This window comes from Sebastes fasciatus, chromosome 1, assembly GCF_043250625.1.
Source record: "Sebastes fasciatus isolate fSebFas1 chromosome 1, fSebFas1.pri, whole genome shotgun sequence".
Lineage (NCBI taxonomy): Eukaryota > Metazoa > Chordata > Actinopteri > Perciformes > Sebastidae > Sebastes > Sebastes fasciatus.
Window position 1 is genome coordinate 29,930,973 of NC_133795.1, and position 53,909 is coordinate 29,984,881.

At 38.5% G+C, this 53,909-nt stretch overlaps 4 protein-coding genes across 4 annotated transcripts; 3 read left to right on the forward strand and 1 right to left on the reverse strand.

Moving 5' to 3' along the window:
* Window positions 1-5,332: 5,332 nt before the first annotated feature.
* On the forward strand, window positions 5,333-9,748 carry tubb1 (tubulin, beta 1 class VI). Its single transcript, XM_074642266.1, has 4 exons — window positions 5,333-5,465; window positions 6,143-6,251; window positions 6,960-7,070; window positions 8,168-9,748. The coding sequence occupies exons 1-4, from the start codon at window positions 5,409-5,411 to the stop codon at window positions 9,310-9,312; spliced, it is 1,422 nt and encodes a 473-aa protein (XP_074498367.1). The 5' UTR covers window positions 5,333-5,408; the 3' UTR covers window positions 9,313-9,748.
* Window positions 9,749-12,574: 2,826 nt separating this feature from the next.
* prelid3b (PRELI domain containing 3) lies at window positions 12,575-21,900 on the forward strand. The gene is made up of 6 exons (XM_074642278.1): window positions 12,575-12,797; window positions 14,972-15,140; window positions 17,271-17,360; window positions 17,946-18,016; window positions 18,108-18,210; window positions 19,938-21,900. The coding sequence occupies exons 1-6, from the start codon at window positions 12,766-12,768 to the stop codon at window positions 20,052-20,054; spliced, it is 582 nt and encodes a 193-aa protein (XP_074498379.1). The 5' UTR covers window positions 12,575-12,765; the 3' UTR covers window positions 20,055-21,900.
* A 2,938-nt stretch (window positions 21,901-24,838) lies between these two features.
* On the forward strand, window positions 24,839-30,713 carry aurka (aurora kinase A). The gene is made up of 9 exons (XM_074642288.1): window positions 24,839-25,150; window positions 25,529-25,594; window positions 25,984-26,320; window positions 26,402-26,444; window positions 26,531-26,722; window positions 28,095-28,233; window positions 28,480-28,628; window positions 29,941-30,115; window positions 30,266-30,713. Exons 2-9 carry the CDS (start codon window positions 25,529-25,531, stop codon window positions 30,446-30,448), a joined length of 1,284 nt encoding a protein of 427 aa, XP_074498389.1. The 5' UTR covers window positions 24,839-25,150; the 3' UTR covers window positions 30,449-30,713.
* A 2,492-nt stretch (window positions 30,714-33,205) lies between these two features.
* On the reverse strand, window positions 33,206-38,828 carry slc32a1 (solute carrier family 32 member 1). The gene is made up of 2 exons (XM_074642301.1): window positions 37,912-38,828; window positions 33,206-35,534 (listed from the first exon to the last, which is right to left on the reverse strand). Exons 1-2 carry the CDS (start codon window positions 38,314-38,316, stop codon window positions 34,347-34,349), a joined length of 1,593 nt encoding a protein of 530 aa, XP_074498402.1. The 5' UTR covers window positions 38,317-38,828; the 3' UTR covers window positions 33,206-34,346.
* Between the last annotated feature and the right edge of the window lie 15,081 nt (window positions 38,829-53,909).

The window sequence follows — 53,909 nt, forward strand, 5'->3', positions numbered from 1 at the left end:
TAAACATGTTCTAGTAAAAAACACAACTTACAAGTATGAACCTGAAAATGAGCACGATATGGGACCTTTAAGAAAAGAAAATAATTTAACAAAGAGCATTTTAAGTTTTCTCCTCCCCCCATGGTTCAAAATTAAGTAATAAGATTTTCAATAATAATAATAATGATGTAATAATATGTATATTTATATAACACCTTTGAAGTACAGATGTACAGAACAAAAAACGAAATAGCAAGTAAAGGACAAAACAACAGCCATGAAATGCATACATCAAGCTTTCACAATACTCATGGAAGCTTCATGCCCAATATTATAATTATAATCCTGTATTAATAATATTATTATTAATATTATACTCAAGTAATAGTAATAATATGTATATTTACATAGCACCTTTGAAGTACAGATGTCACAAAGTGCTTCACAACAAAAAACAAAATAGCAGGTAAAAGACAAAACAGCCATGAAATGCAGATATCAAGCTAAAAACATAAAAGACACTAAACAAAACTAAACAAAACCAAGTCTAAACCAATGAACTGTTTTTTAAAGTGTCCACAGTCCACAGATCCTAAGTCCAATGGAAGAGAGTTCCAATGTTTAGGAGCTACAATGTCAAAAGCACATCCTGAAGCGAGGAACAACCAATCAACCTGATCAGAGAACCTCAGAGACCTGCTGCTGATGTAGCGCTGCAGCTCTTTCAGGCAATTTCTCTGTGTTGGAATAAAAACACAAAATCCCATCTCTCATACAGTGGTAAGGAGTATCAAGCTTGATTTATATTAAATCAATTTACACTTAGGCCTACACATATTTTATAACTGATAAATGTTAATTTTTTCATAAAAGATGTGGGATTCGTCCGTGGACTTTCTGACAACGGTGGAAGAAGTACTTGATATAAAGCAGTGGTGGAAAGTAACTAAATACAATAATAGTTCTACTCCACTATAATTGAGAGGAAAATATTGTACTTTTTACTCCATTACATTTATACAGCTATAGTTACTAGTTATTTTTCAAATTAAGATTTTACATAAAAACAGTGATTCTATCATAAAAAACATTGTTCATGATAAAGCCAGTGGTTCCCAACCTTTTTGGCTTTTTGGCTTTTGAGCTGTAGTTGAAGATAAAAACAATTATTATTGCAGGGGTTTTTCTATATGTCCCTATCACACGTAACACTTATAACGTAACATACATCAATCAATAATATTTATAATTCAAGACAAAAATAAACAAATAGACTTGAGACACTTAAGAGTATCTTTTCTCATCAAGGCAAAAGAAATGTTATGCTTTTAGTTTGAAGTTAAGATTAAATGACTTCCTGTTTCCTCCTTGCTGCAGCTTGACACATCTGGAATGAAGCAGAGTCTGATCACATGACTGCCTGGAGCGTCATGAAGCAGTAGAGGTACAGGAGGGGAGAGGCGCCCTCTTTGAAGCAAAATGATCATCAACCTATACACCCAAAAGTCATCAATCAATAACTCTGGAAACATATAAAATACCATATGAAAATTGTATAACAACAGTTAATACCATTTTATACATTTAGTAGCCTTTGTAAACCTATATTATGCTATCTCTGTGACTATAGTGCTGCAGGATTCAAAAGCATTTGAATTTGAATCTGGTTTTGAATCCCTTATTGAATCAAATTTGTCTCCAGCTTTCAGCATTTGTAATTAAAGTTAAAAAATATCTAAAACTCTGATTTGAGATTCAGACTCCGGCACTATATTTGGTTGATTGTGATTTTGTTTATTTGTTTATTTGTTTTGCAAAATTTAAGACTATACAACATAACAAAAAAACAAAAAAAGAATAATATACAGTGCAGGAAGAGGCAAATAACCCACTGGGCTTATCTGAAGCCTCCACCTAGAGACAAGATTAACATAAAGAAATAAAATGACTACATAATAGTAATAACAAACAATTAGAACAAGATGTATATATAATAACAACAATAACAATACAGTAAGTATATCAAAAAAGACAAGTGTGTGTGTATGTGAGTGTGTGTTATGTGGAAGTGTATGGTTAGTGTTTGTGAGGAGGATATTGATTTAAATATCTATAAAGACTTCGGTGAAATCGTAACCAAACAACATTGTGAGTGGGAAAAAATAAAAAACATAAAAACAGATACATGGACAACATGGGGGAAAAGCAATTACAAGACAGCAATTAAATGAAATGACCCTTTAAGCGACTTTTGCAACATTTGACAGATGAACAGTTTATTGATAGATGTGAAAAGCTACTCCATAATTTGGTTCCCCTAAATCTTATTGAAAATTGAACTCTACTAGTGAGGAATTTGGGAGGATGAAGATCTAGAGATTGACGGGTTGAGTAAGAATGGACCTGAGAATTTGATTTTAAACTTTGATGTCTCAGTCCTACTAATCTTTGGTATTATAGTAGGCTACAATACTGTATATATTTGGGTTGAACTGAGGGTTTCCAGTAAGTCCTTTTAAACCCCATGGCAAGACTGTTATATTCAACACAGTCACTACATTATTTAAATTGATCGATACAGTTTGATAAGAATGAAATCCAGATGTTTCTGTCAGCTTAACTCACCTAATGGTGATCTGAATTTTTAAATTAGCTCCCTGGATCTTCTCACATGCATGCAAACACACACACACACACACACACACACACACACACACACACACACAAACACACACACACACACACACACACACACACACACACACACACACACACACACACACACACAAATATGTCAAAAGGCAGGGGAAAGAAGCTCAGGGCAAAACACATAAAGGTCATCAATGACAACTAAATGCTACTGTGGCTCTCTAATGAACCCATCAGACAACCGAAGAAGTAAAAGAAGTAATGACTCAAATAGTAGGAGCAAGTGAAAGGTAATCGTATCCTACATCTACTGTGGTGTATAAACAAACTTTGAATACTCAGAGCAGAAATGTAGTCTTCTTTTCCTCAGGCCACACTATTTGGTAAATACCCAAACAGTCTCAAGGTTTACCTGTGAACGCTGAACCTTTGTGCACACGCTTCCTAACTGTCAAAGAGGTTGGTAGTAGAAAATACACACATTAACAACAGCAAAGACAAGCATTATATGTGACGCTTCTGTCGGTTACCATAAACATAATAAAAGAAAAGAGAAAATAATTACAGCAAAAGTCAGGAATCATAAATGTAAAATAGAAATGTACAGTTATAGTTATATACAGTACATATATTAAATGAAAAGAGCTGTATACAGTGTTTACTGTAAAACAAAGAGGAATGAAATGTGCAAAATACTGACTAAAGAATGTGCAGTTGTTCACAGTCAAGTTTTCAGTGTCAATAAATATCCATCAAAATGAACTTTTCTTTAAAATAATCCGCAACTTTTATGTATTTGGGTTTCTCTTATGTCAACAGATGAGCTTACAACTTTGTCAACCTTTGCTTTATACTGTGACATGTCAAATATATCTTTTGAAAATGATTATGAGAAACTGGAGGAATCCAGGTGAGCCCTCTTGAGTGGTTCACAGAGTTGGCAAAAGTGGCATCATAAGAACAAATTTCTTTCAGCTCGAAGGACAGGACTGAGAAATATGTGGCGAAGTGGGGAGACTCCTTGGAACACATTGTTAATGTGGACATATCTTGAAGTAAAGCACACACCATCACACAATACTTGCAAACACAGCACTCACACGCACTCTTTAAGTGTCTGAAAATGTATTTGCTGCTTGTAGATTGTTTGCTGCTTGGCTGCTTGTAAGTATAGACCATGGTGCAGATTAAAGTAGGAATATGTATTTGATTTGTGTCTTTTTTTTGTATGTTACAATTTTGTATATATATATATATATATATATATTTACCTTTATTTATTTTTATGTTTTTTATTATTATTTTATATTAATATTATTTTGCATATAGGAGTTATTTGATTGTTGACCACAATATTCATGTAAAAAAAACCAATAAAATACTAATTACAAAAAATACATATTTTGAAATAATTCTATTTGTAAAGATATGTGAACAATGCTCTTTAAAAATTAGACCTAATAATTAACTGTCTAATCATCCTGCTAAATCCTGCTCATTTATATTCTTATTACTCGATCTATAATATAACAATTTGAGCCACATGCTGAAGCATTAAATTGACAATCAGACAATTGTTATCAGGTTGGATCTAGAAGACTATAAAGAGCAAAAGGGGACTGGAGTCTGAATCCTTTGATAAATCCTGCCATGAGAAAATACTTAAATTTACAAATTAAATCAATTTGCCAATCTATAAAAAAATAACTGCTCCACTGATATCATGTTATGCCTGTGATAGTCCTCTAGATGGTAGCATCTTGCATACATAATCTCCCAACTGCTGCCCATTTTACTCTATTATTATTATACCTACACCGATTTAGTAGGCGAGTATGGAAAACTGTTCATTCTTAAACATCTGGGTCCTTTAGGAAAGGAAAATGTGGATTAATTATCAAATTAATCCACATTTTTCAAATTGTAATTTTTAATCCGACAATTTGCTGCCTGTGAATAGGCAGCAAATTGTCGTGTATTACAATCTTTTAAACAAATATTTTTGCATTTTTGTCATTTTTTATTTGTCTATTCCTTCCTGTCAGACATAGTAACAGCATGTGTTGGTATCTGTGTTGTGTAAACAGTATAATAATCTAATAATATTAATATAGTTAATGGTGTTATCTGACACTGGCCAGAGAAATACACTACTTCCATTCATCGTCTCTTCACTTCCTTCCTGTTTTTGGTGGCTACAGCTCACAGATGTGTTTTAGCCACATACAGCCAACATTATAATGCTGGTTTATCGTGCATCATTGCATCATTCTTATGCAACACTTGATAATTCATTAATTTATGATGTATTAACAAATGGAGATGCTCAGAAGGGATTTCACCCATTTGAACAGTTTTTACACAATCAGGAATTACCACATGCCCTTTCCGTTATTAATAACTCCTATTTAATGCAACTGAGTATTTATATTGTCAATAATTTATTCAATCATTTACATGCAATACAGTGTACAAACAAAATGACAAATACAGATCTCCAACAAAACATTCAGCAGCATATTGCAACCTAAACTACCTAAAGAGTATAAAAGTATGGCAAACACCCTCATATAAAATACATAATTTATGTCTGTTTATTATTATTATTCTGCTAAGAGTGTTCAGAGGATATTAGGAGCCCCTCATATTATATCATATTGACTGGGGAGACTTCCTGACATCACTAGTGACATCATTTCTGGTGCTGTATAAAAGACCTGTTAGAGGAGTGGAGCCTATCAGAGACCCTCAGCTGCTCTGTGTACTGTAGCCCGATCATCATGCGTGAAATTGTGCATCTGCAAATCGGACAATGTGGCAACCAGATCGGCTCAAAGGTAAGAAAATTAAAGTCCTTCTCCATAACTGTAAATAAAAGTTATAATGTTATGATAGAAGTCACTGTTTGAAAGGAAAATGACTGTGTTTTGTCACGCTTTATCTGAAATAAAATGAGTAAATGTAAAATATTTAAGTGACATCTATAAATTTAATAAATATATATAGAAATATAATTACATTATTTTAATTTTTTTTTTAATTATGCAGCATATTTTGACTGTTCCTTGGCATGGTGCCATTAACAGTTGTGAGTGACTTTTAGGGTGTACCCTGTCAAGCATCCAGGGACAAGATAAGGGCAAAAGCGAGACTGGCATGGGTGGGACATTTTTTTTATCATGGCTACCACAAAACAAGAGCGGGAACTACCAGATAATACAGCTAAAGTGACGTATTATGCTGTGTGACATTGGAGAACATGGCTGTCTAAGAATCTAGCAGCTATTTTTTAGTTAAGTATCTTCATCACTTCATCATGTGCAGCAGATATTCTTAATCTGGTCAGAACAAGATCATGAGTTGCCACAGATTAATAAGAAGGGATGCATTTTAACATGTCGCCTACTCATCTGGAGAAAGCAATAAAGGCCGAGAGGTGAAAGGTGTCAAACTTTCAGTAAACACCTTAAATCTGCTGATGTTGCAATGATAATTTCCCTCTTTGTCTTTCTAGTTTTGGGAAGTGATCAGTGAAGAACATGGGCTCAATGCAACGGGCCTCTATGAGGGAGACAGCAACCTCCAGCTGGAGAGGGTCAACGTCTACTTCAATGAGGCACATGGTAACGGAGAGGTTACTGTATACAGGCTACACTGTTCATTTAATAGCTGACATTAAAGCTGCAGTGGGTAGAATTGGAGCAAATTTGATTAAAAAAAATATTTTTATAAAATGGTCATTATATCCTGACAGTTGTTAATGAGACAGGTAATCTGAAACAAATCATGTGCCTCTGTGTTGTAAAATGAGAAAGTTTGTGACCCAGCAGCTATGTTGAGATCAGTAAAGGAAATACCAAGCACCACCCACCAGCCGGAGCAAACTTTCTCATTGTACAGCTCAACAGTACACTACAAGATGTTTCTGAAAACATTGGAGGCGCTAAATAGGCATTACAGTAACAGAATATTGATTTATATTTGGTCAGCGCTGCCTAGTTTGACCGTTTGATCAGAGTTTGTGAGTGATTGACAGCCAATAGATTTTTTAAAGCCTGAAAACAGAGCCATGATGAGGTGCAGAAGTCTAGTTTTCTCTCAGAACACTTGAATTACAATATGCTGAAAGGTTATTATGGAATTTTTGCCCAATGATGCCAAAAATATACTGCCTACTGCAGGTTTAATTCAGTTTATTCCACGGGTTATTATCAATCACTTTTTTTTTAAAATAATACACTTCATAAACTTTGACACAAAGTGAGAACATATAAAAATTCAGAATGCCCATTTCTGGCTATATTGGTAATTGATTTCCATTGTGTTTGCAGGTGGTAAATACGTCCCCAGGGCCTTGCTTGTTGACCTGGAGCCTGGCACGATGGACAGTATAAGAGGAAGCCGCATCGGGGCCCTTTTTAGGCCGGACAACTTCATCCACGGTGAGACAGATGCGGAAACGGTCTTACTGGGGAATACCTGCTACGACTGTCTTGCTTTTATTTGATTATATAAAGAATTTTTTTATTATTATGTGGAAAAAGAAAGACACTACTAAACTATAAACACTCGTAGTAGGGGAGAGTGGGGTCACTTGGGACACTTTTGTATTGATACCGTCTATTACTCACGGACTACTTGAACAGTAATGAAAATAATTTGATCACTGAACAGATACAGGTGTCTGCTAACAATTTATCTAGTTTTTTAGAGCCCAACCCAAATGTGAAAGGCACAATTTTGTTAAATGTACAAGGAGTTCATGTTTCTGCCTCCCCTTGGATGGTTGGGACACCTTGTTCTGGGCTAAAAAAATATCATTTAAATTGGAAAAAATTGCAGTCTAAATTTGAACACCATTTACAATGTTACTTGTTCACACATTTCTTTGAAAAAAAGAAAATATTTGTAAACTTATTATCGGCTATTTTCATAAATTATTGAGGGTTTCGGACTGGATGCCACTTGAGTAAACATTCACTCAGTGACTTCACAGTGGGTCTTATTCAATTAGGAAAAGCTTTTCTTCTTTTTGTCTGCTTTTTGTTGATTTGTAACAAGGTAGGAACAATACTGTCCCAGTCACCCCCGGGTTACTATCCAAACATCCCAGTGAGAGTAGACATGCCCCTACAGCCGTAGCCTATCTGGTGCATACAAATGCCTCCCAACAGGTGTATGAATAAAGCCTATATTTCATCCACCTAGTTCTTTATCCAATGGCACTGAAAATTGTTCATGAATCTGCGAGAGTGGATGATAATTTCAACATGTAAAAGAACATGTGATATGTGAAATTGAAGACAAAAACATAACCTAAAGTGGAGTTGCAAGTATTAACTAAAGAAAAGTAGAAACATATTCACCGTCAACTGAGAATCTAAATTGCAACGCAGTGTGCAATCTATAGAGAAGTGGCACCATTGTTGTGCTTTACGTTTTGATATTCTATGTTTTCATAATTGCAATAGATGTTGTATGTTTCCTTCCACTAATTCTATTGTCAAGTGAGAGTATTTTATTTATTTTGTTGTTACAGGGAACTCAGGAGCTGGGAATAACTGGGCTAAGGGCCACTACACAGAGGGGGCGGAGCTGGTGGAGCAGGTGGTTGACAGAGTGAGGACCGAGAGTGAAAGCTGCGATTGCCTGCAGGGTTTCCAGCTGGTCCACTCACTGGGGGGTGGCACCGGCTCAGGCATGGGAACCCTCATCATCAACAAGATGAGGGAGGAGTACCCTGACCGCATCATGAACACCTTCAGCGTCATGCCCTCCCCTAAGGTCTCTGACACGGTGGTGGAGCCCTACAACGCCACCCTGTCGATTCACCAGCTGCTGGAGAGCACAGACGAGACCTTCTGCATAGACAACGAGGCCCTCTACGACATCTGTTTCCGCACGCTGAAGCTGACCACGCCTACTTACGGGGACCTCAACCACTTGGTGTGCATGACCATGAGCGGGGTCACGACCTCTCTGAGATTCCCCGGGCAGCTCAACGCGGACCTGAGGAAGCTGGCTGTCAACATGGTGCCTTTCCCTCGCCTCCACTTCTTCATGCCAGGCTTCGCCCCCCTGATTGCCCGCGGCAGCCAGCAGTACAGAGCCCTCACGGTGCCTGAGCTCACCCAGCAGATGTTCGATGCCCGCAACATGATGACGGCGTGCGACCCTAGGAGGGGGCGCTACCTCACGGTCGCCGCCATCTTCCGCGGACGGATGTCCACCAAAGAGGTGGACGAACAGATGCTTGCAATGCAGCAGAAAAACAGCAACAACTTTGTGGACTGGATCCCCCATAACGTCAAGGTCGCTGTGTGTGACATCCCACCCCGAGGCCTCATAATGTCCTCCACCTTCATCGGCAACAACACGGCCATTCAGGAGATATTCCGCCGCGTGGGCGAGCAGTTCTCGCTGATGTTCAGACGGAAGGCTTTTCTCCACTGGTATACAGGGGAGGGTATGGATGAAATGGAGTTCACTGAGGCAGAGAGCAACCTCAACGACCTGGTGTCGGAGTACCAGCAGTACCAAGACGCCACCGCTGATCTAGAGTCTGAAGTAGAGGATGAAGAAGAGGAGGGACCTTCATCATCAGCGACAACTGAGTTTCAGTCTCGAGTGGAAGTTAAAGTGGAAACAGTGACTGAAACAAGCAAAAACACAGTGGATGAGTAGAGGTCGTAGGTCATACAGTGTGGTGTGTGAGTTTGTTGGAAGGATGTGGAAAACATCTGTGGGATAGTTTGTCTGTAAAGGAACTTTTATTTTGTAGTGTAATGCATGTCTATGGTTAATTTATATAGCCATAACTTGATAAATGGTGTTGTGACATTTTTAAACAATAGTGTTTATTGTCTTTTATGTGTTTTTCAAATGATTTGTATGCTTATATGTTTGTTTTTGAGAAGTTCTTTCTTTTATATTAAAACATTAAAATCATGAAAATACTTGTACGTATATACAGTATGGAAAAGTTTATATTATGCCAGCTCTATATAATCCACAGCCATAAAAATGAAATTGTTGCTGTTTTTCCAATTACCTAAATTAAATGTTGCATTGAGTGTTTTGTATCTAAGTTATGACGGTAATTAAAAACAGTAACACCAAAGAGTGATGATCCCTTATTGAGAGTACATTCATAATATAAAAATACCAAAATACTTTCACTTTTCATTCAGTTTTATCATTTGAACTTGAACGTAACTAAACTTGGCTGCGGTGATGGATAGTACTCTGACAGCACAGTGACAGCGACACGGTTGAAGGCTGTCACACAGTTTCCTGCAACTGAAGCCAGTCTGGGACATAGAGATTACACATAACTTGGCCAGAGTGTCTGCACTCTGAGATAAGCACGCATGACGTGGAGATGTCTGCAGTGTACTACTGCACTTAAGACAAGTCTCGACACATATACAGGGATGAAGGAGATAATACTGTATGTGACAAGCGCGGGATTGCCTCATAGAGGCCAATCTGCTTAAAGCTACAAGTTGGCAATGAGGTCAAGAAGGAAAGAAGCTTTCAACTTTACTACTGCATAGATCGGGGTTAATATGTCCAATCAAACATCACTTTTAGTACTCACTTGATCCTGACAGGGAGCATCAATAATGTTTCATCAAGTGTAATGGGTAACCATAAATGATCATATAGAAACTGCCATTCTCAGATCAGAGAAAAATACTTGTTGTTGCCTGGTTAAAATATATATTAGCAGAAATGGAATATAATATTCATAACTATGTTTTCATTATTGTAATATAATCACCAGAAACTAAGAATCGTTGTGTTTTCGTTAGCTTAGAATGAGCCCTTCATATCTACAAAGGGAGCGGGTCCTCTTCACAGAGTCTGCCATTTTGCTCCGCCATGTTTCTACAGTAGCCCAGAACGGACAAACCAAATAGTGGCTATAGAGAGAGCCTTTCGCGTTTTTACATTACGTGAAGAAGGCCACTTTAGTTCTCTTACAAGCTTGTGAAACTGTGGTAACGTGAGGAGTAGAGTGCAAAACTGTGGTACCGTCACGTCGTCTGACTTCTGTTGCTCCTAAATAGTATTATTATGGTAAGGATGACCTCTGAGCGAAGCAAACGGCGTTACCACGATTTGCACTTGGCAGCTCACGTTACCGCAGTCTTGGAAAGGGAGGAGCAAGTGGAGGAGTACTCAGTTGGTTGCAACTTACAACCACACCACTAGATGCCTCCAAATCCTACACACTGTAGCTTTAACAGCTTAATAAGGAAACCAGTACTCACTCAACAGACTGCTTTCAGTAGACCAGTGGTTACTGTATATACCTTCATGACTTGTCACACGATAAAATTAAACAATGTCTACTTGCAAACCCTCATCACGGGTCATTTATGTGTTTTGATTGTCCTGAAGAAGTTCAATTATTCTGTTTTTAATAGGGCTGTCAAAGTTAACGCGATAATAACGTGTTAACGCAAATTTGTTTTAAAGCCACTAATTTCTTTAATGCATTAACGCAACTTGCGATTTTTCAGGTTGTAGCGGGCTCAGTTTTAAAGCTAGAGTGAAAATCTAAGGAATCCATTGCTGTCATACTAGCGTGTGGTGAAGGAGGTTAAATAACACTCCAAACTTATGCTAAATTTTGGCGAGGAAATTGACATTTTCAAAGGGGTCCCTTGACCTCTGACCTCAAGATATGTGAATGAAAATGTGCTCTATGGGTACCCACGAGTCTCTCCTTTACAGAAATGCCCACTTTATGATAATCACATGCAGTTTGGGGTCAAGTCATAGTCAAGTCAGCACACTGACACACTGACAGCTGTTGTTGCCTGTTTGTTTTACTTGAGCATATTTATTTATGCTAAATGCAGTACCTGTGAGGGTTTCTGCACAATATTTGTCATTGTTTTGTGTTGTTAAATGATTTCCAATAATATAATAATAATATAGTTATTATTATATTATTATACAGTAATATAAAACATATACATACATTTGTATAAAGCAAGCATATTTGCCCACTCCCATGTTGATATAAGAGTATCAAATACTTGATAAATCTTCTTTTAAGGTACATTGTGAGCAAATAAAATTTTGCGATGAATCCATATTAAATATTTTAATCAATTGACAGCAGTTTTTCCAATTAATTAATTCACTCTGTTAATTCAACTGTAGCAGAAACATGTTTTTTTCTTCTTCTGCTTTTCCTGTCCTGTTAATCATCTCTTTAATTCATGATGCCCCGACCTGTTCTACAGTTTGAAAATCACCAAGGTGGGTCTCTGTAACTTATGTCATAGAAATAATTAAATAAATATATAAATAGAAATGATATTGCACCTAAATAGCCCACTGTGACATGGCCTAATTATTATTATTTATATAGAAATAATCAAATATATATATATATATATATATATATATATATATATATATATAAATAGAAATTATATCGCACCTAAATAGCCCACTGTGACATAGCCTGATTATTATTATATATATAGAAATAATCAAATATATATATATATATACAAATTATATCGCACCTAAATAGCCCACTGTGACATAGCCTGATTATTATTATATATATAGAAATAATCAAATATATATATATATATATACAAATTATATCACACCTAAATAGCCCACTGTGACATAGCCTTCGTTACAGATCTGACCATTGAACATCATGAGTTGATGTTATTGCGTCAACAGCCCACTGTCTCTCATTCATTCAAGGTTGCAGAGAACTTTCAACCTTCACTGAGCTGAATTGTGCAACATCAGAGATTAAATAGCTGATATGTCCCCACACTGCAGGTTACATATAAACTGAATAGCAAATACAGCCTACTGCATGCTGTAGTGAAAGGTGAAGAGATACATTCATATGATTTTCTTTCATTCAACAATTGTATTATATATACGTATGTCAATATGAGTGTACCATGGTGTACTCATGCTGCATGTGGACTAGCGGAAGTGCGTCACTAATGCGTCTCATGTGACAGCTCAGTGGGAGGAGACAGCAGGTTGTCTCTTTGAACGTGTTCACTGATTTCAGTCAGTCAGTCTACCGGCTCATCCGCGCATCCACTCCGACATCACCACCAGCACCTGTCAGCTTATTACACCATGAAGATCTGGGCATCAGAGCACATATTCAAGTGAGTAGTCTGCTTATATTAGCTGCTATGTGACTTGTTATGTTTATACCGGTGATAAAGATGTTTAGAGATGTCAGAGCTTCACTGTCAGGCAGCTACACAAACAGCTGTCTCCGTGTTTAATCCAGTGAGCAGCAACACGCGTTGATTATGAATACAACTTTAACCAGAAACTATCTGTAGCTGTACTGTTACTAGATAGTATGTTAGTAGTAGAAGATAACTAGTAACGTTATCAGATATCCCGTTGTCTTTGAACGCACTGTTGTAATGTAGTTTATGAATCACGCACTATGACACCAATAACCTATATCTTTTTAAAATAAACGTATTAAAGTGAATACACAGCTGTCAGTGCCTAATTGCAGGTAAAACCGTCACATTGTGTAACCGGTGTGTGAGGACCAGCCTCCAGCAGCGCGACCTTTACCCTATATCGCTTCTTCACCGTGCCTGATTGCGTCACTGGGTTACGTCGGCGCGTTAACGCGTCTCTGTGGCAACAATCCACCACTACGTCCCATTCATCTTTTCTTTTCAGTGCTATTTTAATAAAATAAAGTAAAATTAACCTTATAGTAATGAGACTGAATGACAATTTTTTTTTTTTTACCTCGTTTGAATCTCTGAAAAAAGTGGAGATGTGGGCAGTCATTCTGGAGCCAGATTAAATTAAAGGTCCCATATTATAAAAAAGTGATTGTTTTCATGTTTTTTTTTAATTATAAGATAAGATAAGATAAGATGAACCTTTATTAATCCCCGGAGGGAAATTCAGGTGTCAAAGCAGCAACATCAGCAAACAGAGTGAAACACAGGAGAGGTAAAGGTATACAAAAATTATAAAAACAATAATGGAGATATAAAAGATACAGAGTGAATGGGTGAACATAGTGTGTACAGTCCGTCAATAAATACATGTAGCATGTACAATAAATAAATGTAATATGTACATATGTGCAGTCTATAAAGTGGTATATAGAAAATACATATATTATATATAAAGAAGGCTCAAGTCCTATATAAATACTGTGAAAGTATCGAAACGCTCAATCAACAGGGAAATACACAGCCCGTATTCAGAAACTCTGCATTTGAAACAAGCCGTCAGGATTTCTGCCCATTTGTGATGTCACAAATATACAATGTTTAGACCCGTGACACAATTTTAAACGTAAACATTCTAAATGTGTCCCAGTGTATTCCTGGTTGCGGTTGTGAATGTCATCAGCTGACAGGAGGTACACATGGACCCAAGCTGTGGCTTAGCAACGCAATTCCGTTGCAATTCTGTCAAAATGCACTAAAAACAAAGCGTTTCAGACAGAGGGTAAATATAGGCATATTCATGCAGACAGTATGAGGAAAATAATTTTTTTTTTTAACATTACAGCATGTAAACATGTTCTAGTAGAAACACAAAATACAAGTATGAACCTGAAAATGAGCATGATATGGGACCTTTAAAATTTAGAAACTGTGAAAATACTCCATCAGTTAAAGTCCTGCATTGAAAATGTCACCTAAGTAAAAGTAGCCTATGTAGGTATTTTTTTAGCTAAATATACTTAATTTTCAAAGGTGAAACTAGGCTTCTTAATGCAGACAAAGAGCCCCTGTAAGTGGTATGCTATTATATGGATTATTACCACTGACACATTAATGTTTAGCCTAATTAGCACTTTACTGTTGTAGTTGGTCAAATTCTAACAATTTTATAAACTGTAAGATAGTTTAATCTCTAACAATGCATCATATTTTCTAAGATAATAGTATATGTTGTATGTAAAATTTGATTGTCAGATAAATGCAATGGAACAAAAAGTACAATATGTTGCTCTGAAATGTAGTGGAGAAGAAGTTCAAAATACTATGAAATGGAAAAGTGAAGTAATTAAAAATTGTGAGAGTACTCCTGTAGATGTACAAAGTCACATTCCACTACTACACATAAGCAACATGTTTAAAAACTAAGAATGTAGGGTATTGAGTTCTTATCATGAAAATATGAAAAGTTCAGTTGGATATCACAGTTATATGTCTCTTTTTTGTCACTTTTAATCCATTACTCACTATCACATCGTCTCTTACTCAGTGTGTGCATTTGTATGATTTTTTTTTTTTTTACTGCAGTGCTTCAATAATATTTTTGTTTTTTGGCGTTCTTTCAACAGCCATCCTTGGGAGACGGTGACCAAGGCTGCTATGCAGAAATACCCCAACCCCATGAACCCCAGTGTGACCGGAGTGGATGTGTTGGACCGAGGCATCGACAAACAGGGACGCCTCCACAGTAAAAGACTTCTCAGCACAGAGTGGGGTCTTCCATCCATAGTGAAAGCTGTGAGTTTCAAAACTGGCCTGCTGTCTATAGCATCACTGTCAAATATTTTGCTGCTGCACCCTTAACTTTGACCTTAACCGCTTATCTCCTTTGGTCACACCTAAAATGTACACATGTGACTCTGAATGGTGAAACACATGACCTGACGTGCAAGTTTGTGCTCGTGGTCTTGGTGCTTCTCTTTGACGTAATCAAAGCAGTGTGACACTTAATGAGAGACGTATGGGAACATAACTGACCAAACTGGTCAAATTTTGTGGTGATAAAATGACTTAAAAAGTCAGAACATAAAGCACGAGACAATAATCCAGTTATAGCCTGAGTCCGTTATGTACCGGAGATAGTGCAGGTTAATGCTTTCAAGCCCATGAGCGTGACCTCAACCCGCGAGACTATTTCTGTCCCGAGGCGGCAGCAGCAGACCTTCTGGCTGACTGGAGCCCAGAGGCGAGTTTATGGCTGTGTGCCACGGCTCGTGTTGGACAGGACACGGTAGTGCCATATTTGCCATTGCTGAGATGGAGCCTTTGACAGCATGTGATGTAACTTTCCATCTCGGTCTGCTCGGTTTAAACTAGAGGTCACTACAATGGAAAGCAGCGATGGAGTCCTCTTGATGTCATTTGAACTTTTCCCCCTGTGTCTTTTGACTTTCTGAATTCAGCAATGATAAGGGTGGAACACATTGACAATGTAAACATTGGTTAATCAGCTGTTGTTCTTAAACGTTGACCTTTGCTTAGATGTCTGAGGATGGGAGTTGTTGTCACTGACAACATCTATGAATAGCCACTTTAATTCCAAGGGCAGTCATGACACAGACGGTCCCAGTGATTGATAGCATATTAGCGCAGCCCTTAATCAGATTGTCTCAAAGCAAATCACTCCTGAGCCTCAGTGTGCACGTGGAAACTGGATGTATCATGTAGACGTCTTCCCGTGACATCAGTTTACCTCTGTGCTGTCTAACAAAATAAAATAGGTTAATACCGTTTTATCTAACCTGACAATTATGACCATACATCTTAAGACACAGGAACATTACTTCTACTACTAAAATAATCACTCTTGACAGAAAACCCCAGTATTACGTTACAGCTCGAGCTAGTTGAACCGCTACTTGTATAGAAGTGGGGTAGAACATCAGATTCATACAGATTTCAATCTTTATTTTTAAATTTTCATAAAGCGCATACAAATATTTTTAGGTTTAACTACACCGACAAGATGCCTCTTGTCCCCAGAGGTCTGTCTGAAGAAGCTAAATCTGAATTACTCAAACTGAGATTTAAATTGAGCTAATTTTAGATTATAGTCACAAGGAAAATAGTGTGTGGTTCAGTGTGAGCATGACAACTTTGGATTTACTGCATATTATTCAACTGTAATCTCTGATTGCAATGGTATGTTTCCACTGAAAACACTGATTAAAGGAACAGTGTGTAACATTTAGCGGGATCTGTTGGCAGAAATGGAATATAATATTAATAAGTATGTTTTCTTTAGTGTATAATCACCTGAAAATGTGACTAGTTGTGTTTTTGTTAGCTTTGAATGTGCTGTTGAAATCTACATAGGGAGTGGGTCCTCTTTGCGGAGCCACCATGTTCCTACAGTAGCCCAGAACGTACAAACTAAACACTGGCTCTAGATGGGTACATTCATGTTTTCACATCAGCCACCGTAGTTCTCCTACACGCTTGGTACACGGGAGAAGTTTCAGTTGGTTGCGAACTGCAACCTCACTGCTAGATGCCGCCAGATCCTGCTGCTTTAAGGCTAACCTTATAGTTATGTTTAGTGGTTAGATTAGTGATTTTTTTTTTTTCCTTTTTTTTTTTACATGATATTGTAACTTTACGTAAATTAAGCCGAAGTCAAGAGAGGATTTGTGTATTATGAATTGCATACAGGACATGGAGCTTTGTGTACTTACTGACTTTTTGGGGTACCCAACCACAGAAGGGGCGAAAATAAATTAATAAATAAGTAAAGCAATTAATAAATAAAAGCACCATTTCAAAGGTAAAAATGCTACACAGATAAGAACATTGATTAGGTATAACATCTGCAATTTTTAGCAGTTAATTACAGTTTGTAGTAAAGCGTGTGTCTATCTTTGTCTTCAGATCATTGGCAACTCACTAAACTGCGGGTACGTTCAGGAGAACTCGGTTGTGGATCCCATAGAGAAGACTTTTGAACTTCAGTCCTCAAATGTGAGTACTCATGACACAACACCCCTCTCTTAATGATGTTTAGATTTAACCACTAACATGTGCATGACGGCCATGAGCATGAGTGAGAGCTGAACATACTTGAATGTAAAAGAAGGTCCGTAACTTGTCAAGTTGAAGATTTTTACCCACTTGGTTTTCACGGTATATATTCTTATGAAACCCTCTTTTTTACAAAACATGTTCTATTTTGGATGTGTCAACTAAAATCACCCATATAACCCGTCTAGATCCACTTTTCGTGACCTCCATTTGTCTGAACACATGTACTGTAAACTTAGTGTATTAAAAGGCAAGGCAAGTTTATTTATATAGCACATTTCATACACAAAGGCAATTCAAAGTGCTTTACATATATAAAAGAGCACAAAGTGAAAAGGTAAAAGGTTAAACTTCTCTGGAATGAAGTCTTGGTTGTTAGCTCATGTTTCAACAATGAAAGTTCATAATGCTGTTTTGAAACTCGTCTGACAACTCTAACTTTGGGCTGTGATATTGTAAAAGACATTTTGTACTGTACTGTTCTGTACATTAACTAGTTTGTGTCTTGTGATATTTCCTCTGCAGATCACTTTGACTAACATGGTGTCTGTGGATGAAAAGTTAACCTACAAACCACACCCTGAGGATAAAGACAAGTATGTTTTTACATATTTTTAATTACACTGATGAGTCATGAAATGTCAGGAATTTTGACCTGATTTTTTTTTCAACCCCTTTCAACTCTAGAACAATACTGACTCAGGAGGCGATCATCTCTGTGAAAGGAGTCAGTCTCAGCAGTTACTTGGAGGGAGTTATGGCGAGCACCATCTCTGCTAACGCTGGAAAGGTAAGAGATCCTTTACAACTGTCTTTTAGGTCAGACACACAACATGTGTGAGGCCCAATATGTAAGAATGTTCTTTGGCTAAAAACTAAGCTAAAAAAAACCCCATCATATACCTGCCCAATTGTCTAATGTGGCTTATGATATAGTATATTTGTTTTACTACTTACAAGTAGAATGGAAATAAAACTGCATCTATCAGTGATTCCCAACCTTTTAGGTTTTAGGTTGTGATCTATTAAAAGTAAGCAATGTCTACTTGTGGCCCTTTAGTGTGGCTGTAAGTTGTGAGCAGTTCAGCCAAATAGCAGCTTTTCAGATTGTTTCATTTGGTGGATTTTAAAGAGCATCGAAACATTGAAAAAATATCCAATATTTAAGAAAATAATTAAAATGACAAAGCCACAAAACTTAGAGAAAAGTCAAGAAAAAAATACACATCATTTTATATAACGGAAATCTCTTTTTTTCTTTCATTAGGCTGAGGTATGTTTGTAACAAGCTAGTTCATACAGTGTCACACACACACACACACACATAAATAAACCTCAAAGATTGTCCTTAAGTGTGTAAGAGCCATCTGTTCAACGTCAGTATTAACAAGACACTCTGTACCAAGCATCATATACAAGCCTGAATATAAACTCTATTTTGTTATTATGTAACAAACTAATATTATTATTGAGCATTTAAGTGCAATTAAAGGAACAGTGTCCATTGGTAGAAAAGGAATATAACATTGATATGTATGTTTTCTTCAAACTAAGAATTGTTGTGTTTTCGTTACCTTTCAATGAGCCATTTTAACTACATAGGGAGCGGGTCCTCCTCATGGAGTGTGCCATGTTGCTCCGCATTGTTTCTACAATGGCCCAGAACAGACAAACCATGGTGTTAACTTTTCCTGCTTGGGCCAGAGTGTGGCTACTTGCTCTAGGTGGGGCCATTCGCGTTTTTGCTTCTTTTTTTTTTTAAGATTATTTTTTAGGGCATTTATTGCCTTTCTTAGTGCAGCTGGGGAATGACAGGAATGGGGGGAGAGAGGGGGAATGACACGCAGCAAAGGGCCAAGGGTTGGAATCGAACCCTGACCGCTGCCAAGGACTCAGCGTACATGGGGCGTGTCCTGTACCGAACGTACCACTGTAGTTCTCCTACACGCTTGGCACACAGGAGAGGTTTAAATTGATTACAATCTGCAACCTCACCGCTAGATGTCACTAAATCATACACACTGGTCCTTTTAAGGGATTAAGGAGCATCAGAGAATCTTTGCTTAAAGGGATTTATGGTGTTGCACTTTGTACGTATGAAAAGTGACAGAAGTAGTTGTGTGAAATATGAGAGAGTTTCAGAGAGAAGTTCAAACCCTGGATTCTTTCTTATCTCCACACTCCTGTTTAATTACAGCGTGAAGTGAGTGTGCTTGTCGGATTGCAGAAAGTTTCAGGAATTGTTTGTGCTCCCAAATGTGACATCTGAAAGGTGTGAGGTGGAAGTGAGTCTCACATGTTGTTTGACAGTCCCACAAGCAGAAGCAGACCTTTTATCCCTTAAAACATCCTGTGACCCCTCAAATTTCTGTTTGTTAGAAAGTTGGGAACCACTGCTCTCTTTTCTTTTCATGGCAACAGGTCATTCTCTTCCTCCCTTCTATTCAGCTTGATGTAATTCTCTTTATATTCCCTCCTATGGATTAATGCTTTATTTATTTGTCTGTTCTTGATCAGGGCCGTGAAGCGTTGGAGTGGGTAATCAGGCGACTGAATGCAGAGATCGAGGAGCTGGCGGCGACAGCGCGCGGGACCATGCGGGCCCCCATGGCTGCTGCGGTCACTGAGAAATGACACCCGCCTCTCTTTGCCAGCAGAGTCTGAGAGAAACTGCACGCCAGTACAACCAGCCTCCCTTTATGGTGCTTTGGAGTTTTTGTATTATTTTAGGGTACAATCCATCCATCTCATGTACGTTTTACTATCTACATTAGATATATTTTTAAACAGCAGACTGCAACATAAAGGGATTCTGTGGAGTGTCTTTAGGGTGGATGCTGCCTGGTGGGACCGCAGTGACGAGAGACTCAGGGACAAGTTTGAACACCACTGTTATCTGTGGGTTTGGAAACATATAGCAAAGAGGCACTGGATGAACTGTAAAACAAAACAAAAGAAAAGTGCCAAAGCAGACACACCGCTTTTTGTCCTGCACCTTTGCCGGCTCAGACCTCAGAAGCCTCCTCTGGCGTGAACTCTGTTTTTACAGCGACCGAGTTATAAGAAAAAACGGTTCTGGTGAGATGTGTAAAAGTGACTGTGAGGAAGACTCCTGTTGAGACACAATGGCAGAAAACAATGCCTTGTTGAGGCAGGAGTCGAGAGTGCATGGATGTGGTTTCGGGTGTCACAGAGTAAATGGTTTATTTGTGCAAGAGAGCCATCTCTTCAACAATGTTTTCTTGCGGGACCTCATTAATAACAAGACGCACTGCACCAGGCGACGTACGTCCGCCTGAATATAAACTGTATTTTGATGACTAAAATATTATTACGGTATTTAAGTGAAATGAAGGGATCAAGGTATTTGCCATATTTATGTTTTTGAAGAAATGTAGAAGACCTTCTCAAATGCTGCGCTAGTATAACTTTGATAGAAGTGTGGACACTAAACAAAACCTTTCAGTTACATTTTCAGTTGCACTGTACCTGAACGCGTTTGCTGAACTCAAACAGTTTTATCAATCCGCACAAACTGTTCCTCGGTTATAACACGGAGTCCTCTCGCCGGGATGGCTGAGACCTTTACTTTTATTTGCACTTACAAAATAATACATTTTAACAAAGAAAAGCTGCTACACATGCTGACGATGCTGTGAATGTTTTGGTATCACTGTTTGAGAGACAATTAGCGTTCGAGAAGGTCTTTATTTATATAACGGACAGCAGTGTGGTGATGGTGAAAGATTTAGTTTATTTGATATATATATTTTTACCTGTAACAGGAATATTTATTTAAAGAAGCAGTGAGTCGCAACTTGGGTTGAGAAATGTGATATCACGTGCTTAGTTAGGGATTGTAATGTGAATATTTTGTCTGGGTGCTTCTGAAAAGAAAGTAATGGTTTCACCAACTGCAGAATGTGGCAATAAAATAAAATATTTAACCTGTTTAATAGAAGATCTTTGCCAGTAATTCTTCACATTCGGTCCTAAAATTGCAAAAACATTCAATATAAGCTATCCAATATGTAACATGGAGTGGATATTTATCTAAATGAGTTATTTTGAAGTAGAAAAATGGCCTGAGTGCAAATGATTCTGCCAAAATAGTAGCTAAATTGGGAGGTTCAGTCAAGAGATGCTCAATAAATGCATTCCAAAAGTAATTGTTAGCTAAAGGGGGTGTGGAGGTATATTTGTGCAGACAGTGCTCCTCTATGCTGTAATAGTCTACACACTGGAACACCTACAGTAGGTGTAGACCAGTACAACTACATTCTTTCTAAAGTTGGTCATCCTTTGATATGAAATGCAGGAGTTACATGCTGCCACACTGTGGCCAAATGCTACACTTCCTATTTCATCTTGAGAAGTAGGCCTAGTGTAAAGAAAAAACATTTTATGTAATGTCATCTTTTCTGAGTTACTGGCTTAAAAAGATGAATGGTTGAAAATAAAGTTATTTAAATTATTGTAATCTGTGTTATTCCTTTTTCTTTCTGTGTGGTATGTCTGTGTAGATGATGGGGGTGCTTAGTGCATTTTGTCCATCGTAACTATTCTTCTTTTTGCTTTTGTCGACTTGATTATATTGTAGCCTACAATATTGGCTGTCAAAAACAAAGACAAAACATAAAACGAGTAACATTGCGAGAAGATTGCGGGTTCAGTATCTTTGGGTTCAAGACCATACAACTATGACTATTGAAAAAATGACATGCCTGTGAAATACACACACCCTCCTGAAACGTTAAAGTAAGTAGTCTTCATCATTTGACATGTAATAAATATGTGTCTGTATAATTGTGAGATTTCTAATATGTCGGTCAAGATGTGTGTCGGGTGAAATTACTCACACTTAGTCCAATAATAATGTATGCCTCACACAAATTGCAACATTTTTTTTTTTTTTTTTATATATCTGAACTAAATAAAAATTGGATAGAATCAGACCAACCAATCTGAGTATAATAGGACCAGATCTGGGTATAATAGGACCAAATGTGGGTAGAATAGGACCACATCTGGGTAAAATAGGGCCAAATGTGGGTATAATAGGACAAGATCTGGGTAGAAGAGGGCCAAATGTGGGTATAATAGGACAAGATCTGGGTAGAATAGGGCCAAATGTGGGTATAATAGGACAAGATCTGGGTAGAATAGGGCCAAATATGGGTAGAATAGGACAAGATCTGGGTAGAATAGGACAAGATCTGGGTAGAATAGGGCCAAATGTGGGTAGAATAGGACAAGATCTGGGTAGAATAGGGCCAAATGTGGGTATAATAGGACAAGATCTGGGTAGAATAGGGCCAAATGTGGGTCGAATAGGACCAAATCTGGGTAGAATCAGACCAGATCTGGGTCTAATAGGACCAAATCTGGGTAGACCACATCTGGGTAGAATAGGCCCAAATCTGGGTAAAATATAGGACCACATCTGGGTAGAATCAGACCAGATCTTGGGTGAATAAGAAAAGATCTGGGGTTAAACCATGTCACTTTCCTGTTTTCAAAACTTACTGCTTTGCCGTTGAAAGAACTTGATCATTTCTTTACTATTATATTATATCAACCATTATCCTTAACATAGCAGGCCTGTCTTTCAATCCTGACACATTTATTGCAAATTGATATAGCAGTGATTATTATATACATAAGGAAGTCAGAGATTTCTTACAATTACCCATGCAGCAAACATCCCTGTCCATGTGCACTGGGAGAAAACACCTCAAAAAACTAAAAAGAAAATAAAAAATGTAAAAGACTGAACACATCACCAAAAATTTGAAATAATAGTTATTGACACAATATGAGAAAGCGTAGTTTGATCTAAAAACATGGACAAAGGAGGACGGTCTGCAGGAGAGATAATAATGCATACAGTGCACTTTCATAGACTAAGCTACTGGAGTTACCCTGCACTATACTCCTTTTTAACAGTCTCTTCTGCACTATATTCACTTATTTAATAGTCGTGTATCACATCTGTTACCCTGCACTATATTCAGTTTTAACAGTTTTTCTTCATCTCCTTGTATTTTTATATCTGGTATATTTTTTTGTACTTTGTACTACTAACTTTTTTACTGCCTTTTTACTAACATGTTTTGCATTATGGAACTGTGATGCTGGAAACTTGAATTTCCCTCGGGATCAATAAAGTTACTATCTATCTATCTATCTATCTATCTATCTATCTATCTATCTATCTATCTATCTATCTATCTATCTATCTATCTATCCATCTATCTATCCATCTATCCATATATCTATCTATCTATCTACATCAATCCAGAACATTCTTGTATATATATGCAGTGAAAGAATAGATGGGAAAGACTCTCTTTTTCAAGTCCACAGAAATCACACTTATAATCAATATCCAGCTTGAATCATTCTAACACAAGTTTTACTGGATAAATTCTATGTAATATCTTGAAAGACACTTCCTTAAGTTTGTTATTGATACAGTATTTATTACAAATTTTCCAAGCTTTCTCCCAAAAAGAGATTAGAAAGAGTGATCAGGAAGGTCAGCTCTGTCCGGAGATGCCCCCTCAACACAGTGGAGGTGGTGGCTAAGCTGTCATCCATGATGGAGAATGTCTCCCACCACATGCAGGACACCATCTCAGCACTGGAGAGCTCCTTCAGCGACAGGCTGCTCCACCCAAAGTGTGTGAAGGAGCACTATCACAGGTCCTTCCTTCCTGCAGCTGTCAGACTCCACAACCAGCACTGCTCCCAGTAGACCACAACCAGCCCTGCTCCCAGTAGACCACTTACACACCAAAAACTGACAATAACCTGATATTTTCAGGTGGAATTTCATTCATTCATTCATTCTCACTGTGCAATATAATTTTCCACTTGTGCAATTTTGTTAATAGTCTGTTTATTGTCAATACTGTATATACTGCTCCTATTTGTATACTTCCTTCTATTTAAATGGTTCATATTTTGTTACACTTTGTTTAGCTCTTTTTTTTTTACTGTGTTAGCTGATGCTTCCTGTTTTTTTTGCACTATCCCCTTTGCTGCTGTACACTGCACATTTCCCCACTGCAGGACTAATAAAGGAATATCTTATCTTAAAGAATAGATGGGAAATACTCTCATTTTCAAGTCCACAGAAATCACACTTATAATTAATATCCAGCTTGAATCTTTCTAACACAAGTTTTACTGGATAAATTCTATATAATATCTTGAAAAACACTTCCTTAAGTTTGTTATTGATAAATTATTTATTACAAATTTTCCAAACTTTCTCCCAAATAAGGAAAACATCTAGAGTGGCTGCTGCCCTCTGCTGTTTGGGAGGATTTCCTCTGACGTCACGTAATATCAGCCAATGGTATGCGAGCAGTGAGCATTCTGTCAGCCAATCAGAGGCCGTGGTGTATTTAAACGGACGTTTGAAACAGAGCAGCAGAGTGTGAGGTGCTGCGAGACAACCAGATACCACTTTATACTTCACCTTTAGTCAGCTTCTACCTTCTCACAACACCCAACCGGAGCTTAGAAGGCGTTACAGCGTTGATAATCCGTCTCTTGGTAACGTTAAACTGAGTATTTATGTAGTCACAAACGTTATCTCTCGTCAACTGGCCGACCTAGCTGCTAGCTAACGAGGCTAACGGAGAAGCTAACTGCTGCGTTAGGTTTATATTCTGGATAAAGTATCAGTCAGCTGCTCCTGGTCACTGCAGTAACTTATAGAGGTGAGTAAAGATGTATAATATGTCTCAGTAGTGTTTGTGTTGTGATGTTTTAGAGGCTATAAGAAGCTAACTGTTAGCTCTGAACTCGTTGTCGTTAGCAACGCAGCGGAGGATGCTAACTGACGTTACTGTGTTCAGACTGGCCGCGTGCTTTACCGTCATACATGTTTTATTAATATCATAACACATATATAAGGGAGCATTAGTGATATGTTGCTCTACTTTTGTGACAGTATAGCCAGAGTAAACTCACCCAGAGTGGCTACAAAGGGTTAATTAACCTCTTTGTGTTAGTGATCTGTTAAGACCTTTGTTCTTCTTTTATTATCGGGTTTGATTACAAACTAATGAAACAACTTCCACTTTACATTTCCTCAGATGATGGACTCCTCTGCCACACACAAGCTGACAAAGGAGATGAAACCTCAAAGGCCTGAAGTGAAGGTAATAATGCACAATATTACACTGATCAATATAAAACCACTGCTGTCACAGATTGGGGGCTCACTTTCATCATATATTGTTGTGACTTTGTAAGCTTTTAAGTTTAGATTTGTAGTGCACATCACAGTTTCTGCACACTTTATGAGTTTCATGGTGATATCTATTAGTTAAATATGTTGCCCTATTCACCTGTAGTGTATCCCCTTAATAGTACAACAAGATTGGTGTTAAGAAATTTAGGGTAACTAGTTGTCAAAGTAGAAATCCTTTGAGTGTTTAACCAGCTATTGACGATGGACCAAAGCACACAGAAAAGATGGAGCCTTCACTCTTCTCTCTTTTTTTAAAAGACAGTTTATTCAGTGTTTGGTGATTTCCTTTGATTGCAGTCAACCGGTTATGGGCCAAAGCGGATTCCTGTGTCACAGCAGTCACAGACGGCTGTAGTTACACCAACTCCACATCAGCGGGTTCTTGGTGTGTCAAACGGACCTCAACGTGTTCAGCGGTCTATGACCCACCAGAAATCAGCATCTCATGTCTCTGTTGCTGTCAAGTCCACGCAACCCGCTGATCAGAACGTGAACCCTGCTACTCAAAATGGAAATCGTGCACCACAGCCCAAACGTGTTTCTCAACAAAACCAACCAAAGCCAAATGTGGCCAAGGTGAACCCAGAGCTGGCCAAACCACCATCGGAACCGGCAAAGCTGGAGAAGCCACAGAGTGAGCATTATACAAAGTTTGACAAACTAATCAATATTGTGTTTTTTGGATGCTAAAATGTGTTTTCTTCTTTTTTGTTAGGCAAACCTGCCAAGATTGATTCTGCAAATGCCTCTTCATCAAAGTATGTCTAAGTGTGATTCATTATACTTCATTTTTTTCATATAGTCTTGGTTAAGTCTGTAACTATGCATGTTTCTGCTCACACAGTAAGCGGTGGAGCCTGGACAATTTTGACATTGGCCGCCCCTTAGGAAAGGGTAAATTCGGCAATGTCTACCTGGCCAGAGAGCGACAAAGTAAGTTCATCCTGGCCCTGAAGGTGCTCTTCAAGACGCAGCTGGAGAAGGCCGGGGTGGAGCACCAGCTGAGGCGGGAAGTGGAGATCCAGTCTCACCTCAGGTAACGTGGTGTTTCAAATTATGCAATATAATGCTACCAAATATAAATCCTGACTGTAGTCTGGCTGACCAGAGGCAGTTTGACACAGTGGTCATCCTTAATATTGAATTTTAAAAGGCTCCGGGACTTAGGTTGCTGCCTACCCGATTTCTGAATCACTCGAAAAACAAACCTGCTTAATTTTGTTGGCAAAAGTCAATGTCACCCAGTTTGAATGGGACAGTAACACAAACTCAAATGACCAGTGGGGTTTGATATGAAGAGGGGAAAAACAAATGTGTAGAGGACAACTGTTTGCAGCAGCTAGATACTGCTACTTACTAGAAGAGAACATGGCAATACAAACAGCAGCCAGGACAATAATTGGCATGTGGAGTTGATGCGTAACTTCAATATTGAAATAACCCCTTCTAACTCATCTTTTAAAAAGAGTGAAGACGGCACACTGTCCAAACTGAAATTAGCTTTTTTTTGGATAATTATGTATATGTAAATAAATATGGTGGGTTTGATTTGAATGCAATACACTTGTAGACTTGCGTCTCTGTGTACAGTGATGACGAGGAAGGACTGGGTCCCCCTGTTTAATACAGTGTTGGGAGACTCGGTAGATATGCGAGCCTCCTGAATGACAGAGGTGCTTGTGTAAAGCTTCTCATTATCAAGTGTGAACACTCTTTTGTGTTCCATATGACCGTGCTGGTGTGCCACATGTTGTGTAGCAGCAAGGCCAGGAAAATATATGACCACTATTAGGACTTTTAAGAAATTTAAACATGCACTATCTGGCGCACTTTACACTCACTTTACACTATACATCCTATATACCACTTTATTGCTGACTGCACATATGTACATATTACATTTATTTATTTATTGTACATACTACATTTATTTATTGATGGACTGTACACACTATGTTCACTCTGTATCTTTTATATCTCTATTATTGTCTTTAGAATGTTTGTATACCTTTACCTCTCCTGTGATTCACTCTGTTTGCTGATGTTGCTGCTTTGACACCTGAATTTCCCTCCGGGGATTAATAAAGGTCCATCTTATCTTATCTTAAAACAAGGTTTTTTTTTTTCTTTTCTTCTTCTATTGCAACTGGGTAATTCATAAACGAGCAGAATCATGCTTAGTCCATGTTTCTATTTTAAGATAAAAGCTGATTAGCTCATGCCGGTCTTTGAAAGTTTTGCCCTGAGTGGTTGCATTTTGGTAACCATGTATTAAAATCCTTGGAATGAACTCAGACTGTGGACCTCCTCTATACAGCAGCTGAGGCTTCATTTAGTTTGCTCTTTTGAAATCTTGTTTGCCTATTTCAACATTTCCCCAAATGCTCTTCTGCCTCGCCGTCCTGCAGGCACCCAAATATCCTGCGCCTCTATGGTTATTTCCATGACACATCTCGTGTGTACCTCATCCTGGAGTTTGCGCCCAAGGGTGCGCTGTACACTGAGCTGCAACGCTGTGGATGGTTTCCTGAGGCCAGAAGTGCTACAGTAAGTACCTTTTTTTTTTTTGGTAAAATGTATACTTTGCTATCAAATGAGCAATTGACATCAGCCACTTAAACGCATGTATAATTTTATTAAGTGAGCGTAACTATTAAAGTCCATATAAGGTGTATACTAATTCCAAAAACCTGATGTTCGTTCCTTTTATTGAATGTTTAAAAATTAAGAGGATGCTGTCAAAAACGAAATACGATACATGTAGTATTCACCATGCTTTATGTGCTGTACTAGTACATCATGGAGCTGGCAGATGCCCTCAACTATTGCCACTCCAAGAAGGTGATCCACAGGGACATCAAACCAGAGAACCTGTTACTGGGGGCCAACGGGGAGCTGAAGATTGCAGATTTTGGCTGGTCTGTTCACACACCCTCCTCCAGGTATGCACATATGCTTTTGTTCACACGGCACCTTTTTTTTGTTTTTAACTAGTGCTGTCAATCGATAAGATATTTAATTGCATGATTGGCCATAGTTAATGTTTTTATCTGTTAAAAATGTACTTTTAAGGGAGATTTGTCAAGTATTTACTACTCTTATCAACTTGAGTGTGCAAATATTCTTGCTTTTTGCAAATGTATTTATTATTGGAAATCAATTAACAACCCAAAACATATTGTCCAGAAACCCTCACAGGTACTGCATTTAGCATAAAAAAAAATATGCTCAAATTATAACATGTAAGGATGTAACATTACGTTTTTACAACGAGATGATACATATCACTTTCCATGGTTCCGAAACGATTCAAGCACGATATTTGGCTCAGCCAGAGCGATATGATACAACTCAATGATTTGAAATTGATACAGTGACTTTTTTTTTTTTTGCCAAAAATTCGATCAGTGTGACTGAAATAAATAGCTGGATACTGGACAGTGCACGTCAGGATTCCTCAAGGTCTTCTTGGCTAGATTAATTATTGATATAAACAAGTAAACACAACATTTAACAGCAAATACATATACCTTTTATTTGAAAATAATAAAAAGTGCAACTTCAGGACCTGCTTTTTTATTTTATTTATTTAACCTTTATTTAACCAGGAGGTCCCTTGAGATTAAAATCTCTTTTTCAAGGGAGACCTGGCCAAGATGGCCCACCATTACAAAGTTAAAAAAAATTATACAGTGGAGCATGGAAATTCAGTTCTCAAGATACAAGGCAATATTTAATAAAAAATATAATGCCAACTTCTCTTCAGGTCAAATGAACAGTGGTTTAACCTGCTGCTTCCATTCTCATTTTCGAAGCAAAAGGTAGAGCAATAATATTTAACAAAAAATAAAGCGCATGGCATCTCAGTAAATGCGTTGGTACCAATGGATTCCTTATGTTTTTAGTTTCACATGATACCAGTATCTTCACTCTAGCTTTAAAACTGATTTTTAACACTTTTTTAAAACCCTCTACAACCTACAAATCGCAAGTTACGATAAGGCGTTAACGCGTCATTATCGCGTTAACTATGACAGCCCTATTTTTTTACCTTTTTGATTGAGAGCCTGTAGTGAAACTGTCATAATGTTTGTAGAGGAATAATGTTTTGAGTTGCATTTGCAATTCACTTGTTTGGCTTCAGGGTCTGTGCTCAGGTCAGGAATTATTCTTTGTTTCTTTTTTTCGTTTGTGTCGATTCCTCTATATCACTGAGAGCTTTCAAACTAACTTTATCCATTTCTCTTTGCTCAGGAGATCCACGCTGTGTGGAACGCTGGACTACTTGCCTCCGGAGATGATCGAGGGGAAAACTCACGATGAAAAGGTGGACCTGTGGAGTCTGGGCGTCCTTTGCTACGAGTTCCTTGTTGGAAAACCCCCCTTTGAAGCAAAAAGTCACGAGGAGACCTATCGCAGGATATCGAGGGTAAAGCACGGAAAGCTAGACACCCCAACATATATTGTAGAGCTGCTTAGTTTCAGAACTGTCACCCACGAGTTTGCAGGCCTGCACTGCAATGTAGTTTATAATTGCTGTTTTAATCTTGGAACTGGCTGTCTTTTTTTTGTCATCCAGGTGGAATACACTTACCCAACACAGGTCGCTATCAGTGCTGGAGCCAAAGACTTGGTTGCGAAGCTGCTGAAGCACAACCCCATGCACAGACTGCCCATCCAGGGAGTCCTGACCCACCCCTGGGTGGTTGAGAGCTCCACCAAGACGCCCACAACCCTGAACAATGAAGAGCTCAGTCAGTGAGTCTCTTTGTTCCCCTCCACCCATCACCTGGTGGTCTGTACATGTGAGGGCGGAGTGGTGCAGAACATGTGGATGTTTTTGTCTGCAGGATTCTTGAGTCACTTGGTCATCTATTTTATTTTTTCTTTCTCTTATATCTTATCTCCTCCTTGTCTCACCAATGGCGTTCTATTGCCTGTAAATATTTCACTGTTTGTGTAATTATGAAAATTTTATTAAGCTTTTCTAAAATGCCATTACTTGAAATAAAAGATTAATTATCTTTCATGGCATGTCTCTTTGAAAATGTTTCTGTTGTGCAGTTCTAGCTCTCAGTTAATTGTCTTAAGTACTTGGTAAACGAGACTTTGCACTAATGTCCAATGAGCAAGTTGATTCTATCAACTCCCCACCTTTTATTAAGCTCCTCTAGAGGCACATGGCCAACAGAGGGCGCCATAATACCACTAGAGTTGAATTGGAAGACTGTTACAGATTTTTAGGTAGTATTCATTTCACTGTTAATAAACCTGTTCCACAGTTTATTCAGTTTCTGCTCCAATAACATGTTTAAATATGAAGTTAATATTTTGGCTTGTATCATATTTTTTAGCAATTAGAAGAATTAAACAGACGTGTATCCAGAAGATTGCGTCATTAATAAGTGTGCAAACGGATATTGATCTTTTTAAATTGAGAAGTATAAATTACAGCTACAGTAGGCTGAATGTTTTTGGCATCATTGGGCAAAAATCCCATAATAACAATTCATTCATATACCATTCAAGTGTTCTGAGAGATAATTAGACTTCTGCACCTCATGGCTCTGTTTTCAGGTTTTAAAAAAAATCTAGCCCGTGACAGGAGATTTTGGCCAATCACAGGTCATTTCAGAGAGAGACAGCGTTCCTATTGGCTATGCATTCAACGGAGACAGCTGTCAATCATTTTGCGAACTCCGGTCAAACTAAGCAGCTATGCTCAAATATGAATAACGTTCTGTTACTGTAATGCCAATTTCTCACCTCAAATTTTTTTCAGAAACATCTTGTAGTGTACTGTTTAGCTGTAAAATGAGATAGTTTGTGAACTTGCAGCCATGTTGAGATCAGGTGAGGAAATACCAAGCACCGCCCACCAGCCGGAGCACACCAGTGCTACCTAGTTGAGCGTTTGATCAGAGTTTGCGAGTGAATGACAGCTGCTCAGAGATGGCTGACTCCAGCTCGGCTCTGGTTGGTAGTTTTCCTCCGGTCTGTGAAATCTTGCAGATGCCGTTAGGAGCCCCGGAGGACACAGAGGAACACGATTTTTTTTTTTTTTCACAGATACCTGTCTCCTGCACTGTCAGGATATACTGACTGTTTTATAAAAAAAAAAAAAAATCTTTTAACAATATTTGCTGCAATTCTCCCTACTGCAGCTTTAAATCCAGGGTCTGTTTTTAATGAGTCAAAGGGGATAGTTCCCTGTTGAGAACTAATATAGAGGCACTGGCCTAACTGTTTGAATTACACATTTAATCTAAATATTAAACAACGGTGGTGATTTGGAGGCCAGTAAAAGGTGAAAGGTTATTCAAGTAACAACAATAAAAAAACAAATCTAAAAAGATTAAAGATGGATGAAAACGTTAGAACTAGATGGTAAACCTGCAAGGTCCATGGAGCTGATGGGACTGCTGTAACGTTTCTGTTTTGGAGCACTAGGTGGCTCTCTAGGCATGATGTTTAATAAAACTGTCTGGGAGATGATTATAGAAGGAAATTAGTAGTATTCCTTGTTTGTCATTTTACAGTTCCTTCATTTAGGTCAGTTTTTTTATGTTTGAAGCTATTTTGTGCTCTACGTTCATACAATTATGCTGTCATGGTTTTAGCAAATACACTGCAGCAAATTTGCATGTCCTCGGGGAAAATGGCATAATTGGCTTTATTTTGCATATAGAATTAAAGCTAAAATCTGGGCTATAACTTAATTGTTTAAGAGGTATCTCAGTTGTTAATCTGGTGACCACATAAATAGAAATATTCGATCCACTTTTCCTGCAGTTTCGTATTATGTGAACTGGCCTTTTGAAGCTTTAGGAGTAGGGCCCTATCCGAGCATTCATATGCACCAGGTAGCCTGATGTTCCAACAGCTGGAGATTAGCCCACTCAGAGAATAAACGGTTTGTCCAGATGCTGTGCGCGCAGAAAGATCACCACATAGTGGATGGATGAACAGGTCGAGCATAAGGCCTGATGCCTGCCTGCCTGCAGCAGAAAATCTGTAGAGATGCTCTTCAGTCGAGCACGCAGGGATGCGAGACCTCAGTGGAAAACATGCATGCGTTTTGGTTGGATTTGTAAAAGGATTTAGAGTAGACGGAATAGGCTTCTAAATCCCTCTCACACAAGAAACACACTGCATGAATATTTTCTTCTAGGCCTCAGCAGCCTTTATATTAACCTCCATTTCGATTTAAAAAATAAAAATGCAACTATTTTCTCCATTTTCTGTCTTTTATTATAGAGAAAAAAAAATACATGTTCTGAACGTTTTTTCGTTTTACATAAAACCACACACATTTTTACAATATAATTTCACTTATTTCTTTATTCTTTAATATTAATTTCACGATATATGATAACGACTTTGAGATATACATTCCATCTTTTTGAAACCACAATAACACACTACACATACGTTTTTTATAACATTTCAACAGGACCCATTGGATTGCACAGAATGAAAAATGTCTATGCACATTTTCCTCTTTAATGATCTCTTTTTCTTCTTTTTTTATTTTCAGACACCGAATTTTCGAGACGGAATTCTTTCAAATTAATTTCAGAACAGGCCGTGTGGTTTCCAAATGTAATGAAAAAAGCGTTATGGTAAATTGAGTGTGCAACATTTCAATTTGGGGTCCCCCATCTATAAGCTGACATTTGGGTTTATGTGTATCTCGGGTCAGGTGAATTTTGTTATTTTAAAAGCTCAACAAAAATAATTCAAATATTGGAGAAAAAAAAGAAATCAAATCAAAATTGTTGACAGTTTTTACGCAGAAGAATCAGAATTTGAAAGATTTGTCATTTCCACTTCCCAGTTTCATTATGTTTTGTGTGTCTGAAATATCATACATTCAATGCATAGTTTGTATAGCTGCTGTGTACTTTGATATTTTTGCATTTCCAGTATTTTTGAACTGCTCGGGGAAGGTCCAATTTCCTCATTTCTAACGAAACTTTTCTTTTAAATATTTCTATATGCATTATTATTATCAACTGCTGGTTATTGCCATTGTGTTATATCTCCATCTTGTAGGTCCACAGGCTTTTACCTTGATTTTAACACCACATTCACTAGCCCATAACCATATTGCAAATGACCTAATAGAAGAAAGTGGCTTATTTTCATTTTTTTTTTTCTTTAAATAAATCTTAAATCACATTATGCTGTCGAAAAAGTCCATCCAATCACAAACTCTTAGCGTTTACATGAATAGTGAAGGTCTCATGTGGGGGGAAGCACCACAAGAGCGACGAGAAGAAGACAAAACTGCCCTTTTTTGCAAATTTTTGTTATTTAAGGTCAATATTGTAAACGTTGTTCACTCCACTGGAAAATATGTAATATGTACGTCTGCTCGCATATTTATACAACATGTATATTGTCCATATAGTGTGTGTTTGTGGATGCACTGTTATTCCCTCACTACCACTGGCTCTATCTCTCTCTGTCAGTGTGTGCGCGCATTTTTTTTCTGAATTGATGCAAAGACTGTATGAGCGCGTGGTGTGTTCTGCGCGCGCATTTTACGCATGAATTAAAGCAGAGGGGGCTGATTTTTTGCTGGGGAAGTTAATTTTTTCACTAAAATGAAGGTGTTTTTTGCAGTTAACATCTATAGTATCCAGCAATGCTTCTTCTTACTCGTGTATGTTGTACTTGAACGCCTCTATGAGCCCTTCCATGGAGTGGATAAACCCAGATATGCTGCATATACCTCCTATTACGAATATGGCCACGTCAAAGAACACCTGGTGCCATAGCAGCTTTCTCCACAGCAGCCTGAGGTGGAAGAGACTGGGAAGCAGAAAGCACAAACCTGCTCCTGTCAGGCTTCCAGTGAGACCCATGAGGAGAGCAAAATGTGGCACATAAATAGCCATGAGCAAGGTGAACACGACCAGGATGCATCTGAGAGAAAGTCCCCACGACTTTAAGCGTCCATCTCCTCCGTAGCAACCTGGGAACATGGCGCGTCCTCCATCGTTGAAGAAAGACTTCTCCATCACCTCGACAGCAGCGAAAAACGGCAGAGGATACGACAGCAAAGCTTTGGCCACGAGAAACAGGTTGACTACAGCTCTGATGGTTGACGGCAGGTTGTCTGTGATGACCTCCTTGGTGGCATCAGCCCAAGTCAAGTAGGCCACCAGTGCGAAGAGACCTTTGAGGATGCAGGCAGCGATGTGAGTCCAGTTCATCATGCAGGTGAACTCGCTCGGTTTGGACATGTTTCCTTCAAGAGATGGCAGGAAGATCTGCGAGGTGTAGCTGAACACGATGATGCCAATGGAGATGGGGAACTTCTTGACGTCGATGTAGAACTTGACTTTATCCCAGGCCCAGTCTCTGGCTCTGGAGAGGCAGTAGGCGATAACGAGGACGTTGATGACGAAGTGCGCCATGGTGCACAGCAGGCTGAACTTGGAGACCATTTTCAGGTTCTTGAGGAAGGCGCATGGGAGCAGAGCTGCGGTGGCGATGATGGCCCAGGATTTTTGGGAGATGGGCATGTTGGGGAAGCTGTTGTACATGAGGTTTCCGCTCACCACCACGTACAGGATGCAGGTCATCACCAGCTCGATGATCTGAGCTACATTCACGATGTGGCCACCCAGAGCTGGGAATCTGGGCGCGCAGCAGGCGTTGGCAATGTCCACGTAGGAGTCTCTCACTCGGACCAGCTGGCCGTCTTCGTCCTCCTCGTACAGGCAGGAGATGAGGATTTTGCCCGTGTAACAGCACACCACGGCGGCGAAAATAATGAGAAAGAGTCCGAGGTATCCTCCGTGCAGGATGGCGTAGGGCAAGCCGAGGACGAACATCCCCTAGAGACATGACAGAAAGAAGAAGAAGAAGAAGAAGAAGAAGAAGGGCAAAAAAACACACATTGTGAATGAGTTTAAACTGTTCGATGACGAACATCCCCGAGAAACATAACATAAAGAAGATTATTTATTAATTTAATTTGATTATTTGTTATTAAATATATCTTGTCCTAATTGTTTGTTATCACTATTATATAGTTATATTATTTATTTTGATTAATCTTGTCTTTAGGTGGAGGCTTCATATAAGCCCAGTGGGTTTTTTTGCCTCTTCCTGCACTGTATATTATTCATTTTTGTTATGTTGTATAGTCTTAAATTGTGCAAAACAAATAAACGAAAGAAGAAGGGCAAAAAAAACAACATTGTGAATGAATTAAACTGTTGGATGACGAACATCCCCTAGAGACATAACAAAAAGAAGAAGGGGAAAAAAAACCATTGTGAACTTGTTGGGTTGATTAAGAATTAATCATGAATTCTTTTTTTAATTTGTATTAAATAAATCTTATTATGGGCCTGAAATATATGATATGGCACTGTTAACCAATATGATAAGAACACAAGAGGAGCAATGTCGAGAGAAGTGGGAGAGTGATTCTTGAGGAGAAATGCGTTTCTGAGTGGTTTTGGGAGAGAAAGACAGTTAAAACAAGTTTTAAAGGACTTGTTTAGTTTCAAAGCCTGTGTTCATTAACATTTCCACTCCAGGCTTCAACGACAATATGAGGGAATGAACCATTGAATATGTCATAGCAATAAGAAAACTTTGTAGAGACAGGGCAATCTATATCCTTTCATGTGTTTTGTTTTGTTTTATTATTCTATGTGTATGTTGTCTTTCTGTTATGGAAAAACAATAAAAATAAACATAAAAAAAGAAAAAAACATTGTAGATAAATATTTAATAAAGATTCTCTTGGCAAGTATAGTAAGAAAGCCATAACTCGAAAGTGGATGCAGACTGATCCTCCAACATTAGACCAATGGCGGGGTATTGTAAATTAAATATATTCTATGGAAAGACTCACATTTATTTAAAGGCTTAAATTGGAAAAAAAGTATTGAGTACTGGGAAAAATCGATTGTGTATTTACACCGTTGATTGAAGTGTGACATTGTATATTAAGATGTATTTACAAAAATGTACTGTGATCTGACATTGTAACACCCATGATGACCTCATGTCCTTTGTTCTCAAATAAAAAAAGAGTTTAAAAAAAACAAAAGAAGAAAAAACATTGTGAATGAGTTCAACTGTTGGATGATTAAGAATTAATCATGAATTCTTTTTTTTATTATTTTTATTAAATTAATCTTATTTTGGGGCCTTGGATATATGGTGTGCCTGACTCTTCAATGGATGTCACTCCCTTTTTTCATGTTGTGGGTTTTCCACTTCGCTTTGAGCGCATCCGCCCGCCTCTGACGTCACTACGAGCTGGAGGAGACACGCTCTGACGTCACGGTGACCGCCGTGACCACCACTGCCCGTGATAAGGCATGAAAAGGATTGCGTCTAGGGATTTTTTGTCGCATAGCCTCCACGAGTAGACTGCACTCTCGAGTAAAACCCTTGCACTTTGAATCATGTTCCCTTTTATTTCTCACATCAGATAATATCTGCACATAAAAAAAATATTTCTGCTACTTATTTCTGCAAAATGTAATTGCCAAGACACTATTGGAATAAATGTGACTAATTATACTTTATGCGTAAAAGCATATAGGCCTGTGTGTGTCGAGACATCTTAACCCATTTCAGCATATTTTTTTTGTTATATCTTAAATTAATTGCGGTTCCTTTAAATAGCCCCCAAATTATCCCAAAAAAAAGATGGCAAAAAAAAATCAGGCTCAATATATATATATCTCTCTCAAAGTCTTTTAAACGATTTTCTTTATAGATTAATTTATTCATTGGCATGCGGAGTTATTAGGTGAGCAGTTATCAGGGGCGTGCATCGGTGACACTAGAGACATCACTATACAGACAAAGAATGTGTGTGAGGGGGAGGAAGAGGAGGAGGAGGAGGAGTAGGAGGACATCAACTACATCCCTTCTTTCATCGCAGATTTTTGAAATCTCTGCTTTGGATATAAAAATATATCAGAATAAAAAATTAGTTTGGGGGGTTCAAGAAATCTAATTCTGGTGATTCTCTTTAAAGCATTAATATTAAAAACAGCAGCTTGACTTTGCTTCAAAGGGACCCTGGTGTTTTGAACATGAATATTTGAATCAACCTTATAGTTTCAGGTGACGTGAGTTTATCTCAAATTTCACAGCTGCGACTTCAGCCAATTAGAACCCGAGCGCACCGGAGCCGTTCCGTTCTAGAATCATCCGGTGAAGTGAGGTGCGTTCTTTTTTTACCTGGATCGCGTTCGTGACGTTCCATCCCGCCTCCCACGCGGTGATTTTTGGTTTGACTTCAGTCAACTCATTCGCCGGTTCTCCGTCTTTAGAGGCCGAGCGAGGAGGACCGGTTCCGTCCCTCTGGTAGTGGCTGTCCCCGTCCAGTCCTCCTGCGTCTCCGTCTCCACCGCTGCCCTCACCTCCTCCCATCTGCTCGGTGGTCATTATGTCCATCTGCATGCCTTGCCGGTGGTCGTAGTCCAGGTCGTCACAGGCAGCGAAGCCCAGACCCTCCTCGTCTGTGGCGGCCTGGAAGCCCATCCTGGCGAACATCCCGCTCACCTTCGCCTGGGACTTGTTGGAGACAGCAGTGGCTGCATTGGACAGTTTATTAGAAAGCTTGCTTCTGATTAAAGTCGCCATTTTTTAGTCACTCACTCCTTCTCTCCTGAATTTGCAAATGTCTGCAGCTCAATTAGTGTTTTTCTCCTCCAGTCAGTCAGTAAAAATGAGGCTACTTTGGATGATCACAGCTCTTGATTCTCTGCATTAGAGGAAAAAGGAGGCAAGTTTTTAAGACACCGACCGGTTTTTCAGTTTGCTATCTCCACTTGATGTTCAGTCTGCTGCTGCTCTTCTTGATTATCTCCAGGTTCATGTCACCTTCAGACGTCGCTGCTCCGGTTCTGCATCTTGGCACTGCACTGTGCGCGCTCTGTCTGATGCTCGACGCGTATAAGAAGCGCACCGTTCAGTCTCTGGTGTGCGTAAAAGCTTTACGCACGAAGGAAAAGGCGCGCCACAGGTTCTCTGTAAAGGGGCCTATAATAATGTCGTTTTCTTTTGGATTATAAGGTGGCAGGCGGCGTTTGTGGTTCCAGGAGTCGGTTGTCTTCTTTTTTCAGGTGCCTTTACTGATGCCAATGCGGTACCGTGGAGCCCATGGGGGGGTGGGGGGACAGAGAGGAGACACGTGTCCTCATCAGCCTGCCAATGCAAAGCACGTCTCCAGCTCCAGCCCTCCCAGTGCCACACCAAGAGAGAAAAAACGGGAGAGATTTGCTGCATTTCTAGGGGAGGTGCTTGCAGTCCCCCCACCATCACCATCACCATCCCTCCACCCAACCCATCATCTATAATACCTCATCCTCACATCCAATCACATTCCTGGGGCCTCAAATCCTGCATAACTTTACGCATATATAAAGGAGGCTGGGATTTGACAGAAAACCCCTAAACTCTTTGGACCAGATTATACAAAAGTAGGATTTTTTTTTATATATATATATTGATTATTCTTTTTAATGAGGAATGAGGAGAAGAGGACGTGGAGCATCATAATAGTAAAGCCAAGTTGCTTCTTGGATTACATGGATTTCGGTTTAAGAACCGTGTTGCGTTTGTTGATGAGGAAAAAAGTATATATTTTCTTGCATTTTGTCTTTGCTAAATGATGGTAAGATATAGAACCGGGAGACTGCACATATTTTAATACAGCTTTAGATTTTTTTTTTCTTCATAAATTGTAACGTGTATCTACTTTTATTCCACTGGCTCTATTTTTCTGTCTGTCTTTCTGAAGTCTTCATTCAGGATGCTCCTTCATTCATTCATTCATTCATTCATTCATTCATTCAGTGTCTGTGGTGATGTGACAGTCTGAGCCATGGCACCGTTGAGAAAAATGTATCGGCTATGTATGATTTGTTAAATAAAAATCTGGTTTCAACGACATGTTGACAGAGAACACGTCTTAACTCTCTTGAAACTACATTTATTTTTGTAATTTTATTCATTGGAGGTCGAGTACTCCAGTCTTTTTTTCCAATTTAACGAATCATATCTTAAATACACAGTATTTAGAATTTCCTGCTTCATATACAGAAATAAACAACTTAAAAAATGATGCCTTTGTGAGGGTAATCTCATCTTTCTAATTTCTGTCTCGCCTTTTTGACTGTAAAAAATAGTCATACAAATATTTAATTGCAGTGATTTTGTTTTCCCATTAATGCATGATTTAGTTAGTAATCGAGGCCCAAAGTGCTGTAAACAGTTTGTTGACATTGCCTTGTCACTAGTGCTTTGTGTGCAGCGTGTTCAGTGTTTCCTCAGGCTGCAGCATGACAGTTCATCTCCATGATACAAAGCAGCGCACTCAAATAGCCTCAACTAACATGTAGTAAGTCTACTGTAACCCGGTCTGTTGCTATATGCATACAGGCTATTGGCTTTATTCAAAATAATAATAATAATAATAATACAACCTATTTGAATAGGCTGTAACCTGATAGGAGCAAGGGAATAACAGAAGAGTAAACTGGTGACCATCATGTGACAAACAGGAACAAAAGTCTGCTTTTATTTGTGCCCCATGGATATAATAACTCAGTATGAAAGTGTGTCAAAGATTTTAAAGGAGGATAAAACTTCACATAATGTAAAATATTATTATAATATTATTATCCTCTTAAAAGTAGAAGAATGAACCCCTTTGGTGCAAACTAAGGTTTGGTAACTGGGCAATTTAAAAAAAAAAAAGAAGGAAAAAAAAAGGCGTTGAAAGAATAACTGTTTGCATTATTGTTCCGTTTTCTTTTGACATCATTTAATGATCTTAAACTACAAATCCAGGATGAAACGCAGCAGCTGCATCCCGATGATTTCACTCCCAGATGCTCCAGATGCAGGCCACAGCTGATATTATCAGGCCTGTGCATCTCTGATTTAAACGACATGGTTTGAATCATAAAAAACACAAATAAATCTCGCTCTCGGTCTCTCTCGGTCCTGCTGCGTGTGTGTATGTCTGTGCGTTTTTTTTTACATTGTAATCTTCAGTTGTGGGAACGAAAATGGCTGCTTCCCCGCAGCCCTGAATGAAAGAGTTAATGACAGAGGCTGTTATCAGTGAGCTGCAGCTCTCCTCCTCTGATCTGCTCTGTCTGATGGAGGATGAGCTGCTGCAGGATGAAAAGAGCAGCTCTGACACCAGCAGACAGCCAGCAGGTTACACAGACCCAACACCTCTACACGACCTGCTACACTCATCACAATAAGAATAATACAATATAATTACTTTGTTAATGTGAAGATATTTAGTTTACAGTCAGATTTAGGCTTATGATGAATCCCACACGTGCGCGCACACACATGCTCGTGCACGAGGACAACATATCCCTGAAGGTGCTCTTGCTTGAGGCCTCTGTTGCATCGTGCCAAATGCAACTGTCGCCCTATATCCTCCTGGGAACCGAGTTAAAAAAAGTGTCTTCCAATTCTTTTTTTTTGTCATTGGAAAAAAATGTAGGGTTAAAAGAAAATCTTAACAATTGTTAAACTTTATTTTTATTGTCCACTGTATAATGGACTACAGGACCATTTCAGTGTGAAAAGACAAAACAAAATGAACAGATTATGGCTGTAGAGTGATAATAAACCAAGAATACATTCAAATTGATTAAAAAAAAAACACACATGCCATATCACTGGAAAGCCTAGGATGTCCTCTTTATAATACACCAGGGGTTGATAGACTAGATCAAAAGAGTAAGAGGATATGCATGTGGACAAAATGTCCACTACAGAGGACACATGTCAATGGGCTGGGTCTCAGGAGGATATATGTTATTGTAGGAAAAGTGTCTCATACTGGTGGATTTGGAGGTTTCAGACCTTCCTCACACACACAAATGTGACAATAAGATGTTTTCAGATTCCTCCCAGGCTTTAAATGATTTCACACATTTGATCACAGTTTACTTCATCTGGTGCGTCTCTGATCTCTGGGAGCTCTCATCCGTCCTCATATAGACGAGGAGGAAAGTGATTTTCTCAGTTTATCACCCATCCCGAGAGTCATCAGAGGGGTCAGAGTGCGCGCGTCCCAGGAGGCTCCTCGTGTCTGTCCAGACAGATAGGACCAATCAAAGCTCTTTATCTGGGTTGTCCATGGTTTTGCGCAGCTTTTTGTGTGTTTGACCCGCATGTTCGACATCCATCGTTTTTTCTCCCCCTTCTTCTTTCTTGGTGATGGAAAAGTCAAATCCAAAATGGCATTGTGATCTGTCCTCAAATTCATTTCCTCAGCCCCCCCATCTCCTCCCTCCTCCTCCTCCTCCTCCTCACTATTTCACTCCCTGGCTCTCCTTTTTCACATTACACACATGGTTGAGCTGGCACAAGGTTCTCCGCCTTCATGTAACCCCTCCCTCCTGCAGACATCAACCCAACCCCCCATCTTTTCCTCGAATCACTAAAATAAAAAATCTAATTTTTTTTTTGCGATTATGGGGGAGAAGTTCTCTTTCTGATAATAATAATAATACATCCTGTAAAGATCAGCAAAAAACTGGGACTATACAACTAGTGATTATCATAAAGTAAAACCAAATCTTATCAATATAATAAACATTTAAACATTTCAGAAAAATAACCTGATCCACACGTACACTGTTGACCTTTGGTTTTTATTATATTTAGGATATTTCACTACATCTGCCAAGGATTTTATGTTTCCATGGTGTTGACTGCAATTATGTAGCTCTACAGTGACTTTCATTGTATAGGCTATCATTACCTCATCCATTAAATGTTTTCAATGAGACAAGGTAATGACGAGGTGTGTGTGTGTGTGTGTGCGTGAGAGAGAGAGAGAGAGAGAGAGAGAGAGTGAGAGGTGTGTGTGTGTGTGTGTGTGTGTGTGTGTGTGTGTGTTACATGAATCGTTTGACGCACGACCCAGATTGCGCCAAGATAAGAGAGTATTTGAAGGAGAGAAAGAGGTGAGATGTTACAAAAAGATTTTTTTGGTGAAACATTTATGAAAACATTTAAAAAAAAATCTGGATACTGGAGCCTCCATCCTCTGCGACATCACCTGTCATTTAACCCATGATTGGCTGTCTGCTGGCAGCCCAGCGAGGTAGAAAAATACCACCCAACACTGCTGCAGTGAATGAGGGGCCATGCAGTGAAAAGGCTGTCTGGGCTCTCTGGGGACTCTAGAGGAGGGAATTAGTCCACATCAGGCTAATCACAGGACCTCACAGTCCATTAACATTTGCATCACAATCACAGGTAGCCCGCTGCCTGTGTTATCGACTACATTATGTGTGATTATGTGTTGTCTGCGCTGGAAAAATCGTTTTGAAAGCAGAGAAAAAGAGAAAAACATTTCAGAGCGTGGTCATGGTGGAGTCCAGGTTTCAGCACCAAGGACAGCAGCTTTAAAGGGAATATCCACCCTAAACTACATTATAATGCGTTTTGAGGGTCATTTTTGACCTTAGAAACAGCAATTTAATAAAAATATTATTATTAATAATAATATTTTAGTCCACTTATTTGATGTTTCTAATGCCATTAGATGACACATTTATTTTCACTATCTGTTTATATCATGTTTATAGCTTATTTTGTATATTGTATATTGGTAGAAATTCAATTTTTTTTATTCTTATTTTATTCTAACGTTTTGATCTATTCTTTTATTATTATACTGTTTGACTTGCACCAACAAAACCAAAGCAAATTCCTAGTGTATACCTCTTACACCTGGCAATAAACACTATTCTGATTCTGATATACAGAAGAGACGATAGTGACTGACTTAGGCTTAGAAATGGCGAGGTATTGTACATGAGCGAGAAGTGAGTTAAATGTGAATGAAGTTTCTAGTTGTGATGGTGAAAATCTCATCCCACTATAACCTCGTCATACTTTCATTGTGTCCTATAGGCTGTTTCATCATTTTACTGGCTGTGGCTAAAGGATTTGTGTCCAGATGATGCTGCTGCATCACCACCTCAATGTGTCTCTCTGCTGTTCATTTTGAAGAAGAACTGCATATTGAGCTGCAATATCATAAAAATTACAGATGTACAATAAATTCAATTTTAGGGTGGATCCCCCTTTTAAATGCTGAAATCTACACCAAGGCTACGTTTGAAGGAAAAAAATATATAACCTTTATTTGATCAGGTAATCTCACTGAGATCATGATCTGTTTAGCAAGACAACAAAACACACAGATCTCTAAAATCAAGGTTTAATTTCATCCAATGAGACTTTAAAGTTCCAATGTCATAACACCAACAATAAACTAATCTGATAACCTAGATGAATGGTTTCCAAAGTGAGCCTTTAGTGCCTCTAGAAACACCTCTGGATGGAAGTCCAAAATGGGGCTGATGGTGTCATTTTACTGTAAATCACCATGAGAATCTGCTGTTTCCTCATATTTTCATATTTTCATATTTTCACCCAGCCCCATCCAATATATAGTTGCTAGTACCAAATCAGCTATACATACCACTTATTTGCAGATGTTAAAGTTGTATGAACGCTGGCAAAGACCACCATAGACTGTTATTGTCCATTTTAGAGTCGAACAAAGAGTATTTATTCTAAAGTATAACGGAAAACATCCTATTATGCATCCAAACATCATCATATTCATCACCACTGTTTTTCCTCCCCTCACTACCGAGCCATCAGGCAATCACAGCCGCCGCCCACTTCCACACACAGAGAGAAATCCAGGTGTCCCTCAGTGTAAACCACTAAGAGCCTTTTCATTACTCCTAATGCGCCTGTTTAATGGCTTATTATGGGCTCCCGAGAGACCTCCTCAGAGAGGGGCTGTATTAGTCCTGCATGGTGGCGTCTGTCTGGCAACAACATGACAAATGGCTCCACAAATTCTTCTACTCTATCTTAAATCTTATCTTATCTTATCTTTTTTCCTTTATCTTATCTTATCCTTTGTTTTCTCATCTAATTTATCTTCTTTCTTTTCTTGTATTTTATTTTGATCTTATCCGTTCTTTTCTTGTCTTATCTTATCTTTTTTCTATTCTTATCTTTTCTTATCTTATCTTATCTCATCTTTTATTATATTATCTTTTTTTCTTTTCTTTTCTTATCTTATCTTATCTTGTCTTATCTTATCTTATCTTTTTTCTTTGCTTATCTTTTATTATATTATCTTTTTTCTTTTCTTTTCTTATCTTATTTGATCTTTTCTTATCTTATCTATCTTCTTCCTTTATTATCTTATCTTATATTTTTTCTTATCTTATCTTGTCTAATCTTATATTATCATCTTTCTTTTCTTATCTTTTCTTATCTTACCTCTTTTATTTTCTTTTATTTTCTAATATTGGTGATCAAAACTAATAATAGGCAATTAACATAGCAACAATACTTAAATGATTAGTACCGTATTAAGCCAGATAAAGAGTCTAAACTGTATCTGTAGGTGAGTTTTCAGTGTTGTTGCTCTAAAACGCTCCCCAGACGCCGTTTTGCTGTTAACCCACGTTGACTCCTCTCTCTCCATCTCTCCATCAACCTTTTGACGTCCAATGCTTCCCGGGTTCACTCTCCTGCTGAGACACATTAACATTGTAATTGCCTTTTTTTGAGCACAATAAACTGAGGCAGTCCACTGGGACCTGCAGGGCCCGGGGCTGCCACAAAGCTATGCCATCGATTTATCACACACTGCCACTAAAATAAATAAATAAATAAATCTCCAGCCATCAACAAAACATGGAACTGGATACGCATATTTTTGTTTTATTCATATTCATGTTGCAGATGATGTAGGGTATCTGGTGTGCACATCTGACACTTATGCTTCAAGGCAAATCAAATAAATTGCAGAATAACCGAGCTAATTATTGTTTTAAATGGCCTACTAATGACTTAAGAGGCTATTATTCTCATTTTATCAGACACAATTTCTAAGTGAAAGTGAGTAGCAAAGAAAGGAGCATGTCTTTTGTATTGATCAGGACTTAAAGTGTTGGAACATCATCAATATCTACAACACCTAATCCACTACTACAGTAAGAACTCCTTTCATTGCTATTGATGTGTGTGTGTTTGTAGTTCTCTCACTCCAAGCACAATACTGTGTATCTGCATATGAGCAAACGTGTAAGTGTGTGACTATGTTGTGTGTGTGTGTGTGGTCTTGTCACCCAGAGCAAAGTCAATAAAGGAGCAGAGCTCAGTGGCTGGTTAACTGACGTGTAATAGTTTTGTTCTCATTAAAGTTTTATGTCATGAGAGCAGCGACATCTTGTCAGCTCTCACAGGGATTCCCCCCCAACGTTTGAATGAGGCTGCACTCTGACTGAGAGAGATGAAAGGTTCACAGTGTTTGGTCCTGCAGCACTTGACACAGTCACAGTAACACATGGTGACAGCTGGGGGAGTTTACCATCATCAGAGCAACCCGCCTGATGAGCTTAGTTTGTGGAAGTGTATAGCTGTATCATGTAGCAGCATACCCTCTATCGTGTTTTCAATTTGGCTACGCCACTTCCGGTGTGGGCGTAACTTAGCTACGATCTTTCCTAAACCTAACCAAGTTGTGTTCTGTGAAGACGGAAGCTTATTTTGAAAAATTGACGCTGGAAATTTGCAGGAAAATGCACGAAAAATGAGGAATAACTTTTGGTAAGATATCATTGTGTGAGGATACGTTGACTTGTTATATGTTGTTTGTTTGATCTGTACAAACACTAATTAGTCTACGAATCACTAATCAGGTTGTGTTTTTCTTATTACTATGCTTTAGACTGGCTGGTAGGTGGACAGAGCCAGGCTCACTGGTTCCCCTTGTTTCCAGTCTTTATGCTAAACTAAGCTAAGATAACCATCAGCGGGCCGCAATTTCATATTTAACCCCATGTAGCTATACCGGAGTCTACATTGATCTGTCATGTCAAACAGGAAAAGTTGAACTCAATGATCATCGTAAAATGTATTTCAGTCTCAACCTCATTCAAATCACACAGGTGACACTTGTCTCAAAGCTTTTAGTCACGTTGAGGTGCAAAAATAGTGCTTTAATGTGTGTGTTTAGTTCATTATTAAAGGTTTAGGTATAGAAAGATAAAATATAGCATTATTATAGCAGTATACCAATTACAGCAATATACAGTATCAGTCAAAACAAATTGAGGATATCTTTTCATATATTTTCAACAGCCCATATATGTGTTCTCCTTGAGTTGCTTGCATCCAGTTCTCCTTCATGTTTCTATAAAAAAACATTTCACTTGCGTAACAAGTGTTTCTTTCTAGGAGGATAAATTGTTTTATTTCTTTGAACTAGATCCTGGATCAAAAGCTGAAGACAGGGAATCCCTTTTTTAAATTAGCATTGATGCTTTGTTTATTCTAACGCATCCCTGTGTTTTTATTAGTATAACCCATCCATTTCCTCTTCCCATCCAGTCTGAATGATTCATTGAAATGCACATCTTGTTTGCAATTGACTACATTCACAACCTGCTGAAAGCTTTTTGTTCCTGCCCTGTGATGTCGGCAGGCCTTCAAACGGCTTTGATTTAATTGAAACTCGCAGCGCTCATGGAGAGTGCTTGGAGCTTAATAAAGGCAACCGCTGGCCATGTTGCATACAGGTTTATGAATAAAAACCATGTATGCTTTTGAAAATGGGTTTTTCCCTCCGCGTCCTCCCATCCCCCCACAGTCGAACAGCCACTCTGGGCTGTCATTAACTGCTATTGTCAGCGGCACAATTAAGAGCAGGAAAAAAAAAACTCCAGCACTTATCATGAGCTCAGCCACAGGACACACACACACACACACACACACACACACACACTAACACACACAGACACACACACACACAGGAACACACAAACATGCTCAATACACACCAGGAGAATAGATGTTACTATTGATTTCTGGGCTGATGTGCGAGACGTTGCACAAATACAGAAGTCTGGCTACAAAAGGTGTTTCTGTCTTTTAAGAGCTATAATCGTTCTGCAACACCAGGCCGACGACTGGCTCTAAATTTAGACAGCAGGTCAGTGCAGCCGTGGAACAGACAGAAACGCTGCCATCGCTCCAATTTTCAGTTTAATCTGAGCCACTCGTACCTGCAAAACTTCTTATAGAGAAAACTCCCTTACATGGCTTTGAAAATAGATATATGAGCCCGCTAAATTAATTTGTATGCTTGTATTTTCAATCAATGTCACATAGTTTTGTTTTTTTTGTATTATCAACAAATCCAATGAAAAGACCAAAACCAACAATGAATCAATCCTTCTAACAAGTCAGGCTGTTGTCATCCACCGTTCATAGCTATAGGCTACCTACGAAAAGTAAATGCACTGTAATGCGTATATATCCCACAAAATCAATATGTATGTAATCCATGTAATTGTGAATTAGGATGTATAAAGAGCGGCGAACACTGCATAGGGACGAGGTTGGGATGGATGGATGGGTCAAAAAACACTGGACTTTCACCCAGGAGACCGGTGTTCGTACCCCGTGTAAAACCAGAAGTAAATGTTGATTTATTTGTCACGTAACTTCCATACTTAAGTTACGCCATGTCCGGAGTTATTTTAACCCAAACCACGACCTAAACCTAACTAAGTAGTTTTGTTACCTAAACTTAACCAAGTTGTTTCCTGTGAAGAAGGAAGTTTATTTTGAAAATATTGTATGCATGTAACTTGACACGTTTGACACATGTTGCTGTACATTCGTAGGAACTCATACGAAAAATTAGGAAACGTTTTTTCGAAGGATAACATACGAAACGTTGTATAAGGATACGTTGATTTACTGAAGCTGTATGATTACATTGAGTGAAATATTAATGCTGCACAATTACCACCAAATGTAAATATTTTATTTGTCTTATGCATCATTTTATACACCTTTACCCCAAATTCAGCAAATTTTTTTTTATTTTTCAGTCATTTAACATCATTGATTTTATAAATTTTAGGTTTTGAGCTGTTTATTTTAGGTCTTAAACTTTTTTTTTTTCATCAACTTTGATGGAACCAAACTTATATTGTTATACACATTTTTTAAAGGCACTGAAAACTTGGTTTCACATCTCAAGTATTTCTCTAAACCGTGAAATATTCATGACTAAATAAGCAACAATCATAGTCAAAAATCTATGTTTTGGTAAAACTCTGTAAGACTGTGTGGATGTGATTTGGTCAGATTTCATTGATAGTGACCAAACAACCAACCAACAGTCATCAGAATAAGATTGAAATGTGACTTAATCCTGATTGGTTTATTGAATTAAGTGACAGAATACAATAATACAAAAATGAGAAATAACCCAAACTGTTATAATAGTGTGTTCATGTAGGAAACCATTACTCAAATTAAGAAGTTAATTGAGAAAATACATTTTAATGGCCTTCAAAATATGATCAAAACAGTACAGAGTAATGTCCATTACATCACTCACGTGTTTCTGTTATTCTCTAAAATTCATCTTTCATTCTCTTCCATCGACCGACTAGAGGTTAATCTAGCCGGTTGTTTTCTGCCTGAGTTGTGTTATAGTGAGCTGCATCCCCGAGGGCTTCTGCAGTAACACATCTCATACAAGCCTGTCAATATACTCAACTTCTCTCACTCCTCTCAACACCGGCCCTCAGGCTCTCTCCCTGTGTGTCTACAACTCACCACTGATTGCTTTCTGATCTCCCTCTTGTATGGTTTAAGCAGAACATTGAGGAACACATGCACGGCTGCAGAGGGCAAGCTGGCCAAACAGAAAAAAACAGAGACATTTAGTTTTTTTTCCCACATCTCAGAAGAGTCTTTTAAAGGTCAAGTTTTCATAATTATAAGATGTTAGCTAATTAGACAGAAATGATGGATGTCTTTTCTTTAGACTTTCAGTGGCCAGGAAAATTTTTTGTCATTGTACGTTTCTGGGTACGTTGAATGTCAACGTTTTTGCATTCGGTCAGAGCAAGTGACGTATAGTATAACGAGCGACAATGATTAAAAATTACGTAGTATGAAAGTTATGTGCTATTATAACGAGTATAAGGTGGTGGATGGGTCCAACAAACACAGGACTTTCACCCAGGAGACTGCTCTTTGTGTCCTGTGTGAAACTAAAAGCAAACGTTGACTTTATGCTTGTTACAGTCAGTTATGTTGTTACGTTTTTTACGTTACGTGTTTATGGTTGTTACAATACGTGGTCACACCCCAGACTTTCACCCAGGAGACTGCTGTTCGTGTCCTGTTACTGTCCTGTAGTTTGGTTACGTTGTTACGCTACGTTGTTACGCTACGTTGTTACGCTACGTTGTTACGCTACGTTGTTACGCTACGTTGTTACGCTACGTTGTTACGCTACGTTGTTACGCTACGTTGTTACGCTACGTTGTTACGCTACGTTGTTACGCTACGTTGTTACGCTACGTTGTTACGCTACGTTGTTACGCTACGTTGCTACGCTACGTTGTTACGGTACGCTGCTACGTTACGCTGTTACGTTAGGCTGTTACGTTACGCTGTTACGTTACGCTGTTACGTTACGCTGTTACGTTACGCTGTTACGTTACGTTGTTACGTTACGTTGTTGCATTGTTACATTATTATTTTAACACAAACCATGATGTATTTTCTAACCTTAACCAAGTACTTTTGTTGCGTAAACCTAACCGATCATTTCACTTCGTTAAACAGTTGATATAAAACATATTTTGAAACGTATCTTTGATTCAGAAACATCGACATTTGATGGTAAAGGGTAGATAGACTTGCATTTATATAGCGCTTTTCTATGCTTCCGACCACTAAAAAAGGGCTTTACACTACATGTCAGCATTGGTGCCAACTTTGCCCATCACGATCTAATCTAAATACTCGTTCACACACCGATGGCTTATCCTTCCGAAGCAATTTGGGGTTAAGTGTCTTGCTCAAGGACACATCGACATGTGGCCAGAGGAGCCTGGGGATCGAACCACCGACCTTCCGATTGGTGGACGACCGGCTCTACTCTCTGAGCCACAGCCTCCAAATTCAATGTATCCTGTGGTTTGCAGAAACATACAATGCCAACATTTTTCTGGCAGCTGGGTTATGGTGTGTGTTTGTATGTAAATCTAGAGGAAGCAGCCAGAATTTATTTTAAATTTAATATGGGAAAATGATTCTAGCATTATTTGTGTTATAGTGTCTTAATATTTCCTTTTTACTTGTTTTTTTCGTGTCATATAAAGGTCTTATGTTTGCCAGATTATTGCAGCAACATTTTCTACACTCACCTTTGGTTGTAAACATGTTATACTGCCGCCACTCCACATCTGAAATTAACAATGAAATGACCTTGGGGAAATGATGTAGAGAAAGAGGTTGGCTCAGAATAACTGCAACCTGTGATATGCAAAGCAGGACGTCTCCATTTCCACGCTCATTTTTCTTCATCGCCTCTATCTGTGGGCGTTTGACAGAAACACAAATCCGCAGCCTCACTGCTGTCTGACCACAGCCTCTTGTTTTGGTCTCCAGCGGACACTGTGTTCACGTTTAACAAAGCTGAACAGGTAAAGAACTGCATGAACCCACATTTCCACTTGAATGTGGTATTGGTGGAAACATGATTAGGTTTAATTACCACGGGAGTGTTGAGGGCTAAATCCGACAAAACCTGAAGGACCATACTAGTGGGTTTGCACATTTCAGCCCATTAACTAGAATTTGCATATTACACTACATTACTACCACCCAGTTTCCACAAGCAAACCGCTTCCTTTCAAATTAATTTCCTAACCATGGAGCCATTAGTTTCAATTCATACCAGTAGCCTACTTACTACATCATCTCCATGTGGTCTTGCACTTGCAAGCAGGGACCAGAATCCCAGAAGTAACATTATAAACACATTTTAAACCTTTAAAAAGTTACATACAGGTAAATACAGTGAATACAGTGTAATACAACAATTCTCAAGTCTTTTGTGTGAGTTTCTTGCAAACACTTTAATGCACCACCAAGGAATTGCAAAACAAATGCGACTAAATGATATAACTGAATGTTCCTTTTGTTGGAATAACAATCTCAAACACATGTTACTTATCTAAAAGTGTTACATGCTGAAATGAACTGAAACCAGTGGCTACCTGTAATACATTGTAATTTGTATATATCATTTGTAGGAAAAGACACGAAAACTGAGGAATAACTTTTCATAAGATATCATACAAACTGTTGTATGAGGATACGTTGCAAAACGTATGTTATACTTTGAATCTCCTACAAGTCCTCCAAATAAAATGAAGAAATACATTGTATTTCTATCGACACTATGGTTAAGATTAGGCTAAGTTTATGAACAAAACACCTTGGTTAGGTTTAGAGAATGACCGTGGTCATGGTTAAAAGCTAAAATAAAATAAGATAATCCTTTATTAGTCCCACAGCAGAGAAATTTACAGCGTTACAACGGCAAATGGGACAGTGCAAACAACTACAGGCATCAGTAAAACACAGAAAAAGATATAATAAATAGGAAGTAATAGTAGTATTAAGTAGTAGTAATAAACAACAAAGATAAAACAATAAGTAAACAGTAAATAAGCAATGTGTAAAATACATTATTGCACAGGAATGTTGATGTTGTACAGGATATGGATATTGCACAGTGGTATACATCGATGTTGGACATGAATGAGTGAATGAATTGTCAGTTTTTTGGTTTGTGTGCTGTCTATTGGGAGCAATGTTGATTTGTAGAGTCTGACAGCAGCAGGAAGGAAGGACCTTCCAACGTTGACTGACCCGTACAGCAGTCTCCTGTGTTAAAGGCCAATGTTTTGTTGTCACATCCGTCCACCTCGACCTCCTCTCTCTGTGGACTTTGTGGTTCCATAACAACGTCACACAACTTCCTTATTTGCTTGCAGCGGACTAGATTCATAATTCATTTGAACACATACATATGTAATTTTTGGGGATTTACTGAAGCGACTGATGTTCTTTTTTCTTGGAAGGACAGTCTCGCTTTGGAAAATGGGCATTTTTAATGCAAAATGCACGCACGTTGTAGCTACGCTGGTACGTCCAAAACCCTTGGTAAATGTGTGCTAAACACCTTCTTTATAGTCTCTATTTATATGGTTGACATTTATTTCACTATTCAGAATATTCCTCTTCGTTGTTGGTATTCCTATAAAAAAAAAGTAAATATTGTTCTGGTCATATCTGCAGCAACAGAAGTCAAGCTATTAGATCACAAACCTCTCCCTAATTCAATCTTGAATGTAGCTTATCACGTTTCCACCATGATCTGAAATGTTTCTCCCCCCTTTAGGTGGGCGAGATAACATCTCTATTGTGCGGTTGTGTTTGGTTGAGATAAACAGCAAACAATATTAAACACCTCCATATCTGCACCTCCTCTCTCCTCGCACAATCCACTTCTTACTCTCACTGCTGCCTTATTGCATTTCAATCTCACAGCTCTCTGTATTCTCCTGTTATGTGCAACCTCGGTGTGTGTTTACGCTTTCTCCAGAGTCTTGCTCTTTTGTTTTTAGTCATGCTATAGGGGCATCGTCTAGGGGTTTCTAATGTTTCACAAAAGGAACGATTAATCGTTTAATCGAGAAAACAATCGGTAAATTAATCAACAATGAGAATGATGTTTGTTGCAGCCCTGATTAGTTTAGTGACCTCCCCGTCCTTTTTTATTTCTCTCTTTCAGGTATCCTCGCTATCTGCAATCATTAACAATTCTGCCTCTTGTGTCCTTGTCTCCTAACTCTCATTGTTCCCTTCGTATCTCCTCTTTCCTCTCCTCCATCCTTTTTTCTTCCATCATTCTCTCATTTTAACTTCATCCTCTCTTCGCTCCCTTTCTCCCTGCTTGTCCTTCCTCTTCCTCTTCCTGTCTCTGTCCTCCTCCTCCTCCTCCTCCTCCTCCTCCTCCTCTTCTTCCCCTCCCTGTGTCCTCTCTCCCTCTGCTCTGTTGTGATCATACCTCCACCCAGGCACCTGACTGCAGATAATCACCCGAGAAGAAAGAACGAAAAAAAAAAAGCTCAGTTTTTATCTGCAGCCACAGCTGCAATTCATTGTAGAGTGGTGAATGAAGGGGAGAGATTAATAGCACCCCCCTTCTCCTCTTTTTTCCCTTTCCTCCACTTTCTGTCAATGCTGTCTCCTACAGCTGGTGCTTTCTG

Excerpts from the sequence above, each read along its gene's own strand:
- tubb1 (XM_074642266.1), top strand. The coding sequence starts at position 5,409 with ATGCGTGAAATTGTGCATCTGCAAATCGGACAATGTGGCAACCAGATC. Across the intron at positions 5,466-6,142 it reads GCAACCAGATCGGCTCAAAG|TTTTGGGAAGTGATCAGTGA; the intron begins GTAAGAAAATTA and ends TTGTCTTTCTAG. Across the intron at positions 7,071-8,167 it reads GCCGGACAACTTCATCCACG|GGAACTCAGGAGCTGGGAAT; the intron begins GTGAGACAGATG and ends TTGTTGTTACAG.
- prelid3b (XM_074642278.1), top strand. The coding sequence starts at position 12,766 with ATGAAGATCTGGGCATCAGAGCACATATTCAA. Across the intron at positions 12,798-14,971 it reads GCATCAGAGCACATATTCAA|CCATCCTTGGGAGACGGTGA; the intron begins GTGAGTAGTCTG and ends TTCTTTCAACAG. Across the intron at positions 17,361-17,945 it reads TTGAACTTCAGTCCTCAAAT|ATCACTTTGACTAACATGGT; the intron begins GTGAGTACTCAT and ends TTTCCTCTGCAG.
- aurka (XM_074642288.1), top strand. The coding sequence starts at position 25,529 with ATGATGGACTCCTCTGCCACACACAAGCTGACAAAGGAGATGAAACCT. Across the intron at positions 25,595-25,983 it reads CTCAAAGGCCTGAAGTGAAG|TCAACCGGTTATGGGCCAAA; the intron begins GTAATAATGCAC and ends CTTTGATTGCAG. Across the intron at positions 26,723-28,094 it reads GAGATCCAGTCTCACCTCAG|GCACCCAAATATCCTGCGCC; the intron begins GTAACGTGGTGT and ends GCCGTCCTGCAG.
- slc32a1 (XM_074642301.1), bottom strand. The coding sequence starts at position 38,316 with ATGGCGACTTTAATCAGAAGCAAGCTTTCTAATAAACTGTCCAATGCA. Across the intron at positions 35,535-37,911 it reads ACGTCACGAACGCGATCCAG|GGGATGTTCGTCCTCGGCTT; the intron begins GTAAAAAAAGAA and ends TCATGTCTCTAG.